Source organism: Oncorhynchus clarkii, chromosome 7, assembly GCF_045791955.1.
Source record: "Oncorhynchus clarkii lewisi isolate Uvic-CL-2024 chromosome 7, UVic_Ocla_1.0, whole genome shotgun sequence".
Classification (NCBI taxonomy): Eukaryota; Metazoa; Chordata; class Actinopteri; order Salmoniformes; family Salmonidae; genus Oncorhynchus; species Oncorhynchus clarkii.
The window spans coordinates 1,750,183-1,822,271 of record NC_092153.1 but is presented as its reverse complement, the minus strand read 5'-3'; the positions used below and the strand labels follow the sequence as shown (position 1 = coordinate 1,822,271).

The window sequence follows — 72,089 nt, the reverse complement described above, 5'->3', positions numbered from 1 at the left end:
CCAAGGCATTATGAACTTTACCCTGGTTTCATGTGGAATCACTCCAAGGCATTATGAACTTTACCCTGGTTTCATGTGGAATCACTCCAAGGCATTAAAATCAAATCAAATGTTATTTGTCACATACACATGGTTAGCAGATGTTAATGCGAGTGTAGCGAAATGCTTGTGCTTCTAGTTCCGACTAATGCAGTAATCTAACCTAACAGTTTCACAACAACTACCTTATACACACAAGTGTAAAGGAATGAATAAGAATATGTACATAAAGATATATGAATGAGTGATGGTACAGAACGGCATAGGCTAGATGCAGTAGATGGTATTGAGTACAGTATATACATATGAGATGAGTAATGTAGGGTATGTAAACATATAAATGGCATTAGACCAGTATGAGCTTTACCCTGGTTTCATGTGGAATCACTCCAACAGCATTATGAGCTTTACCCTGGTTTAAGGTGGAATCACTCCAACAGCAGTATGAGCTTTACCCTGGTTTCATGTGGAATCACTCCAAGGCATTATGAACTTTACCCTGGTTTCATGTGGAATCATTCCAAGGCATTATGAACTTTACCCTGGTTTAAGGTGGAATCATTCCAACAGCATTATGAACTTTACCCTGGTTTCATGTGGAATCATTCCAACTATACCACAATGCAGCATGTTTTAGTGAGACAGCCAATGCTAATTCTCTTGGGCTGAGTTCCAAACAGCTCCCTATTCCCTAAATCATTTTATTTTGATTTAACACTTGTTTGGTTACTACATGATTCCATATGTGTTATTTCATAGTGTTGATGTCTTCACTATTATTCTACAATGTAGAAAATAGTAAAAATAAAGAAAAACCCTTTGAATGAGTAGGTGTGTCCAAACTGTTGACTGGTACTGTTGATCTCTAACAATGGGTCATGGAAAAGGTCTGTTGAAATGAATACTGTAGTGGTGTGAGAAAGGTAACACAAGCTTCCCCTCTGGTTCCATTCCCCCAATAGTAACTGGGTCATTATTGGATGGTGAATGTCATGCTGTCCCTGGACTGTAGCACCATATTAAAAACATGACAAATACATTTATTGAACTGTTATTTAATAAGAAACCTATGTAAATCCTTTATACTGATAAACATATATTTGTACAGATTGTAGACAATACTGGTGCCTAGATAAATGGGCCTCTTCCAATGGTGATGTGTAGAGATCTAGTGACCGGTTTTGACTAGATAAATAAACATTATTTTGAATGCCATGAATTAAAACAAAAACATTGTATTTTCTGTAAAGATAAATAGATAAACCCCCCACCAAAAAAAAAAGGTGCATTTTTTATTAGCAGATCAATTAAGTTCATTGAAGTTATCCAAAAACATGAATCGTCCATGGCTAACATAATAAATCTAGTTTTAAAACACATGAAGTCGTTTCAGAGCCTGTGTTAGTAGTAAAACAAATTGTCCACCCAGGACCAAGTGTATAAAACCCTGATTGAGCAGACACTCCCATCGAGAGCTACCCACAGCTTGTGGATTCATCTTAAGATGGCCAGGCGAGACAACAACACATCAGTCGTATCCCAACCATGTTATACAATACAAAATACCATATATAGTGCACTAGTAAAGTATTCAGACTCCTTGACGTTTTCTACATTTTGTTACGTTTCCCCCCTCACCAATCTCCACACAATACCCCATAATGACATCACAATACCCCATAATGACATCACAATACCCCATAATGACATCACAATACCCCATAATGACAAGACAAAAACATCACATTTACATAAGTATTCAGACCCTTTACTCTGTACTTTTTTGGAGCACCTTTTGGCAGCGATTACAGCCTCGTGTCTTCTTGGGTTTGACGCTACAAGCTTGGCACATCTGTATTTGAGGAGTTTCTCCCATTCTTCTCTGCAGATGCGCTCAAGTTTTGTCAGGTTGGATGGGGAGCATCGCTGCAAAGCTTTTTTTCCAGGTCTCTCCAGAGATGCTCAATCGGGTCCGGGCTTTGGCTGGGCCACTCAAGGACATTCAGAGACTTGTCCCGAAGCCACTACTGCATTGTCTTGGCTGTGTGTTTAGGGTCGTTGTCATGTTGGAAGTTGAACCTTCGCCCCAGTCTGAGGTCCTGAGCGCTCTGGAGCAGGTTTTTATCAAGTATCTCAATGTTCTTTGCTACCCATTCATCTTTCCCTAGATCCTGAGATCCTGATTTCCCAGTCCCTGCCACTGAAAAACATCCCCACAGCATGCTGCTGCCACCACCATGCTTCACCGTAGGGATGATTCCAGGTTTGCTGCAGACGTGACACTTGGCATTCAGGCCAAAGAGCTCAATCTTGGTTTCATCAGACCAGATAATTGTGTTTCTAAATGGTCTGAGAGTCCTTCAGGTGCCTTTTGGCAAACTTCAAGCAGGCTGTTATGTGCCTTTTACTGAGGAGTGGATTCCTTCGGCCACTCTACCATAAAGGCCTGAATGGTGGAGTTCTGTAAATAACTCTGGAGAACTTATTTGTATTGCTTTTAATCTTTTTAATGAATTTATCTTAACACTTTGTTCTAGCTAGCTATTTGTGTAGGTAGCTATCAAGTCAACACAATTTAATAATAATAAATTGGAAAAATGTTGTTTTTGCTTTGTCATTATGGGGTATTGTGATGTCATTATGGGGTATTGTGTGTAGACTGATGAGTAAAAAAACAAACAATTGAATCCATTTTAGAACAAGTCTGTAATGTAACAGGAAGTGGAGGCAGGAAGGGGTCTGAATACTTCCCAATATGCACTTTGTTTATTTATCAACGTTCCTAATATGAAGTACATTGCTTGGCTTTACAACAGGAGTAGCCTACACGGCTGGCATGAAAATGAACTGCGGGAAAAACACGACATATCATTCAAACGTTATTTAGTATATGTAAAAGACAAGATTGACTTCAGAAAATGTCTATTGGTTTGACAATATTGTCACTTGTGAACAATGTGTTATCACTTGTGAATGGTGCCCAGAGTATACAGTCTAAAGCCAGAATCAGCACATGCTTTTTTTTCTCCAAATGATGGTCGCACGCATCATGTAGCATAGCTCATAGCCCTATATGTTTTAATAAGGTTTATATCACACGCATCATGTAGCATAGCTCATAGCCCTCCCTATATGTTTTAATAAGGTTTATATCACACGCATCATGTAGCATAACTCATAGCCCTCCCTATATGTTTTAATAAGGTTTATATCATAACTAAAAATGTCCTAATAACGCCAAACGTAGCCTATAGACTAGGACCCCTGGAACACGTTTAGAGAGCACAGAGCCTATAGACTAGGACCCCTGGAACACGGTTAGAGAGCACAGAGCCTAGTGAAAACGTGTTCTTATAAGCCCAGTCATTGAGCCTACAGAGCCTAGTGAAAACATGTTCTTATAAGCCCAGTCATTGAGCCTAGTGAAAACATGTTCTTATAAGCCAGTCATTGAGCCTACAAAGCCTAGTGAAAACATGTTCTTTAAAGCCAAGTCATTGAGCCTACAGAGCCTAGTGAAAACATGTTCTTATAAGCCCAGTCATTGAGCCTACAGAGCCTAGTGAAAACATGTTCTTATAAGCCCAGTCATTGAGCCTACAGAGCCTAGTGAAAACGTGTTCTTTAAAGCCAAGTCATTGAGCCTACAGAGCCTAGTGAAAACATGTTCTTATAAGCCCAGTCATTGAGCCTACAAAGCCTAGTGAAAACATGTTCTTTAAAGCCCAGTCATTGAGCCTAGTGAAAACATGTTCTTATAAGCCCAGTCATTGAGCCTACAGAGCCTAGTGAAAACGTGTTCTTATAAGCCCAGTCATTGAGCCTACAGAGCCTAGTGAAAACATGTTCTTTAAAGCCCAGTCATTGAGTTGACTGGCCACTATATTAAAGAGGATCCCAGCTGTCTCTAAGACATGAATCCTATTTCCTAACCGGTGTAGCCTATCAGACATACATAGGTGACTTCCAACTTTGAGGAAGCCGATTTTCACCATAAAAATGCACCTTCGTATTAAAGCATTCTATGCATTATTACGTTTGTAGACTTATGTAAAGGTACGGCCTGGGCTATAACAGGTACAGCGAAGTGGTAGGCCACACAAGCTCACAGAACAGGACCACCGAGTGCTGAAGCGTGCAACACTCACCGCCGACTTCCAAACTGTCTCTGGATGCAACTTCAACACAATAACTGTTTGTCGGGAGCTTCATGAAATGGCTTTCCATGACCGAGCAGCCGCACACAAGCCAAAGATCACCATGCGCAGTGCTAAGCGTGAGCTGGTGTGGTGTAAAGCTCGCCGCCATTGGACACCGTGTTCTCTGGAGTGATGAATCAGGCCTAACCATCTGGCAGTCCGACGGACAAATCAGGGTTTGGTAGATGCCAGGAGAACGCTACCTGCCGGAATGCATAGGGCCAACTGACAAGTGTGGTGGAGGAGGAATAATGTTCTGGGGCTGTTTTTCATGGTTTGGGCCCCTTAGTTCCAGTGAAGGGAAATCTTAATGCTGCAGCAGACAATGACATTCTAGACGATTCTGTGTTTCCAACTTTGGGGCCACAGTTTGGGGAGGCCCTTTCCTGTTTCAACATGACAATGTCCCCCGTGCACAAACGAGGTCCATACAGAAATGGTTTGTCGAGATCCGGTGTGGAAGAACTTGACTGATCGTCACAGAGCCCTGAACTCAACCCCATCGAACACCGTTGGGATGAATTGGAACGCAGACTGCGAACCAGGCTTAACCACCTAACATCAATGCCTGACCTCCCTAATGCTCTTGTGGCTGAATGGAAGCAAGTCCCCCCACAGCAATGTTCCAACATCTAGTGGAAAGACTTCCCAGAAGAGTGGAGGCTGTTATAGCAGCAATGTCCCCACATCTAGTGGAAAGCCTTCCCAGAAGAGTGGAGGCTGTTATAGCAGCAATGTCCCCACATCTAGTGGAAAGCCTTCCCAGAAGAGGTGGAGGCTGTTATAACAGCAATGTCCCAACATCTAGTGGAAAGCCTTCCCAGAAGAGTGGAGGCTGTTATAGCAGCAATGTTCCAACATCTAGTGGAAAGCCTTCCCAGAAGAGTGGAGGCTGTTATAGCAGCAAAGGGGCGACCAACTCCATATTAATGTCCATGATTTTGGAATGAGATGCTCAATGAGCACATGTCCACATACTTTTGATCATGTAGTGTACATTTTCCCCGCGATTGTCTTTTGAAAATATTGTGAAATGTCTGGCTTGGCCTCTCTACTTACCAGACAGTCTCAACTCATCGATAATCTGCCCAAATTGAGCACTTTCCTGCCTTTCCTTCCGACTGTAGACAATGCAATTTAAATACAATGCAATTTATATACAATGTCTTTATATTTTAAAGAAGGTTAATGATCCTCTGAGGACAAATCATACTTCAGTAGCCTATTTGGAAGGATTGTCTTTCTTTCTGCATAGACAGGAGTAAGCTAATTAGGCTGTACAATTTTGTCAATTTATTTCAATTCACTTTTAGCTTCCTCTAACCTTATGGACGCGTCGTAACCTTCATTCGCTAATCGACTGGATGCTACGGATGACGGTTTAATTGAAAAATAATTCTACACGTTATATATTAATAGGCTGTATGTAAAGACGAGATGAAATGATGAACAGTCTTGACGGTTGAGAACGTGATCAAGTGCTTGTCAGATTGTGAATGAGAGACTGATGAAGTGTGTGCAGCCTGCCTAAAGAAACAGAGCAGCCTTTTCATCATCATTATAGAGTTGCACCATGCAGCCTTAGAATGTATTCAACATCTAAAACATACGTTCAGATCCCAACTAAAGGTGCAAAAAATAAATCTAAAGTAAGCATATGGGAGGACCTGTTAACACAGAATAGTGCACACTTCCTCTGAAATTCTTTGGGGAATATTTTTTTTTAAATTTCAGCTATGCTCAATTGTGTGCTAAATGAACTAGTGTTGCCCACAGCCATATGGCCAAGCCAGATCAGGACCTAACATACTGTAAGGACAACTCACAGTATGCTATTCTGTTCTTCTGAAATAGACTACATTTTCTTCATATCATGTCTCTTTTAGACCTGTATGAAATAAATAATGGATTTATTGTGAAGGTGTAGGCTATATTACATGGATTTATTGTGAAGGTGTAGGCTATATTACATGGATTTATTGTGAAGGTGTAGGCTATATTACATGGATTTATTGTGAAGGTGTAGGCTATATTACATGGATTTATTGTGAAGGTGTAGGCTATATTACATGGATTTATTAGACTTTTTACAATGTAGATGTTTCAAAAGGTCCACATCAGTGGCTTGTAGGCTATGCATGGAAACCAAGACATGCTAAACATGTTTAGGTTAATTACCGGTCAATTACCATGAGACCGGTAATTATTTATATGACAATCACCGGCTGACACAACGTCATGGCCGCCACAGCTCTAGTAATAAGGCTTCTCTCCTGTGTGTATACTTTTATGGGGTTTTAAGTTGCCCAGTCGAGAGAAACTCGCCCCACAGTCAAGAGCATGTTTAAGGCTTCTCTCTTGTATGTATACGTTCATGTGTTTTTAAGTGTCCCAATCGAGAGAAACTCACACCACAGTGAGAGCAGGTGTAAGGCTTCTCTCCTGTGTGTGTTCTCTGATGAACTTTTAGCCCAGTTGATGTTTTAAAACATTTTCTACAGTCAGAGCAGTAATAAGGCTTCTCTCCTGTATGTATTCGTTCATGTGTTTTTAAGTTGCCCAGTTGCGAGAAACTCGCCCCGCAGTCAGAGCAGGAGTAGGGCTTCTCTCCTGTGTGTGTTCTCTGATGAACTTTTAGCTCAGTTGATGTTGTGAAGAATTTCACACAGTCAGAGCAGTAGTAAGGCTTCTCTCCTGTATGTATACTTTCATGAGTTTTTAAGTGGCCCAGTCGAGAGAAACTCACCCCACAGTCAGAGCAGGAGTAAGGCTTCTCTCCTGTGTGTGTTCTCTGATGAACTTTTAGCTCAGTTGATGTTGTGAAGCATTTGCCACAATGAGAGCAGGAGTAAAGCTTCTCTCCTGTATGTATACGTTCATGTGTTTTTAAGGTATCCAATCGGGAGAAATTCTTCCCACAGTCAGAGCAGAAGTAAGGCTTCTCGCCTGTGTGAATACGTTGGTGTTTTTTTAAAGTCCCCAGTTGAGCGAAACTCTCCCCACAGTCAGAGCAGGAGTAAGGCTTCTCTCCTTTATGTATACTTTGGTGTCTTTTTAAATGGCTCAGTCGAGAGAAACTCTTCCCACAGTCAGAGCAGGAGAAAGGCTTCTCTCCAGAGTGCACACTCTGGTGAACTGTCAGAGAATGTGATGTTGTGAATCTCTTCCCATAGTCAGAGGGGGAATACGGATTCTCTCCTGTGTGTATTTGTAGGTGTATTTTTAGTCCTGATAGATATGGGAAAACCTCCTCACAATGTGGGCAGTGGTGAGACCTCTTAGGTCTGTGATCTTCCTGCTGTTGCTCTCTGGATGTGGAGAATGTCTCAACATGGTCCCCTGTGTGAACAACAACAGAAGAACCAGTCAGTTGGTGTGATAAACACATGACATCATATCCTCTTCTGCCTGTACCGGGCGACTACCAGTCAAAAGCTTTACAACACAGGGGCCTCTTTATCATGAGGCAGAAAGAGAGAGAGAGAGAGAGAGAACTAAAATATAACTGTAGAACAATACTAAACCTCTACAATGAATATATATTGTTAATCCGTAGTATAAAACCTTATAAATGTAAGGAGGGAGGGGCCTTTTAACCCCTCCCCTTCTATTAATAATAATTTTGCACGCCCAATCTTTCAGTTTTTGATTTGTTAAAAAAGTTTGAAATATCCAATAAATGTCGTTCCACTTCATGATTGTGTCCCACTTGTTGTTGATTCTTCACAAAAAAATACAGTTTTATATCTTTATGTTTGAAGCCTGAAATGTGGCAAAAGGTCGCAAAGTTCAAGGGGGCCGAATACTTTCGCAAGGCACTGTGTCATCATCCACTCACTATCACAAGGGTTAGTAACTACACAGACTCATTTCCCATCATCCTCCACTCACTATCACAAGGGTTAGTAACTACACAGACTCATATCATATCATCCACGCACTATCACAAGGGTTAGTAACTACACAGACTCATTTCATATCATCCTCCACTCACTATCACAAGGGTTAGTAACTACACAGACTCATATCATATCATCCACTCACTATCACAAGGGTTAGTAACTACACAGACTCATTTCATATCATCCTCCACTCACTATCACAAGGGTTAGTAACTACACAGACTCATTTCATAGAACCTTAAAACACTGGCAGTTTGTCTACTTCACTTCTTCAGTCTAATCTCTGAACACTCCAGACAGCCCAGTGAATAAAACAAATGCTGGCAATACTGGTGTCAAACCATGCAAGTGTCAGTAGCATGAAATAACATCTACCTTCTCATTGAAACAGTTCATCATGAAACAGTTCTACTGCAACTTTTCATACACAGTGGGAAGTTGGAACGATCAACACAAACTTAGATAAAAACCTGCTCTTATAGCAGGGGTCACGTTAACGCAGAATTCTGCAATTGTCACACAGGAAAAAATAAATAAAAACACTGAACAAATGTATTTTCTGTGTTTTGTAAAGGCAGATCTAAAGATGCGTATTGTAATTTCTGCTCAGCATCAGATATGACATCATGTTCTACAGTTACACCATTCTGACTGATGGGGAGCTGCTGTTCTCCATCATTCTATCAGCAGGCAGCACTCTGACTGATGTGGAGCTACTGTTCTCCATCATTCTATCAGCAGACAGCGCTCTGACTGATGTGGAGCTACTGTTCTCCATCATTCTATCAGCAGGCAGCACTCTGACTGATGGGGAGCTACTGTTCTCCATCATTCTATCAGCAGACAGCACTCTGACTGATGGGGAGCTACTGTTCTCCATCATTCTATCAGCAGACAGCACTCTGACTGATGTGGAGCTACTGTTCTCCATCATTCTATCAGCAGACAGCACTCTGACTGATGGGGAGCTACTGTTCTCCATCATTCTATCAGCAGACAGCACTCTGACTGATGGGGAGCTACTCTGGTACTTTTCTTGGTGTAGCCAGACTACTTTTCTCCAGTAAAATGCCAGATTCACTTCAAGCAACACATTAGATCAGGAAATGTAGCTGGCTACATTCTTTCTATGATAAACATTAGAAATATGATGACCATGCATCGTTTTAGCAACAACAAAATATACCTTGCTTTTTCATTGTAAGCTCATTTACTTGTGTGGCTGCTAGCCAATGAGTGTTGCAGTTCTGTTGTCATCGGATGAAAATGAAGCTATTTTCTGCCTAATGTGTTTTCTGTTGAAGGAAATCAAACTATAGTTGCACACCCCTGATCGTTCTATTGAAGCAAGAAACACTTTACTTTCAATATAAAATGCTGTAGATAGAACCTGCTCTTACCATGACTAACAGATCTACCAATCTCCTCTTCCTCTTCTTCATCTTTAATGTTGACATTCAGTTCCAGTGTTTGACTGCAGTCTTCCAGCTTCACTGATGCCATCTCTGGATCCTGCAGAGCAAACTGGGCTCCACTGTCACAATCAGGACCCAGTGACTGTAGGTTTGGACTCAGTGTGGAAGGAGAGAGGCAGGTTGGGTTCATCCTTACTGTTGATGTTACTGGCCTCAGATTAAGGTCTGTAGTAATAAAGACAAACGGACACAAAAGTTATTTTCTTGACAGTTCTGGCACTTTCCTTTATTCTCTAAAAATATATTTGTTCTCGTTCAAATCATCTCATTTCAATAGATCAGGTAGCTAAGCTTCGACAACAAAACATTCACTGATTCACATTAGACAACTGCACACTAGCTGCACATAACCTATTTAACCTAACCCACATAACCTATTTAACCTAACCCACATAACCTATTTAACCTAACCCACATAACCTATTTAACCTAACCCACATAACCTATTTAACCTAACCCACATAACCTATTTAACCTAACCCACATAACCTATTTAACCTAACCCACATAACCTATTTAACCTAACCCACATAACCTATTTAACCTAACCCACATAACCTATTTAACCTAACCCACATAACCTATTTAACCTAACCCACATAACCTATTTAACCTAACCCACATAACCTATAATACATTTCTGAAATTTAATTAAATGCATAAAATGACAACAAACAAAAAAACATTTAGTACAAGTTTGCAGTATGTTTTAGGCAGCACTATGATTGATATTCAGGAAAATAGTACAATCAAATGTATTTATAAGGCCCTTCTTACATCAGCCGATGTCACAAAGTGCTGTACAGAAACCCAGCCTAAAACCCCACAAACAGCAAGCAATGCAGCTGAAGAAGCACAGTGCCTTGGAAAAACTACCTAGAAAGGCCAAAACCTAGGAAGAAACCTAGAGAGGAACCAGGCAATGCAGACGTAGAAGAGCCATAGTCTGTTTTCTACGCCAGAAGTTAATGGTTTTCTGTAGGAGGAATGTATGTGGTGGAGGCAATTAAGTTTGGAATGTACTGAGTGAAGGAAAGGCCATCACATGGTTGCAGTCACTGATAAGGGTGGACAGAGGTGGTTTAGTGAGGAAAGGAGGTAAGGACAGGTCCCATTAAGAGAGAAGGAACAGTTTATTACCCACATCACTTCCTGCCTAAATAGGGATGTCATGTTTAGAGAGGAGGAGGAGACTCCACCCAAATTGAGCTATGTATTAGAGGGTGACCGATTAATCGGAATGGCCGATTCATTAGGGCTGATTTCAAGTTTTCATATCAATCGGTAATCGGCATTTTTTTTGACACCGATCGTGGCCGATTACATTGCACTCCACGAGGAGACTGCGTGGCAGGCTGACCAGTTGTTATGCGAGTGCAGCAAGGAGTCAAGGTAAGGTGCTAGCTAGCATTAAACGTATCTTATAACAAAAACAATCAAATCTTCACATAATCACCAGTTAACTACACATGGTTGATGATATTACTAGTTTATCTAGCTTGTCCTGCGTTGCATATAATCGATACGGTGCCTGTTAATTTATCATTGAATCACAGCCTACTTCGCCAAATGGGTGATTTAACAAGCGCAGTCGCGAAAAAAAGCACTGTCATTTCACCCATGTGTACCTAACCATAAACATCAACTCCTTGAAATCAATACACAATTATATATTTTTTAACCTGCGTATTTAGTTAATATTGCCTGCTAACATGAATTTCTTTTAACTATGAAAATTGTCACTTCTCTTGCGTTCCGTGCAACAGAGTCAGGGTATATGCAACGAGCCTGGCTCGTTGCGAACTGTGTGAAGACTATTTGTTCCTAACAAAGACAGCCGACTTCGCCAAACGGGGGATGATTTAACAAAAACACATTTGCGGAAAAAAAAGCACAATCGTTGGACGACTACCTAACCATAAACATCAATGCCTTTCTTAAAATCAATACACAGAAGTATATATTTTTAAACCTGCATATTTAGCTAAAAGAAATCCAGGTTAGCAGGCAATATTAACCAGGTGAAATTGTGTAATTTCTCTTGCATTCATTGCACGCAGAGTCAGGGTATATGCAACAGTTGGGGCCGCCTGGCTCATTGCAAACTTATTTGCCAGAATTTTAGGTAATTATGACATAACATTGAAGGTTGTGCAATGTAACAGCAATATTTAGACTTACGGATGCCACCCGTTAGATAAAATACGGAACGGTTCCGTATTTCACTGAAAGATTAAACGTTTTGTTTTCGGGAATGATAAGTTTCCAGATTTTACCATATTAATGAGCTAAGGCTCATATTTCTGTGTGTTATTATGTTATAATGAAGTCTACGATTTGATAGAGCAGTCTGACTGAGTGGTGGTAGGCAGCAGCAGGCTCGTAAGCATTCATTCAAACAGCACTTTACTGCGTTTGCCAGCAGCTCTTCGTAATGCTTCAAGTAATTGTGCTGTTTATGACATCAAACCTATCAACTCCCGAGATTAGGCTGGCAATACTAAACTACCTATTAGAACATCCAATAGTCAAAGGTATATGAAATACAAATGGTATAGAGAGAAATAGTCCTATAATTCCTATAGTAACTACAACCTAAAACATCTTATCTGGGAATATTGAAGACTCATGTTAAAAGGAACCAGCTTTCATATGTTCTCATGTTCTGAGCAAGGAACTTAAACGTTAGCTTTCTTACATGGCACATATTGCACTTTTACTTTCTTCTCCAACACTTTGTTTTTGCATTATTTCAACCAAATTGAACATGTTTCATTATTTATTTGAGACTAAATTGATTTTATTGATGTATTATATTAAGTTAAAATAAAAGTGTTCATTGTTCATTCAGTATTGTTGCAATTGTCATTATTACAAATAAATAAATAAATAAATAAATATATATATATATATATATATATATATATATATATATATATATATATATATATATATATATATATATATATATACATACATACATACATACATACACACACACATTTATTTATTTATATATATATATATATATATTTTTTTTTAAACAGCAGATTAATCGGTATCTGCTTTTTTGGTCCTCCAATAACCAGTATCGGCATTGAAAAATCATAATCGGTCGACCTCTAGTGTGTGTGTATATATATATACACATGTAACAGATGTGAAACGGCTAGCTTAGTTAGCGTGGGCGCTAAATAGCGTTTCAATCAGTGACGTCACTTGCTCTGAGACCTTGAAGTAGTAGTTCCCCTTGCTCTGCAAGGGCCGCGGCTTTTGTGGAGCGATGGGTAACGATGCTTCGAGAGGGTGACTGTTGATGTGTGCAGAAGGTCCCTGGTTCGCGCCCGGGTATGGGCGAGGGGACGGTTTAAAATTTATACTGTTACACACACATACATACATACACACAACCACTGGTGGAACAATGTCTGTCTGTTCAGCTGTTCGATCCTTTGGGTGAATTCACTTAGTTTGAACTTTACTAATCGTCCGTGAGTTGTACTCGGTTCATGTTAGAACCTAACACCTGTCACACAACACATTGATCTCCCGTCACTGAAGGAGACATCCCGTACCTAGATTAAATATATTTACCAGCCCTCTGGTTGACCTATTTCCCAGAAACCTTTTTCCAACAGCGAAGGCAAGTCTGCTCCCGGCCCGCCACAGCAGTCGCTAGCGCGCGATGGGACAAGGACATCCCTGCTGGTCAAACCCTCCCCTAAACCGGATGACGCTGGGAAAATTGTGCGCCTCCCCACGAGTCTCCCGGTTGCGGCCGGCTGCGACTGAGCCTGGACTCAAACCCAGAGTCTCTAGTGGCACAACTAGCACTGCCTTAGACCACTGCACCACTCAGGAGGCCCTAAGAGTCTCAGTCTTAAATCGCCTGTAGGTTTTTTGCTCCAACCCTGTTCCTGGAGAGCTACCCTCCTGTAGGTTTTCACTCCAACCCTGTTCCTGGAGAGCTACCCTCCTGTAGGTTTTCACTCCAACCCTGTTCCTGGAGAGCTACCCTCCTGTTGGTTTTCACTCCAACCCTGCTCCTGGAGAGCTACCCTCCTGTAGGTTTTTGTTTTCGCTACAGGACAGTAGCCTTGCAGGAACAGGGTTGGAGACAAAAACCTACAGGACAGTAGCCTTGCAGGAACAGGGTTGGAGTTAAAACCTACAGGACAGTAGCCTTGCAGGAACAGGGTTGGAGTTAAAACCTACAGGACAGTAGCCTTGCAGGAACAGGGTTGGAGTTAAAACCTACAGGACAGTAGCCTTGCAGGAACAGGGTTGGAGTTAAAACCTACAGGACAGTAGCCTTGCAGGAACAGGGTTGGAGTTAAAACCTACAGGACAGTAGCCTTGCAGGAACAGGGTTGGAGTTAAAACCTACAGGACAGTAGCCTTGCAGGAACAGGGTTGGAGTTAAAACCTACAGGACAGTAGCCTTGCAGGAACAGGGTTGGAGAACCCACATTCTCACGTCAAGTTCAGTTTTTCTAAGTGCCAACATTTGAGTGAAAACTGGCTCACGCGTGTTTAGTGGTATATTTTGTATGTATGCAGTTTATCAACGAGGCCCCGGGACTTCGGGGTCATGGCTAGAAGGGATCCAGCTTTTGTCAAATTACAGTCAAAAGGTTGATTTTCTTTGCATTTTCGATAACCCTAACATTTTAGCTAACCCAAACCGAATTATCCTAACCTGCTATGTTAATTATCCTAAACTGCTACTAAAAGTCAAATATGAAGTGAATTTGACAAAAGCTGGATCCCTTCTAGACATCACATTACCGTCTCCCAGAGCGAAGAGGCTTCGGCACTGCCTGCACTTTAGTCTGTTGACCGAGTATGCGACGCCATTTTACCAGCTTGTGAACATTTTACAGAAAACCAATAACGTATAAAAACTAACTCACAAATCTAAAATGAATTGAATCTTTATGAAAATTACATTGTCGAACTGTATATTAATTCAATCAAACCCAAAGTCTAACGTTAGATGTGTTTTTAGCACGTTTTTCACGCATTCGGCTTGACACAAAAATAACACGTCATAACACCTTGACAGGTTTGTTACCTAACATATTATGACACGTTCTTTCGATATTATAAAGTGTAAACGTGCTATTACATACCTGTAGTAATGCATTTGAAACGGACACAAAGGTGGGCATATTGACAGCACAACAGTGAGTCGTCGTTCTTCTTCTTCTTCTTCTTCAGTGGGGTTTAACGGCGGTTGGCATACAATATGTTGCAATACCACCCCCAACTGGACTAGCGTATAAATCCATTATACTTTGTGATGCAAAACGGGACAATGGGAAAGGGGAAAAACACCTTCCAACTAACCGTACACTTATTAAAAACCCACTACTGTGACCCTATCTACTCCTACATCATACTACTGTGACCCTATCTACTCCTGCTCCATGCTACAGTGACCCTATCTACTCCTGCATCATACTACTGTCACCCTATCTACTCCTGCTCCATGCTACTGTGACCCTATCTACTCCTGCATCATACTACTGTCACCCTATCTACTCCTGCTCCATGCTACTGTGACCCTATCTACTCCTGCTCCATGCTACTGTGACCCTATCTACTCCTGCATCATACTACTGTGACCCTATCTACTCCTGCTCCATGCTACTGTGACCCTATCTACTCCTGCTCCATGCTACAGTGACCCTATCTACTCCTAGATCATACTATTGTGACCCTATCTACTCCTGCTCCATGCTACTGTGACCCTATCTACTCCTACATCATACTACTGTGACCCTATCTACTCCTGCTCCATGCTACTGTGACCCTATCTACTCCTGTATCATACTACTGTGACCCTATCTACTCCTGCTCCATGCTACTGTGACCCTATCTACTCCTGCTCCATGCTACAGTGACCCTATCTACTCCAAGATCATACTACTGTGACCCTATCTACTCCTGCTCCATGCTACTGTGACCCTATCTACTCCTGCATCATACTACTGTGACCCTATCTACTCCTGCTCCATGCTACTGTGACCCTATCTACTCCATACTACTGTGACCCTATCTACTCCTGCTCCATGCTACTGTGACCCTATCTACTCCTGCTCCATGCTACTGTGACCCTATCTACTCCTGCATCATACTACTGTGACCCTATCTACTCCTGCTCCATGCTACTGTGACCCTATCTACTCCTGCTCCATGCTACTGTGACCCTATCTACTCCTGCATCATACTACTGTGACCCTATCTACTCCTGCTCCATGCTACTGTGACCCTATCTACTCCTGCTCCATGCTACTGTGACCCTATCTACTTCTGCATCATACTACTGTGACCCTATCTACTCAAGCATCATACTACTGTGACCCTATCTACTCCTAGATCATACTACTGTCACCCTATCTACTCCTGCATCATACTACTGTCACCCTATCTACTCCTGCTCCATGCTACTGTGACCCTATCTACTCCTGCTCCATGCTACTGTGACCCTGTCTACTCCTGCATCACATTCTCTGCCTCTGTCATCCTTACCTGCACCTACAATCACATACCTCTTTCACTCCGTGGGGAGGTGAGTGTAGCAGGGTGTTGTGTTCCCTCCAAGAGGGACATTGCTACTGTGACCCTATCTGCTCCTGCATCATGCCGATGACCTGGGAGAACAGGACACCCCCCTGTAACTCCTCTGATCTCCAGTCTCGTACGTTGAAGTACGTCTCCACTGCTGCCACATCTATTGTCTGTGATTTACACTCCATTTCTGCTGTACAGTTGATAACCATTTTCTATGAACACTAAGTCAACCTTACTGAAACGTATCACTCATTGACCTACAGTATCCCTCTGTACTGGTACAGATCTACTACTCACAGGGCTCCTCTCAGCATCCCTCTGTACTGGTACAGATCTACTACTCACAGGGCTCCTCTCAGAATCCCTCACCCTTAATACATCCTCTACTTTCTTCACTGCCTCGGCATATGACACCTGATGCACTACTCTGTCTCTGGACTAATGCACTAACTTCTTCTCTGGTATAATGAGATTCACACAAACTGTAATGTCCAATTCACATCACATCCCATACTCTGACCACCTCGACCTACTTCTCTTGTACCGGACACTTCTGATCCCCCGCAACATGATCATCCCCTACAGTTGGCACACCACTTTATACACCTGAAACTACACAATCCTCTGTCCCATGCCCTCCTGTCCACTTCCCATCATGGACTGTCAATGGAGACAAAACATTTATTTTATTTTTTTGTAAGGCGCCAAACTGCCGACGTGTTCAGGTCATGTGACTCTCGCACATAAAGTAGACGTAGTGTTTAAGTCGTCACATGTTAGTTTAGATAAACATTCCTGTCCTCTTCACACCCTTATCTATGGCTGTGTTACAAACAAGTAAAACACAGCCTCCATTTACCCTCGCCTTATGCCCTTGGGGGAATCCCCACGGCCATCTTTGGGGGAATCCCCACGGCCATCTTTGGGGGAATCCCCACGGCCATCTTTGGGGGAATCCCCACGGCGATCTTTGGGGGAATCCCCACGGCCATCTTTGCCATCAGTCGAAACCCATTAGCCAATCAAGAGAAGTTGTCAATGTAAGCCCCCTCAGCCCTCGTTTCTGAACGAGTGTGTTCACACCGGGGCCTGTTCACACCGGGGCCTGTTCACACCAGGGCCTGTTCACTCCGGGGGGCCTGAAACCACCCATTATTCAATTCATGATGATTGTACATCCGCTAAGAAAAGTCTCCTAAAACGTAAAACCAACATCAATATGGAGAAAACTAACGGAAATACAGTACATTCGGAAAGTATTCAGACCCCTAGACTTTTCCACGTTCTGATTAAATTAAATAGATGAGCGAAAAAAATAAATCTACACACAATACCCCATAATGACAAAGCAGCAAAAACAGGTTTTTAGATTTTTTTTTTCAAATGTATAAAAAAAAACACATTTCCAGAATTCAGACCTTTTACTCAGTACTTAAGCACCCCTGGCAGCGATTACAGCCTGGAGTCTTCTTGGGTATGACGCTACAAGCTTGGCACACCTGAATTTGGGGAGTTTCTCACATTCTTCTTTGCAGATCCTCTCAAGCTCTGTCAGGCTGGATGAGGAGCGTCGCTGCACAGTTATTCTCAGGTCTCCCCAGAGATGTTCGACCGGGTTCAAGTTCGGGCTCTGGCTAGATAATAGTCACTTTAATAACTCTACCTACATGTACATATTACCTCAATTACCTCGACTAACCGGTGCCACCCGCACATTGACTTTGTACCAGTACCCTCTTTATATAGCCTCACAATTGTTATTTTACTGCTGCTCTTTAATTATTTCTTACTTTTATTTCTTTACGTATTTTTCTTAACTGCATTGTTGGTTAAGAGCTTGTAAGTAAGCATTTGATTTGACTTGATCAAGGACATTCAGAGACTTGTACCGAAGCCACTCCTGCGATATCTTTGCTGTGTGCTTAGGGTCGTTGTCCTGTTGGAAGTTGAACCTTCACCCCAGTCTGAGGTCCTGTGTGCTCTGGAACAGGTTTTCATCAAGGATCTCTCTGTACTTTGCTCTGTTCATCTTTCCATCGACCCTGACTAGCCTCCTTGTCCCTGCCGCTGAAAGACATCCCCAAAGCATGATGCTGCCACCTACATGCTTCATCGTAGGGATGGTGCCAGGTTCCCTCCAGACATGATGCTGCCACCTCCATGCTTCACCGTAGGGATGGTGCCAGGTTTCCTCCAAACATGATGCTGCCACCTCCATGCTTCACCGTAGGGATGGTGTCAGGTTTCCTCTAGACATGATGCTGCCACCTCCATGCTTCACCGTAGGGATGGTGCCAGGTTTCCTCCAGACATGATGCTGCCACCTCCATGCTTCACTGTAGGGATGGTGTCAGGTTTCCTCCAGACATGGAGGAATGCTTGGCATTCAGGCCAAAGAGTTCAATCTCGGTTTCATCAGACCAGAGAATCTTGTTGTCTCATGGTCTGAGAGTCCTTTAGGTGCCTTTTGGCAAACTCCAAGCGGGCTGTCATATACCTTTTACTGAGGAGTGGCTTCCGTCTGGGCACTCTACCATAAAGGCCTGATTGGTGGAGTGCTGCAGAGATGGTTGTCCTTCTGGAAGGTTCTCTCATCTCCACAGAGGAACTCTGGCGCTCTGTCAGTGACCATCAGGTTCTTGGCCACCTCCCTGACCAAGGCCCTTCTGCCCCGATTGCTCAGTTTGGCTGGAAGGCCAGCTCTAGGAAGAGTCTTGGTGGTTCCAAACTTCTTCCATTGAAGAATGATGGAGTCCACTGTGTTCTTGGGGACCTTTAATGCTGCAGAAATGTTTTGGTACCCATCCCCAGATCTGTGCCTTGAATCAATCCTGTCTTGGAGCTCTACAGTAAAATTCCTTCGACCTCATGGCTTGGTTTTTGCTCTAACATGCATTGTCAACTGTGGGACCATATATAGACTGGTGTGTGCCTTTTCAAATCATGTTCAATCAATTTAATGTACCACAGGTGGACTCCAATGAAGTTGTAGAAACAGCTCAAGGATGATCAATGGAAACAGGATGCACCTGAGCTCAATTTCGAATCTCATAGCAAAGGGTCTGAATACTTACATAAATAAGGTATTTCTGTTTTTTTTATATTTAATACATTTGCAAACATTTTCTTAAAAACCTGTTTTCGCTTTGACATTATGAGCTATTCTGTGTAGATTGATAAGGAGTTGTTGTATTTAATCTGTTTTAGAATAAGACTGCAACGTGTGGAAAAAGTAAAGGGGTCTGAATACTTACCGAATGCACTTTAAATTGGGACTTGCGCTACTAAGGCACACGACGGCACAAACACGTTTCGTGAAAGTAATGATGTTTTTGTTTGGTTCTTATGGACAAGATAATATTTTTATTTGTCAAACAGCAGTCAAGCATCGATCACAATGTCACCAGAATAAGACCCTCGATATTTATTGGAAAGGAGTATCAAGATAACCTTGCACTTTCACCAAACTGTGAAGTTAATCTGTAGTAAACTGCATGGTTTCCCGAGCGGTGGTGGGAGGACCACACACCGTATTTATATATATTGTTTTTTAAATTTCACCTTCATTTAACCAGGTAGGCTAGTTGAGAACAAGTTCTCATTTGCAACTGCGACCTGGCCAAGATAAAGCATAGCAGTCTGAACAGACAACAACACAGAGTTGTACACATGGAGTAAACAATAAACAAGTCAACAACACAGAGTTACACATGGAGTAAACAATAAACAATAACAATAAAGTATCATCGGGTGACTCCAAGTTTGCTTCCATATCATGGTTATTATAGCAATATTTGTACATAAATCCGTTTACATCGCCATTTCTCGCATAATACATTTAATCGACTACCTAACTATACGTCTAGAAAGTATAGTACCGGTCAACTTGGAATAATTATGTTGTCATAATCTATTAATCATTGTGTTGTCATTATGTGGTATGACCTATGAATCATTATGTCTAACATAGGTTGTAATATACTTCCTCAGTGATTTGACCCACGCACCGCTCGCTACTGCTACTCATGTGATGCTGGGATACATAATATACCCAGTGAGAGTTTGGTGTATAGCCGGTTCCGTGATGATATTGAGAAAAGCATGGTCATTTATGGCCATGTGTGTGTAATTGAATAATCTGATGATGTGCTGTGTAGCAATTGAGGTAGAATTCAAGTTATCGAATTCCCAGAGTGCCCTGCTAGGGTGAAGTAGTTTGAAGATCTGTGCTGTACAGTAGGTCTCCTACGGGACGGGAAGTAGTTGAAGTAGCAAGGATCTGGGCTGTACAGCAGGTCTCCTACAGGACGGGAAGTAGTTGAAGTAGCAAGGATCTGGGCTGTACAGCAGGTCTCCTACAGGACGGGAAGTAGTTGAAGGACCGAGGATCTGGGCTGTACAGTAGGTCTCCTACAGGACGGGAAGTAGTTGAAGGAGCGAGGATCTGGGCTGTACAGCAGGTCTCCTAAAGGACGGGAAGTAGTTGAAGTAGCAAGGATCTGGGCTGTACAGCAGGTCTCCTACAGGACGGGAAGTAGTTGAAGGAGCGAGGATCTGGGCTGTACAGCTGGTCTCCTACAGGACGGGAAGTAGTTGAAGGAGCGAGGATCTGGGCTGTACAGCAGGTCTCCTAAAGGACGGGAAGTAGTTGAAGTAGCAAGGATCTGGGCTGTACAGCAGGTCTCCTACAGGACGGGAAGTAGTTGAAGGACCGAGGATCTGGGCTGTACAGTAGGTCTCCTACAGGACGGGAAGTAGTTGAAGGACCGAGGATCTGGGCTGTACAGCTGGTCTCCTACAGGACGGGAAGTAGTTGAAGGACCGAGGATCTGGGCTGTACAGCTGGTCTCCTACAGGACGGGAAGTAGTTGAAGGAGCGAGGATCTGGGCTGTACAGCAGGTCTCCTACAGGACGGGAAGTAGTTGAAGGAGCGACGGGAGCTGTGGAAGCTATGGCAGTGGATGCCCCGCAGCCTGTAGAGATTCAGAATGTCGTTCACCAGTTGAGGGATACTGATACACTGATTTGTGACGAAGGTGGATTTTGTGGCATTTATTACGCAGGTGATTAATTGTCCTGCCCAAACGAACAAGACGTTTAAGAAACTGTATATAATTGTATGTGCGGCTGAAAGGTTTTTGTAATTAACTGCCGAAGCATTGCAGGGAATGAAGACATTCCCCACTCTCGGGCCCCTGAGACTGTGTAGGGGTGTGATTTGGACTGTGACAGAAGGAGTGAGAGGGTTTTTTTGATTGATCCATTTTCGTATTTTGTCTGATGTCGTTTTACCCGCTTTTCTGGAATGGACATGACTTTTCCCCCCGCAGTTCACTAACTGTACAGTAGGTGGACACATACACATTACATTTGTGTGAACGAAACAGGAACTTCCGGGCAAGCGCACGCCATTCTTCGGAATAAAGAAAGCGCCAGAACTCTTGATGTTAATATGATACCTTTTGTCTCTGTTTTAAATGTATGGCTACAGGTATGTAATAGCGTGTTCAAACGTTGGAAAGAACATGTCATTAAATTCTAGCTAACAAATCGGTATCATCACGTTTGGTAAAGGTTTTAATTGTATGTGTTGTTTTTCTGTCAAACCGAGTGAGTGAAGAACGTGATAAAACTATTTTACAAGTCACATAAGTTAGCTAGATACTTTGGCTTTGTCTGAGTGAATGTACGATATCTCGTCAAGATAACTAAATAAACCACATTTCTTTGAGATTTCTGAGTTCGTTTGACGTGTTATTGGTTTTGTATCGGCGTCAACGGACTTCAGTGCAAGCAGTGCGGGTGCATGAGAGAGGGAGACAATTTCACTGTTGCACTACTGTGTGTGTGTGTGTGTGTGTGTGTGTGTGTTGGAGTGTCAGTGTAGAATATGCGAGTGTCCATATAGCCAGTGCAAACATAAGTAATTAACGGGGTCAATACAAGTTGTCTGGGTGGCCATTTGATTAACTGTTCAGCAGTCTGATGTCTTGGGAGTTGAAGCTGTTCAGGAGCCTTTTGGTCCCAGACTTGACTTGGCGCTGAATGTATCAGTTGTCTACATGTGTACTAATATTCAGACACATTCAGTTGTATTTATCTTTAGCTATAAATGTTACTATGGTGTGAACGGGAAATAATAATTTGTTTCTGAGTGAAATAATACAGTGAAGACAAGGTTATTCAGGAAAATAGTACATAGTGCTGCCTAAAACGTGTATTAACGTTGTGTAATTTAAAGTGTGCACTTTGTCTAATGGGAAATTATTTAATGTTCTGTCAATGCTTAGCTACCTGATCTATTGAAATGACATAATTAATAGAGAATAAAGAAAGCGCCAGAACTGTGAAGACAATAACTTTTGTATGTTTCTCTTTATTACTACAGGCCGACTCCGATCAAGTCTGAGGCCGGTAACATCAACAGTGAGGACAAACCCAACCTGCCTCTCTCCTTCCACACTGAGTCCAAACCTACAGTCACTGGGTCCTGATTGTGACAGTGGAGCCCAGTTTGCACTGCAGGATCCAGAGATGGCATCAGTGAAGCTGGAAGACTGCAGTCAAACACTGGAGCTGAATGTCAACATTAAAGATGAAGAAGAGGAAGAGAAGATTAGGACAACTGTTAGTCATGGTAAGAGCTGGTTCTATCTTTCTAAATTAGAGGTCAACCGATTATGATTTTTCAACGCTGATACCGATTATTGGACAACCAAAAAAGCCGATACCGATTAATCGGCCAATTTTATTTATTTATTTGTAATAATGACAATTACAACAATACTGAATGAACATTTATTTTAACTTAAAATAATCAATAAAACTCATCAATAAAAACTATTTAGCCTCAAATAATGAAACATGTTCAATTTGGTTGAAATAATGCAAAAACAAAGTGTTGGAGAAGAAAGTAAAAGTGCAATATGTGCCATGTAAAAAAGCTAACGTTTAAGTTCCTTGCTCAGAACATATGAAAGCTGGTGGTTCCTTTTAACATGAGTCTTCAATATTCCCAGGTAAGAAGTTTTAGGTTGTAGTTATTATAGGAATTATAGGACTACACAATACCATCTGTATTTCATTTAGCTTTGACTATTGTATGTACTTATAGTATTGCCAGTGTAACAGTATAGCTTCCGTCCCTCTCCTCGCTCCTACCTGGGCTCGAACCAGGAACACAACGACAACAGCCACACTCGAAGTATCGTTACCCATCGCCCCACAAAAGCCGCGGTCCTTGCAGAGCAAGGGGAACAACTACTCCAAGTCTCAGGGCGAGCTGCTGGCAAAACGCACGACAGTGCTGTTTTAATGAATGCGTACGAGCCTGCTGCTGCCTACCATCGCTCAGTCAGACTGCTCTATCAAACATAAAATCATAGACTTAATTATAACATAATTACACACAGAAATATGAGCCTTTGGTCATTAATATGGTCGAATCTGGAAAATATCATTTCGAAAACAAAACGTTTATTCTTTTCAGTGAAATACGGAACCGTTCCGTATTTTATCTAACAGGTGGCATCCATCAGTCTAAATATTGCTGCTACATTGTACAACCTTCAATGTTATGTCATAATTATGTATATTCTGGCAAAATAATTACGGTCTTTGGTAGGAATAAATAATCTTCACACAGTTCGCAACGAGCCGGGCGGCCCAAACTGCTGCATATGCCCTGACTGCACGGAACGCAAGAGAAGTGACACAATTTCCATAGTTATAAGAAATTCATGTTAGCAGGCAATATTAACTAAATATGCAGGTTTAAAAATATATACTTGTGTATTGATTTTAAAGAAATGCATTGATATTCATGGGTAGGTTTGGTGCAACGACAGTGCTAAATCATCACCCGTTTGGCGAAGTAGGCTGTGATTCGATGAGAAATTAATGGGCACCGCATCGATTATATGCAACGCAGGACACACTAGATAAACTAGTAATATCATCAACCATGTGTACTTAACTAGTAATTTTGTGAAGATTTGATTGTTTTTTATAAGTTTAATGCTAGCTAGCATCTTACCTTGGCTTCTTGCTGCCCTCGCGTAACAGGTAGTCAGCCTGCAGGCTCCTCGTGGAGTGCAATATAAGGCAGGTGGTTAGAGCGTTGGACTAGTAACCGGAAGGTTGCAAAAACGAATCCCGGTGTTGACAAGGTAAACATCTGTTGTTCTGCCCCTGAACAGGTAGTTAACCCACTGTTCCTAGACCATCATTGAAAATAAGAACGTGTTCTTAACTGACTTGCCTGGTTGACATCGGCTCTGGATTTTTAACAGTATAACTTTAGTCCGTCCCCTCGCCCCGACCCGGGCGCGAGCCAGGGACCCTTCTGCACACGTCAACAGTCACCCTCGAAGCATCGTTACCCATCGCTCCACAAAAGCCGTGTCGTGGAGGATCGTTTCAAAATATAACACTTACAAGAACTTGTGAATTCAATATAGGCTTTTAATACAAACATATCAGAAGCCTAGATGGTCCGCGGAACACACACCTTCCCAGAGCACTGGCTCTGTCTTTATACACACACAGTATATGAGTCCATTCCATATGTTAATGGAGTTACTTCCCTCAGGTCATCGGCCACCATTATCTTTCAGTCCAGGCTTCCTCCATGTCCATGCCTAATAACGCCACCTCCTCTTCGTGCTCGCCTGTATCCGCTCTTGATTAGATTACAATGGTGGCAGGACCTTCTCGTGTCCTAAAATTAATATGTCTATCTTACCCTAAGCACTTATGGCCTTTAACCTAAGCACTTATGTTTGTTCCTCTCTATCTAATCTTTATAATGATGTCCTGCTCCTTCCATAATAGATAATGTATTTAAGGGTCACCTCCTCCTCTTTGCCCTAAGCCCTTATGCACAGTAAAGCACGTATGGCTTCGGCCATTACACTTATTTCTGTTTAATCTTTGGTTTCCTGTCCGCTTTCTGTTTGTGGTCTAATGTATACCTATCTTTGCTCAATAGTGTCATATCTGTCTCTATATGTAACAATAACTACAACAGCCACAGCCCTTGCAGAGCAAGGGGAACCACTACTTCAAGGTCTCAGGGTAAGTGACGTCACCGATTGAAACGCTATTCGTGCGCACCACCTCTAAAGCGCTAGCCGTTTCACATCGGCTACCCCCCTTTTGAACTCCTCCTTTTCCGCAGCAACCAGTTGACATCTGGACGGCTCTGACTTAGAATACGTGGACAACTACAAATACCTAGGTGTCTGGTTAGACTGTAAACTCTCCTTCCAGACCCACATCAAACATCTCCAATCCAAAGTTAAATCTAGAATTGGCTTCCTATTTCGCAACAAAGCATCCTTCACTCATGCTGCCAAACATACCCTCGTAAAACTGACTATCCTACTGATCCTTGACTTCGGCGATGTCATTTACAAAATAGCCTCCAACACTCTACTCAACAAATTGGATGCAGTCTATCACAGTGCAATCCATTTTGTCACCAAAGCCCCATATACTACCCACCATTGCGACCTGTACGCTCTCGTTGGCTGGCCCTCACTTCATACTCATCGCCAAACCCATTGGCTCCATGTCATCTACAAGACCCTGCTAGGTAAAGTTCCCCCTTATCTCAGCTCGCTGGTCACCATAGCATCACCCACCTGTAGCACGCGCTCCAGCAGGTATATCTCTCTGGTCACCCACAAAACCAATTCTTTCTTTGGCCGCCTCTCCTTCCAGTTCTCTGCTGCCAATGACTGGAACAAACTACAAAAATCTCTGAAACTGGAAACACTTATCTCCCTCACTAGCTTTAAGCACCAACTGTCAGAGCAGCTCACAGATTACTGCACCTGTACATAGCCCACCTATAATTTAGCCCAAACAACTACCTCTTTCCCTACTGTATTAATTTTATTTATTTATTTAATTTATTTTGCTCCTTTGCACCCCATTATTTTTATTTCTACTTTGCACATTCTTCCACTGCAAATCTACCATTCCAGTGTTTTACTTGCTATATTGTATTTACCTTGCCACCATGGCCTTTTTTTGCCTTTACCTCCCTTTTCTCACCTCATTTGCTCACATCGTATATAGACTTGTTTATACTGTATTATTGACTGTATGTTTGTTTTACTCCATGTGTAACTCTGTGTCGTTGTATGTGTCGAACTGCTTTGCTTTATCTTGGCCAGGTCGCAATTGTAAATGAGAACTTGTTCTCAACTTACCTACCTGGTTAAATAAAGGTAAAAAAAAAAATTGTTGTCTGAATGTTATGAAAACTTGAAATCGGCCCTAAATAATCGGCCCTAATTAATCGGCCATTCTGATTAATCGGTCAACCTCTAAATTAGACCTCTATAAGTTATGACCAGTCTATTGCTAGGTTGAATTCTGTCATTCCGACATCACACATCCCTGAACAGCGAAGCAACATTTTTAAAAACTTGTAACGCCTGCCTTTGCCCACACATTGTCTCAAGAACGTTGAACATGTTTAATACCCTCCATCACCAAGTTAGGCATTCCTCATTTCAAAATAGGCCATGGCATCATCACTGTCAATATTGAATGATAATTCTTCACGTTTTACCAGTGAAATGACCAAGCTGCGTCTGCATGCCAATCGTTTGATCTCAATCAATTTCATGGGAATATGCATTTAAATCTTCTTGAATTACTGTTTAGTTAGAAAATTAGAGCAGATGGTGTTAAATTATATAGACTTCCTGTATTTTGTTTTAATCAAAGCACATTCTGCCTAATGGCGCGCTGTTGCGTTTGGGACGATTCTGCAAACCATCCTAAAATCTCCTAAGAAAATCGGTGTTGTTTTTGTTGTAACAGTAATGTTATGCTATAATATTTGGTGATGTGGACTGCTAATTAATCATTAGGTGATCGTCCAAGACATTGATCTAACTTTACTAAACAAACACCATTGTGGCGGCTCATCACTCTTGCAGCACTACACCCCTGCAGTCTGCTGCACTGAACTAGTGATTGATGCTCACCTATCAATTCGTACTCTTTTGTCTCGTTCAACATTTGGTGACACAGAAACTAGAGAACATGTTTGGCTGTTTTTTATATATATAACAATGACATCAGTCAATTGAAATTAATTAGGCCCTAACCTGTAGATTTCAGATGACTGGGCAGGGGTGCAGCCATGGGTGGGCCTTGGAAGGCATAGGCCCACCCACTTGGCAGCCAGACCCACCTCAGGTCCTGGGCTGACGTTGTTACACTTGGTCTTCAATTGTGAGGCCGGTTGGATGTACTGCCAAATACTCTAATAGGACATTGGAGGCAGCTTATGGTAGAGAAATTAACATTAAATTCTCTGGAAAAAAACTGTACCTTTTTAAAGTGTCCTTTTATTGTTCCCAGCACAAGGTGCAACTGTGTAATGATTATGCCGTTTAATCAGCTTCTTGATATGCCACACCTGTCAGGTGGATGGATTATCTTGGTAAAGGGGAAAATGCTCACTAACAGGGATGTAAACATATTTGTGCACACAATTTTAGAGAAATAAGGTTTTTATGCGTGTTAGAAAATTTCAGAGATTTTATTTCAGCTCATGAAACATGGGACCAACACTTTACATGTTATATTTATATATGTTTTTCAGTTAGCCATTACTGTTCTCTCCATGGTCGGCTGGAATTTACCCTGAAAAGGATTTGAGAAATATGATTGGTTGAGGATAGGCCTACGTCTCGTTATGCGCTGCACAGAATGACTATTGTAGCTGGAAACAGATAGATATGGAATATCTACATAGGTGTACAGAGGCCCATTATCAGCAACCATCACTCCTGTGATCCAATGGCATGTTGTGTTAGCTAATCCAAGTTTATGATTTTAAAAGGCTAATTAATCATTACAAAACCCTTTTGCAATTATGCTAGCAAAGCTGAAAACTGTGGTGCTGATTAAAGAAGCAATAAAATGGTCCTTCTTTAGACTAGTTGAGTATCTGGGTCATTTGTCTGTTCGATTACAGGCTCAACATGGCCAGAAACAAAGACCTTTCTTCTGAAACTCGTATTCTTGTTCTGAGAAATGGAGGCTCTTCCAGGTGAGAAATTGCCAAGAAACTGAAGATCTTGTACAACGCTGTGTACTACTCCCTTCACAGAACAGCACAAACTGGCTCTAACCAGAATAGAAAGAGGAGTGGGAGGCCCCGATGCACAACTGGGCAAGAGGACAAGTATTTTAGAGTGTCTAGTTTGAGAAACAGACGTCTCACAAGTCCTCAACTGGCAGCTTCATTAAATAGTACACGCAAAACACCAGTCTCAAAGTCAACAGTGAAGAGACGACTCCGGGATGCTGGCCTTCGAGACACTATTCTGGTTAGAGCCAGTTTGCGCTGTTCTGTGAAGGGAGTAGAACACAGCGTTGTACGAGATCTTCAGCCGTTTCCAGCTACAATAGTCATTTACAACATTAACAATGTCAACACTGTATTTTTGATCAATTTGACATTTATGTGAATGGACAAAAATTGTGCTTTTCTTTCAAAATCATGGACATTTGTAAGTGACCCCAAACTTTATAATTTATTCATTTATTTCACCACTAATGGTAGTGTATTTATATTTTTTAACCGTTATTTAACTTTCTTAGCATACCTGTTATTGTCCCGGAATTTTGGATGACTGACGTGCCCAAAGTAAACTGCCTGTAAACTGCCCAGGAGCTAGGATATCAATATACTTGATAGCATTGGATAGAAAACACTGTCTGTGAGTATAACAGAACTGATATGTCAGGCAAAAACCTGAGGAAATTTTTTATTTGAGGTCACCGTTTTTTTCAATGCTTGCCTATGGGATATGCAAATCGATAGGACCTAGATTGCAGTTCCTATGGCTTCCACTAGATGTCAACAGTCTTTAGAAAGAGTTTCAGGCTTGTTTTTGGAAAAATGAACAAGTATTTGTAGTTTTTCCAAGGTGTCCCCCATTAGAAAAGTAGTCATGTTGTGCGCATCAACGAGAGTGCGCTCTTCATTATTTGTCTTCGCTATTAAACACACTATTCTCCATCTTAAATATTATTGTTTATTTAGATATTAGAATACCTGAGGATTAATTAGAAACATCGTTTGACTTGTTTGGACAAACTTTACCGGTAACTTTTTGGATTAGTTTATGTGCATGTTGAACGAGTGACCTACTGAATCAAGCGCGCCATCTAAACTGATATTTTTGGGATATAATGAAAGACTTTATTGAACAAAACAACCATTCATTGTGTAGCTGGGACCCTTGGGATTGCAATCAGAGGAAGATCTTCAAAGGTAAGTGATTTTTTTTAAATGCTGTCTGTGATTTTGTGACGCCTGTGATGCCTGTGCTGGTTGAAAAAGTATTTTGACGTGGGGAGCTGTCCTCAGATAATCGCATGGTATGCTTTCTCCATAAAGCCTTTTTGAAATCTGACAACGCAGTTGGATTAACAAGAAGCATTTAAATGATGTAAGATACTTGTATTTTCATGAATGTTTAACATTACGATTTTTGTATTTTGAATTTCGCGCTCTGCAATTTCACCAGATGTTGTCGTAGGTGTCCTGCTAGCGTTTGGACATGCACCCAAACAGGTTAACTAGGCAAGTCAGTTAGGAACAAATTCTTATTTTCAATGATGGCCTAAGAACAGTGGGTTAACTGCCTTATTCAGGGGAAGAACGACAGATTTTTACCTCGTCAGCTCAGGGATTCGATCTTGCAACATTTCGGTTGCTCTAACCACTAGGCTACAAGTCACCCGGTATGGCCAGAAGAGGACTGGTCACCGCTCTGAGCCTGGTTCCTCTCTCGGTTTCTTCCTTGGTTCCTACTTTCTAGGGAGTTGTTTGTGGCCACAGTGCTTCTACATCTGCATTGCTTGCTCTTTGGGGATTTTAGGCTGGGTTTCTGTTAAGCACTTTGTGACAACTACTGATATAAAAAGGGCTTCATAAAATACATTTGATTGACATGTATATCACACCAACTGACTGGTTCTTCTGATGTTGTTCACACAGGAGACCATGTTGAGACATTCTCTACATCCAGGGAGCAACAGCAGGAAGATCAGAGAGCTAAGAGGTCTCATCTCTGCCCACATTGTGAAGAGATTTTCCCATTTCTATCAAAGCTAAAAATACACCTAAAAACACACACAGGAGAGAAGCCTTACTCCTGCTCTGACTGTGGAAAATGCTTCAAAACATCAAGGGTGCTAAAACGTCATCAGAGAACACACACAGGAGAGAAGCCATACTCCTGCTCTGACTGTGGAAAAAGTTTTAAATCATCAAATGAGCTAAAAGCTCATCAGAGAACACACACAGGAGAGAAGCCTTACGTCTGCTCTAACTGTGGAACTAGTTTCTCTCAACTTTCCCACTTAAAATCACATGAACGTATACATACAGGAGAGAAGCCTTACGTCTGCTCTGACTGTGGGGTGAGTTTCTCTCGTCTGGGCACCTTAAAAACACACCAACGTATACACACAGGAGAGAAGCCTTACTCCTGCACTGACTGTGGAAAATACTTCACAACGTCAACTGATCTAAAAGTTCATCAGAGAACACACACAGGAGAGAAGCCTTATTCTTGCTCTGACTGTGGAAAATGTTTTAAAACATCAAAAGAGGTCAAAGTTCATCAGAGAACACACACAGGAGAGAAGCCTTACTCCTGCTCTGACTGTGGAAAATGCTTCACAACATCAACTGATCTAAAATTTCATCAGAAAACACACACAGGAGAGAAGCCTTACTCCTGCTCTGACTGTGGAAAAGGTTTTAAAACATCAAATAAGCTTAAAGTTCACCAGAGAACACACACAGGAGAGAAGCCTTATGTCTGCTCTGACTGTGGAACTAGTTTCTCGCAACTTTCCAACTTAAAATCACATGAACGTATACATACAGGGGAGAAGCCATACTCCTGCTCTGACTGTGGAAAATGCTTCAAAACATCAACTGTGCTAACAGTTCATCAGAGAACAGACACAGGAGGGAAGCCTTATTCCTGCTCTGACTGTGGAAAAAGTTTTAAAACATCAAATAAGCTCAAAGTTCATCAGAGAACACACACAGGAGAGAAGCCTTACGTCTGCTCTGACTGTGGAACTAGTTTCTCGCAACTTTCCAACTTAAAATCACATGAACGTAAACATACAGGGGAGAAGCCATACTCCTGCTCTGACTGTGGAAAATGCTTCAAAACATCAACTTTGCTAACAGTTCATCAGATTACACACACAGGAGAGAAGCCTTATTACTGCTCTGACTGTGTAAATGCTTCACAACATCAACTAAGCTAAAAGTTCATCGGGGAACACGTACAGGAGAGAAGCCTTACTCCTGTTCTGACTGTGGGGTGAGATTCTCTCGACTGGATACCTTAAACACACACCAACATATACATAAAGGAGAGAAGCCATACTCCTGCTCTGTTTGTGTAAAATGCTTCAAAACAGCAACCGAACTAATAGTTCATCAGAGAACACACGCATGAGAGAAGCCTGCTTACGTCTGCTCTGACTTTTGGGTGAGTTTCTCTCACCATAGCAACTTAACACACCAATGTAGTCACACAGGAGAGAAGTCTTACTCCTGCTCTGTGGAAGGGTGGGCGTTTAACTCAAACTTCTAGCCAAAGGCTGCTGTGTTTAGAATCTCATCAAGGAGGACTGTAGCATTTTAGCTAATCAGCAACTTTGTAACTACTTACTACTTTATAGCTATTACTTAGCATGTTAGCTTAGCATGCAACTTTGCAACTACTTACTACTTTTTAGCTATTACTTAGTATGTTAGCATATCATACATATTACAAGTTCGTAACATATTGTATGAATAGCAATGCGTAAAATAACGTAAGAATTGTAATTCGTAACATACGATACTTCCTAGAAATCGTATTATACTGAACAATTTAAACACAACAATTTCAAAGATTTATAGTTTGTATAAGGAAATCAGTCATTTTAAATAAGAGGCCATAATCTATGGATTTCACATGACTGGGCAGGGGCTCCGCCATGGGTGGGACTTGGGAGGGCATAGGCCCACTTGGGAGCCAGGCCCATTCAATCGGCATGAGTTTTTCCCCACAAAAGGTCTTGATTACAGACAGAAATACTACTCAGCCCCCTCCCAGACAATCCTGCAGGTGAAGAGGTCCTGGGCTGCTGTGGTTACATGTGATCTGCAGTTGTGAGGCCGGTTGGATGTACTGCCAAATTCTCTAAAAGGACGTTAGAGGTGGCTTATGGTAGAGATATACATATTGAATTCTCTCCTGCAGTCATCATGCAATTGCACATTCCCTGAACTTGAGATATGTGACATTGTGTTGTGTGGCCTTGTATTGTCCCCCAGCACAAGGTGCACTTGTGTAATGATAATGCTGTTTTATCAGCATCTTGATATGCCACACCTGTCAGGTTGATGGAATATCTTGACAAAGGCTGAAATGCTCACGAACAGGGATAGTAACTAAGTTGTGCACAACATTTGAGATAAAATTAGCTTTTTCTGCACATGGAACATTGCTGGAATGTTTTATTTCAGCTCATGAAACCAACACTTTACATGTTTAGTTTATATTTTAGTTCAGTTTATATTGGTATTGTAATGTAACCTAACATACTAAATGTAGTGTCACGGCTGTTTTTGTAATACATAATACGTTTTGCTCTGAGACCAAGTTGTCCCTCTGCATTATTCTGTGGGATTGAGCTAGTAGACACTTCTTTAAAAAACATTTTTTGAACCTTTATTTAACTAGCCAAGTCTGTTAAGAACTAATTCTTATTTACAATGATGGCCTAGGAACAGTGGGTTAAATGCCTTGTTCAGAGGCAGAACAACAGAGTTTTACCTTGTCAGCTCGGGGACCTTTTGGTTACTGGCCCAACGCTCCAACCACGAGGCTACCTTCCGCCCCTAACATGTATCAGATTGAGATGGTGTGATGATCACTTTTCACCATTAGTTTGGCAGGATTATTTTACAACTTTATTTAATGATACACAGTTTATGAAATGAATCCATGTGTTTATTAATTGTCTTTCAAACTAGATGAGTTATTTTAGTTACTGATCATGAATGTGTTTGGATAACTGCATTGAAGCAAACTTTATTGATCTGCCAATGAAAAATAAAGTTACATGAATATGTACTGGTCAACCTCTTCTTCTCTTTAGTATTCAGTTCTTCATATTAGATCTGACAGTATGAATGGTTCTTATGGTTGTATTCAGTTCTTCATATTAGATCTGACAGTATGAATGGTTCTTATTGGCTGAGTGCCTGGAGTGTTTTTGTATGACTACAGTCAGGAGTTCTCTCTGACCCTGTGATGTCACCACCACATTAAGTACATTCATCTTAAGATAGCCAGGTGAGACAACCACATATCACAGTAAACACATTTCTCCTCAATTGGTCAGTGTCACATTATTATTATTATTATTATTATTATTTGTATTATTATTATTTGTATTTTGTGGGGGGGGGGGGTACTCTTTAAAGACGTAGGGTTTCAGACCATTTCGGGCAGATGGGCAGGTACTCTGCTGTCCTAGCATCAGAAGGAAGCTGGTGCCACCATTGGGGTGCCAGGACAGAGAAGTTCTTTGTCTGGGCTGAGAGGGAGCTTGACCTCCTGTAGCAGTGGGACGGCTTTGAGTCCAGAGGTGGCAGACCTGAGTGCTCGGGTTTGAGCCTGAAGGTAGAGCTGTGGCAGTTCCTCTTGCTGCACCGTAAGTAAACACCATTGTCTTGTAGTGGATGTGAGCTTCGGCTGGACGCCAGTGGAATGTACGGAGGAGCAGGGTGACATGGTGGAACTTGGGAAGGTTAAACACCCAGACGGACTGCAGTGTTCTAGATAAGTTCAATGGCGACCCATCATTCAGGACAGGTGAGCCACCTGTTTTGAGCCCCACAGTTATAGCGATAAAGTGTGAAAAAAATGATCTGTTTGCAACCAATGTAAAAAAACATTTATAATTGAGTTATTAATAAATCCACAAACAAAAATGGTCTCTTGTTTTCTTGAGTAAGGCTGTGATTGGCTCAGTGTTCTGTCTTTCATGGGGACAATACGTCACTGCCAAGTCTTAGGGTAGCACTTGAAAATTCAAGCCCCTTCGGTGCTGCGATAGAGTTACATTAGAAGATCCCATCCAAGAAGTCTCACGCTCATTCTCCAAAATGCAGGTCTTCAGCCTTCTGTGGAAGTGGGGCAAGCCCACAGAAAATACGGAGCTTTGCGCCGTGATTGGCTCAGTGTTCTGTCATTCATGGGGACAATACGTCACTGCCAAGTCTTAGGGTAGAACTTGAAAATTCAAGCCCCTTGGGTGCTGCGAGAGAGTTACATTTGAAGTGCCCATCCAAGAAGGCTCAAGGTCATTGTCCACAGATAAAATAACATCAAATCATGTGATATCTACAGTCGCTATGATTTGACTGATCGTGTCAACATCATATTTTCAACATCTGAGCTAGCAGTCATCATCATGAATCAAGTTGACAATCTACTGGCAAATCCTTTTTAATCTTTGTCATATGAAGAAAAATAATGAGAAATTATAGATAAAACGGTGCTATATCGGTGCTCATATGGCCGTTGGACATAAACATCAAATTGCAAATTCAACAATGAGTGGTTTGGAAGGAATCAGTGGCTAACTGCAAGCATTGCAAAGCAATCATTAGCCTGCTATTCAGTGGAGTTGCTGTGTGGTCCCAAGTCTAAGATTAAGGGGCCTTTTTCCTAGTTTGAAAATGTAAACATTCAACATTGGCCGTGCTGTCAATGAAGCTTGATTTGTGACGCGCACAAAACAACTTACCTCGGTACTGAAAAATCTGACTTGAGTGGGTTCAAGACAACTGGGAACTCAGGGAAAAACAAGCTACGACTGGGAAAATACATTTTGAACTTTCATCCAACTCGGAATTGTAAATTGGGAACTCGGGCCTCTTTCTACAGCTACGACCTGAAGATCACTGACGTCATCATTTTTTCCTGAGTTCCCAGTTGTCTTGAAAGCACCACAAATCCAGAGAATGCCAGACTTTGATGAAGTTTGATGACAAAATAAACCCACGAAGGACCGCCGCGCCACCTTCCTGTTCAAGTGAGCACAGCACAACAAGGTGAGTCCAAAAATGTCTTGTATGCTGCTGCATAAATTATGTAACATGCCAGGGAGATGTGTATACTGTAGCTAAGAAAGTAATACCAAGTGTATGTTGTGTAGTAAGATGTTAGTAGCCCATGTGCCTCACCCTAATATTTTGGTCTTGTTGGTTGACATGAAGCCTATGACATGTTTTTGAGAAATGTAATCATTGAATATTGTCATTGTCTGCATGTATGCCCCTTTATTTATCCTATGGTTCTGACTTGGCGTACAGGGAGAACACTGTAAGAACAGCCCATGTTCTGAATTCTGTTGCTGTACATTTCAAAAGTGCTGAACAAATAGTTATATTGACTATGTCCATCCTAGCTCGCTCATTAATGTCTTAATCGAAATTACGGATTGCCTCTTATCTGCTTGTCGTCCCCTTATGCCATAGTTTGTACATCTCAAATGTCAGTAGAAACCACATTTGTTTAAGTAAGTCAGCCATGTTACTTTAAAAGACAGTAAATGAGGCTGAATGAACTGTTTCGTTGCCAGACATGGTTCCGCTGATAGGCAGGTGTAGCAGTGGTAAGTTGTTGGGACTATGCTGTTTGGTCAGCTTTATGTAACAGTTTGTGTTACAATTAATTTATTGTTTAGTAATGTGTTGTGTAGTGGATTTGCTGGCATGCATCCCACTTTTTAAAAGTTTTTATTTAATCTTTATTTAACTAGTCAAGTCAGTTAAGAACAAATTCTTATATACAATGACGGCCTACCCCGGCAAAACCCAGACGATGCTGGGCCAAATGTGTGCTTCCCTATGGCACTCCCAATCACGGTCAGATGTGATTTAGCATGGCTTCGAACCAGGGACTGTAGTTATGCCTCTTGCACTGAGATGCAGTTCCTTAGACCGCTGCGCCACTCGGGAGCCCATGAAAGGTTTGCTCCCAATGTGAAGCAGGAGTTTGACGGCACAAGCAGGGAGCCCATTCAACAGAGATTTGAGAAATGTGTTGGTACTCTTATCCAGATTTGTTCCTCACCACAAACCTGTCTCGAAGCTCGGTGCACAGTGTTTCCTTCCTCCTTCTTCCTCAACGGTGTTTCCTTCCGGGTTGGATGGCGCTGTGTTAAGAAGCAGTGCGGCTTGGTTGGGTTGTGTATCGGAGGACGCATGACTTTCAACCTTCGTCTCTCCCGAGCTCGTACGGGAGTTGTAGCGATGAGACAAGATAGTAGCTACTAAAAACAATTGGCTACCACGAAATTGGGGAGAAAAAGGGGTAAAATTCACAAAAAAATAAAGGTGAAATAAAAAAATGAGGTTTAACATTATGAGGTATTGTGTTTATATTGACGAGGGAAAAATGTATGTAATACATTTTCAAATAAGGCTGTTACGTAACAAAATGTGGAAAAGGTCAAGGAATATTGCCCTGTATATGATTCAAACTACAGATGTAAGGTTCTGAAGTGGTAAACACAATGGCATAATGGAAAATACATGTCCAATGGTTATCTCTGTATTAGTATTATCCACATTTAAAACAACTAGGTAGAGCAGAAATAATAATAAACACAAAACTAATGAAGGAGCACACAGTCACCAACAATATATCCCTGGCGACAATACTTTCAACTGGCTCAGATCGCTGTTACAGTACAGCGCCACCAAATTCTATTTATTAAGTAACCATCTGTCTTATGGAACCATAATGTAACATATCACACTATTTTGAGAGTCCCGGATTTATATTTACTAAGTTACATCTAGTCTATGAGACGAGGCTGCTCCTTGACCTACATTATAAACACGCAGATCAAGAGGTGTGTTTTCCCTTCAGCATCTGCATGTGGCATAATCTCACCCACCTCACAGCATGAATCTGAAATGGTTAACTTTGGCTGTGAATGATGGGAAAAAATCAAAGGCAATTACTTGAATAATTCAATGGATGTTTGGTAAACTTCCGGCGCCGACAGAGATGGCCGCCTCGCTTCGCGTTCCTAGGAAACTATGCAGTTTTTTGTTTTTTTTACGTGTTATTTCTTACATTAGTACAGTAGTTTTGGAATTGTTAGCTAGATTACTTGTTGGTTATTACTGCATTGTCGGAACTAGAAGCACAAGCATTTCGCTACACTCGCATTAACATCTGCTAACCATGTGTATGTGACAAATAAAATTTGATTTGATTTGATTTTGTTATCCTAACCTGCATGGTAAACAAATCCCTAACCCTAACCCTCACCCTTTTCCTAACCTTATCCTCAGTCTCCTAACCTCCACTTTAATTGTCCTAACCTGCCACTTGAATTATCCTAACCTGTTATGTGCCTAGTTAAATAAAAAAATAAAAAAAATAGTCTCCATCAGTTTCATAACACCGGAACTGACCAATGGCATGTATCCATTTTTATTATATCAGGGAACATCCACATCAAGAAACTACAGTAGTTCTCCTACTGGGAGGCGCGGGAAATAGTTTAAAGAGTGATTGGTGCTGAGGAAGCTATGGCAGTGGATGGCCCGCAGCCTGTTGAGATTCATAATGTCGTTTACCAGTTGAAGGATACCGAATGTAAATATTAATTGTACGTTCGGCTGAAAGGTTTTTGGGAGTTCAGTAATTAACATTGGAAGCATTGCAGGCAGTGGTGGAAAAAGTACCCACTTGTCATAATTGAGTAAAAGTAAAGATGCTTGAGTCCTTTCCTATCAAGCTTAAAGTGAAATCCACCCAGTCAAATACCACTTGAGTAAAAGTATAAAGTATTTGGTTTGACATATATGTAACGGATGTGAAATAGCTAACTAGTTATCGGTGCTGCGCGCTAAATAGCGTTTCAATCGGTGACGTCCCTTGCACTGAGACCTTGAAGTAGTAGTTCCCCTTGCTCTGCAAGTGCCGCGGCTTTTGTGGTGCGATGGGTAACGATGCTTCATGGGTGACTGTTGTTGATGTGTGCAGAGGGTTCCTAGTTCGCGCCCGAGTATGGGCGAGGGGACATTCTAAAGTTATACTGTTACATATACATAAGTATCAAAGGTAAAAGTATAAATAATTTCAAAGCCATTATATTAAGCAAAATATTTTCTTGAAATGTAAATGTTTGGATAGTCAGGGGCACACTCCAACACTCAGGGCGCGTTTCTAAATTCGCTCTGGCTATATATTCCGATTTCAGAGCACTCTGGTCTGAGTGCCAGAGGACAGAATAATTGATCAAAGCTTAGCAAGCCGTGAGTACGGCCGGTGTCAGGAAACGTCGGCAAATAAAACGTAATTAAATTGTTGCCTGTAGCACAGTTAAAGTCACCAATGCTCTCTGGATAACATGAACACAGCCTAACCAGCTCTGCTAAGGCGAGTAAAACGGCCAGAGTTCTCTCATTTGTACTGAAAGTAGCTAGCAAGCTAGCCAATGCTAACCAGTTATCTTGGATGCTTGACTGCCGTTGTGAGGTCAGAACGCTTGAATCAACCCTCCTCCTCCGCCAGAGTGTCCAGTGTGTCTCTGAACGCTCCGAGAGCGATACGAACTGACAGTCTGACAACGCTCTGAATTTACGAAAGCCCAAGCGCACTCTGGCACTCCAGATTGAATTTAAGATCACATCCATAATTTACTAATAAAGTATTTGTGTTTAGTGAGTCCAACAGATCAGATGCAGTAGGGATGCGCGAATTTAAAATTAAATGTTTCCCTGTCCTGCTAATCATTCAAAATCTAACGAGTACTTTTGGGTGTCAGGGAAAATGTATGGAGTTGAAAGTACATTATTTTCTTTAGGAATGTAGTGAAGTAGAAGTACTTTACACCACTGATTGCAGGGAATACTGACTGAAGATGTTCCTCCCTACGAGGCCCATGAGACTGTGTAGGGATGTGATTTGAATAGGACTGTGACTGAACGAGTGGGATGTTGTTATTTATCTATTTATGTATTTTGTTTTGATGTCGTTGTTCCCCCTCCCCTTTTCCGCAAAGGAAATGTATTTTCTTCTACAGTTTACTAACCTTACAGTAGGTGGCGGCAGACACGTTATATTTGTGTAAATGTCATCATACCAGAGAAGAAGATGACGCTGTTATATTGTCGAGGTGGGGAACAGGAAGTTCCGGGTCGAAACGAGAGAACTGTGCTGTTGTGTCGATAGTGGTTGTGTCCGTTTCAAATGTATCATTGTAGGTATGTAATAGCATGTTTAAACTTTCTAATGTCGAAAGAATATATAACATGCTAGGTAACAAATCCGTTTCACGCCTGGAAATGGTTTTAATTGTATGTGTTATTTTGGAGTCTAACCGAGTGAGTGAAGAACGTGATTAAAAACGATTTTACAAGTCACATAACTAGACTTTGGGTTTATCTGAGTCTATGTACATAATTTCGTCAAAGTCATTTCATTAAGATTCCACTTATTTAAATTCGTTTTTACATGTTCTTGGTTTTGGGTAAAATGTTTATGAGCTGGTAAATAGCCTCGTCCGAACCATCCGGTTCTCGCGAGTTTACATACACTGTTTCGTTAATGTAAGCTCGCGAGACCTGGATGATTCGGACGAGGCAAGTCAAATGGCGGCTTCAACGGTTTCGGTCGTCTTTCTAGGACTTTGCTCGTGGTGAAATGGCGACATGAGGCTGTGTGAATAGAAGAAAGCTAACTGAAGTTATCCTTCATCATTTGGAGAGAGATGCCAACTGCATGGAATGGCGTCGATTAATGAGGATGAATCGGAGCACGTATCAAACCCATTCCATGGAGGACCAAGTGTCTGCGTGTTTTCGCTCCACACCTGTACTTGATTAATGAATTAAGGTCACTATTTAGAAAGGAACTCCCCTCATCTGATTGTCTAGGTTTTAATTGAAAGGAAAACCTGATGAGAATTGGCCCTCAATAGAATGAGTTTGACACCCCTGAAACAATGGAAATTGAGAGTTTGTGAAGCAACAGCTGTGCTGGAATGCGATCAATGTGGGGGACAGTTCTGATGATATGGAGCGGGAGGATGAGGGCCTAGTATGTGAATGTTCTGTAGTGGAAAGACAGGAAGAACAGAGATAATGATACTGGAAGCAGAGGTGCATGTAGTATAGTAACTAGAGGCCCAAGGTAGGGAGCTAGAGTAATAATGTGTTAGAGTGAAAAGTTGGGATGGTGTTTGAGGAGAACACAGGGCCTCATTCACACCCTGATTAACCAAGGCCATAAAAAGAGGTGAAGTTAAACTGGGATGCAGCCGTGTAAATGAGAACTTGTTCTGAACGAGCCTACCTGGTTAAATAAAGGTGAAATAAATATTGAAATTGGTAGATTGTTAAAATCTTGTGCTGGTCAGGTTCAGCAAGGGAAGATAATTCAAAAGGAAAATCATAATGGGACGAAGCTCAGAAGCCATGACCCTGGAGCTGATGCTACATTGAAGGGAGTAATAATCTATGAGGTCCCAATATCTATGTCCATGGATGATATTGTTAAAGAACATGTGAAGGGAGACAGAGGGGTTGAAGCCTAAAGGTTGATCAGTAGGAAAGAGGGTTAAAGAAGTGAAAGCTTATCAGTGCTGTTGAGGTGTTAGAAGGTTTTGTCTGGAAAAGTACAGAATAGGATTCCTTAGCTTCAATGTCAGAGATTTTGACCCAACCTCATCAATCAACCAATCAAATGTATTTATAAAGCCCATCTTACATCAGCTGATGTCACAAAGTGCTGTACAGAAACGCAGCCTAAAACCCCAAACAGCAAGCAATGCAGGTGAAGAAGCACAGTGGCTAGGAAAAACTCCCTAGAAAGGCCAGAACCAAGGAAGAAACCTAGAGATGAACCAGGCTATGAGGGGTGGCCAGTCCTCTTCTGCCTGTGCTGGATGGAGATATTCATAGATTACCAGCAGGGTCAAATAATAATGGTGGTTGTCGAGGGTGCAACAGGTCAGCACCTCAGGAGTAAATGTCAGTTGGCTTTTCATAGCCGATCATTGAGAGTTTCTCTACCGCTCCTGCTGTCTCTAGAGAGTTGAAAACAGCAGGTCTGGGACAGGTACCACGTCCGGTGAACAGGTCAGGGTTCCATGACAGCAGGCAGAACAGTTGAAACTGGAGCAGCAACAGTGAATCATCAGTGTTTTTAAATGCCAAAGAATTGGACATGTAGCTGTTGAGTGAAAAGATGTGCCAAGTGTGGTGGGGAACATGATTACAGTGAATGTTGGAGCAATGTGACAGTTAAGTGTTGCAATTGTGTGGAGGACAAAGAGCAGCATTTGGTGGATTCCAGGTGCAGAGAGATGCTCAGAGATATAGAATCTGTCTTGATGTATCATATGCAGAGGCTGTAAGACAGACTGGTGGAACTACAGTGCAGACTGATGGAGCTTCCATGGTTGGTCCTGTAGTCGGAGGACCTACTGTCAGACTGATGGGGCTTCCATGGTTGGTCCTGTAGTAAGAGGACCTACTGTCAGACTGATGGAGCTTCCATGGTTGGTCCTGTAGTAAGAGGACCTACTGTCAGACTGATGGACCTTCCATGGCTGGTCCCGTAGTAAGAGGACCTACTGTCAGACTGATCAAATCAAATCAAATCAAATCAAATTTTATTTGTCACATACACATGGTTAGCAGATGTTAATGCGAGTGTAGCGAAATGCTTGTGCTTCTAGTTCCGACAATGCAGTAATAACAAGTAATCTAACTAACAATTCCAAAACTACTGTCTTGTACACAGTGTAAGGGGATAAAGAATATGTACATAAGGATATATGAATGAGTGATGGTACAGAGCAGCATAGGCAAGATACAGTAGATGGTATCGGGTACAGTATGTACAAATGAGATGAGTATGTAAACAAAGTGGCATAGTATAGTATAAAGTGGCTAGTGATACATGTATTACATAAGGATACCGTCGATGATATAGAGTACAGTATATACGTATGCGTATGAGATGAATAATGTAGGGTAAGTAACATTTATATAAGGTAGCATTGTTTAAAGTGGCTAGTGATATATTTACATCATTTCCCATCAATTCCCATTATTAAAGTAGCTGGAGTTGAGTCAGTGTCAGTGTGTTGGCAGCAGCCACTCAGTGTTAGTGGTGGCTGTTTAACAGTCTGATGGCCTTGAGATAGAAGCTGTTTTTCAGTCTCTCGGTCCCAGCTTTGATGCACCTGTACTGACCTCGCCTTCTGGATGATAGCGGGGTGAACAGGCAGTGGCTCGGGTGGTTGATGTCCTTGATGATCTTTATGGCCTTCCTGTGACATCGGGTGGTGTAGGTGTCCTGGAGGGCAGGTAGTTTGCCCCCGGTGATGCGTTGGGGCTTCCATGGTTGGTCCTGTAGTAAGAGGACCTACTGTCAGACTGATGGAGCTTCCATGGTTGGTCCTGTAGTAAGAGGACCTTCTGTCAGACTGATGGAGCTTCCATGGTTGGTCCCGTAGTAAGAGGACCTTCTGTCAGACTGATGGAGCTTCCATGGTTGGTCCCGTAGTAAGAGGACCTACTGTCAGACTGATGGAGCTTCCATGGTTGGTCCCGTAGTAAGAGGACCTACTGTCAGACTGATGGAGCTTCCATGGCTGGTCCCGTAGTAAGAGGACCTACTGTTAGAACTGGTCTTTCTACTAGTCCTGACATGGTTTCGAGGCCTGTTCAGAAATATTGTGCCCATAAATGTGCTGTGACAAAGGATGCTTTAATTGTGAATAAAATGTACTTCATAGCTTTCATTGGTAAGGTTATCAACATCTTGGATTGTGTAAAGCAGAAATACCAGGTTTAAAGTTATCTTGTAAACTGCAGCAGAGTTGTTGGGGGTAACAGATGTTACTGTCGGTATGGTTTTTGATAAGATGGATAACCTGGGGGTGGGTTGTCTCAGCATGATATAAACCCCAATGTTTGCAAACACAGAAAGGGATCTATTGATATAGTTTATTGGGGGGTCTGGGAGGGTTATTGGGGAAGGGGAGGGTGTGGTAGAAGTTAATAGGGATTTCTTGTTTTATTTTCTTAGTACAGAATTAGACAGACATGGACCTTAAACGTTTGTTTGTGGACCTCCATGATACCATAGGAGGTCTGCGTCAACAGACTTCAGTGCAGGTAGTGCCTCATCAGAGAGAGAACATTTCAGTTGCTCTACAGTTCTGAAGCTGAATGTAATGATTATCAGTTCTTTACATGTGTACTAATATTCAGACACATTCAGTTGTTTCTATATTTATCTATATTTCAGGGTTTTTTCATAGTGCTGCCTGAAACATACTGCGATCTTGTACTAAATGGTTTTTGAGTCATTTATGCATTTATGTGAATTTAGGAAATCTACGATAGATTAAGTGCACTTATGTTGTGCAATTTAAAATGTGTACTTTGTGTCTAACGTGAATTAATGTTTTGTCAAGGATTATCTACCTGATCGACTGAAATGAGATAATTGAACATGAAAAAAGAGAAAATATTTTTATAGAATAAAGTGCCAGAACTGTCAAGAAAATAACTTTTGTGTCCGTTTGTCTTTATTACTACAGACCGACTCAGATTAAGTCTGAGGCCGGTAACATCAACAGTGAGGACAAACCCAGCCTGCCTCTCCCCTTCCACACTGAGTCCAAACCTACAGTCACTGGGTCCTGATTGTGACAGTGGAGCCCAGTTTGCACTGCAGGATCCAGAGATGGCATCAGTGAAGGTGGAAGACTGCAGTCAAACACTGGAGCTGAATGTCAACATTAAAGATGAAGAAGAGGAGGAGAAGATTAGGACAACTGTTAGTCATGGTAAGAGTTGGTTCTATCTATAAATTATCTTCATGTATTAGACCTCCATAAGTTATGACCAGTCTATTGCTAGGTTGAATTCTGTAATTCTGACATCACACATCCCTGAACAACTCAAGACTTCACAGCGAAGCAAAAACTATTTAAAATTGTAACGCCTGCCTTTGCCCACACATTGTCTCAAGAACTTTGAAAATGTTTAATACCCTCAATCACCAAGTTAGGCATACCTCGTTTCAAAATAGGCCATGGCATCATCACTGTCAATATTGAATTGTAATTTGTTTGCTGCACAGAATATCAGATCTCAACAACGATTGGAGAAGTGTTGAACATAACCAGTGGACTACCACATCCTGATGATTTATATCTGATACATATATATTTAATAGTTTATAAATCAAATTGTAGAAACATCTCAAGGATGATCAATGGAAACAGGATGCACCTGGGTTCATTTCAAAAGTTTGGGGTCACTTAACACCAGTCTCAACGTCAACCAGTCTCAATTTAATTATAGAATAAGGCTGTAACATAAGAAAATGTGGAAAAAGTCAAGGGGTCTGAATACTTTCCGAGGGCGCTGTCAGACCCCTTCCCATTTCTCCCATTTTGGTACGTTACAGCCTTCTTCTAAAATTGATTCCATGTTTTTCCTCGTCAATCTACACACAATACCCCATAATGACATCACAATATCCCATAATGACATCACAATATCCCATAATGACATCACAATACCCCATAATGACAAAGCCAAAACAGGTTTTTAGAAATTTTTGCAAATGTAATTTAAAAAAAGAATAATTGCTTATTTACATAACTTTTCAGACCTTTTGCTATGAGATGATCCTTGAGATGTTTCTACAACTTGGAGTCCACCTGTGGTAAATTCAATTGATTGGACATGATTTGGACAGGCACACACCTGTCTATGTCAGGTCCCACAGTTGACAGTGCATGTCAGAGTAAAAACCAAGTCATGAGGTGGAAGGATTTGTCCGTCGAGCTCCGTGACAGGATTGTGTCGGCACAGATCTGGAGACCGGTACCAAAACATTTCTGCAGCATTAAAGGTCCCCAAGAACACAGAGGCCTCCATTATTCTTCAATGGAAGAACTTTGGAACCACCAAGACTCTTCCTAGAGCGGGCCACCCGGACAAACTGAGCAATCCGGAGAGAAGGGTAGGGGAGGTGGCCAAGAACCCGATGGTCACTCTGACAGAGCCCCAGAGTTCCTCTATGGATCTTCCAGAAGGACAACCATCTCTGCAGCACTCCACTAATCAGGCTTTTATGGTAGAGTACCCAGACGGAAGCCACTCCTCAGTAAAAGGCACATGATAGTCCACTTGGAGTTTGCCAAAAGGCACCTAAAGGACTCTGACCATGAGCTTGAGAGGATCTGCAGAGAAGAATGGGAGAAACTCCCCAAATACAAGTGTGCCAAGCTTGTAGCTTCATACCCAACAAGACTCAAGGCTGTAATCGCTGCCAAAGGTGCTTCAACTAACTATTGTGTAAAGGGTCTGAATACTTACGTAAATGTAATATTTAATGTTATTTCTAAAAACCAGTTTTTGCCCTTGTCATTATGGGTATTGTGATGTCATTATGGGTATTGTGATGTCATTATGGGTATTGTGATGTCATTATGGGTATTGTGTGTCGACTGATGAGAATTAGAATAAGACTGTAATGTAACAAAAACAAAAAGTCAAGGGGTCTGAATCCTTTTTGAATGCATTGTAGACGTTATTTCATGCTGCTAAGACTTGTATGGATGACAACAGTATTGCCAGCATTTGTTTTATTCACTGGGCTATCTGGAGTGATCAGAGAGTAGACTAAAGAAGTGGAGTAGACAAACTGCCAGTGTTTTGAAGTTCTATGAAATGAGTCTGTGTAGTTACTAACCCTTTGTCACGAGAATTTCTACCCCAATGTTCTAACTGAACTATTTTATAACTCCATCTGTATCCTAGAGGTTGTAAGGCTCTAAGTTTTAATAAACAGAGCCCCAGCATACAAATGATCAGTTCTTTATTCAGAGAGCTCTGCCCTCTCAAGTTCAGAGCCCATCTTTTATACACATATCAGTCGAGAACCTCACCCCGCTTTAGGATGGCTGTATTGTTCCACTTACATTGTTTATCATATTCTGCAACATGTTTCATGATTTTCTGCAAGCCTAACAGTTTCTCCACTCCGGGTGGGGACAGAATGTCCTGTAAGGAACACAATGTTCTAATTCTATCCTGTCAACGCTGCACATATTATCAACTTATAGTCTTATGTGTCTAATGGATTTCACACACACTGATACAGTTTCAGGGTGAAATATCTTAGCCAACACTTTAAACATTCAAATTCTTCTATCACCCTTGTGATGTTGAGTGGAGGATGATATCGCTCATCATTTTCACCACTTTTCCTCTTTTTAGTTTTTGACTCCTACCCAGTTTTAGAATAGTTTGATTCCCCTTCCCATACAGCCTACTGAAATGAATACATACACTACCGTTGAAAAGTTTAGGGTCACTTAGAAATGTCCTTGTTTTTGAAAGAAAGGTTTTTTTTTTGGTCCATTAAATCAAATCAAATCAAATGTATTTATATAGCCCTTCGTACGATCTTGCAACCTTCCGGTTGCTCTAACCACTAGGCTACCTGTCACCCGGTATGGCCAGAAGAGGACTGGTCACCACTCTGAGCCTGGTTCCTCTGTAGGTTTCTTCCTAGGTTCCTGCTTTCTAGGGAGTTTTTTTGTGGCCACTGTGCTTCTACATCTGCATTGCTTGCTCAATGCGGTTTTTAGGCTGGGTTTCTGTAATGCACTTTGTGACAACTACTGATGTAAAAAGGGCTTCATAAAATACATTTGATTAACATGTATATCACACCAACTGACTGGTTCTTCTGATGTTCACACAGGAGACCATGTTGAGACATTCTCCACATCCATAGAGCAAGAGCAGGAAGATCAGAGAGCCAAGAGGTCTCATCACTGCCCACATTGTGAAGAGATTTTCCCATTTCTATCAAAGCTAAAAATACACCTACAAATACACACAGGAGAGAAGCCTTATTCCTGCACTGACTGTGGAAAACGTTTTAAAACATCAACTCAGCTAAAAGTTCATCAGAAGACTCACATAGGAGAGAAGCCTTTCTTCTGCCCTGACTGTGGAGCTAGTTTCTCTCAACTTTCCCACTTAAAGACACATGAACGTATACATACAGGGGAGAAGCCATACTCCTGCTCTGACTGTGGAAAATGTTTTAAAACGTCAAATGAGCTAAAAGTTCATCAAAGAACACACACAGGTGAGAAGCCATACTCCTGCTCTGACTGTGGAAAATGTTTTAAAACATCAAATGAGCTAAAAGTTCATCAAAGAACACACACAGGAGAGAAGCCATACTCCTGCTCTGACTGTGGAAAATGCTTCACAACATCAACTGATCTAAAAGTTCATCAAAGAACACACACAGGAGAGAAGCCTTTCTTCTGCCCTGACTGTGGATCTAGTTTCTCTCAACTTTCCCACTTAAAATCACATGAACGTATACATACAGGGGAGAAGCCTTATTCCTGCTCTGACTGTGTAAAATATTTCAAAACATCAACTGAGCTAAAAATTCATCAGAGAAATCACACAGGAGAGAAGCCATACTCCTGCTCTGACTGTGGAAAATGTTTTAAAACATCAACTGAGCTAAAAGTTCACCAGAGAACACACACAGGAGAGAAGCCTTATTCCTGCCCTGACTGTGGAACTACTTTCTCTAAACTTTACCACTTAAAATCACATGAACGTATACATACAGGGGAGAAGCCATACTCCTGCTCTGACTGTGGAAAATGTTTTAAAACATTAAATGAGCTAAAAGTTCACCAGAGAACACACACAGGAGAGAAGCCTTACTTCTGCTCTGACTGTGGGACTAGTTTCTCTCAACTTTCCCACTTAAAATCACATGAACGTATACATACAGGGGAGAAGCCATACTCCTGCTCTGACTGTGGAAAATGTTTTAAAACAATAAATGAGCTAAAAATTCACCAGAGAACACACACAGGAGAGAAGCCTTACTTCTGCTCTGACTGTGGGACTAGTTTCTCTCAACTTTCCCACTTAAAATCACATGAACGTATACATACAGGGGAGAAGCCATACTCCTGCTCTGACTGTGGAAAATGTTTAAAAACATCAAATGAGCTAAAAGTTCATCAGAGAACACACACAGGAGAAAAGCCTTACTCCTGTTCTGACTGTGGAAAATGCTTCACAAAATCAACTCATCTAAAAGTTCATCAGAGAACACACACAGGAGAGAAGGCTTATGTCTGCTCTGACTGTGGAAAATGCTTCAAAACATCAAGTGAGCTCAAAGTTCATCAGAGAACACACACCGGAGAAAAGCCTTACTCCTGTTCTGACTGTGGTTTAAGTTTCTCTCGACTGTATACCTTAAAAAAACATAAACATATACATGGAGAGAAACCATACTCCTGCTCTGCCTGTGTAAAATGCTTCAAAACAGCAACTGAGCTAAAAGTTCACCAGAGAACACACTCATGAGAGAAGCCTGCTTACGTCTGCTCTGACTTTTTGTTGAGTTTCTCTCAAAGGCTAGACCCAAGTCAAACGTCTAGCCAAAGGCTGCTTGTTTGAATCTCATAAAGGAGGACTTAAGCATTTCAGCTAATTCGCAACTTTGCAACTACTTACTACTTTTTAACTATGTTAGCATGTTAGCTTAGCATGCATGTCATGTTAGCTAACCTTTCCCCTAAACCCATTTAACTCTACCTTAAACACCTCACCCCTAACCTAGCTAACGTTAGCAACAACAAATTGGAATTCGTAACATATCATACATATTACAAGTTCGTAACATATTGTATGAATAGCAATGCGTAAAATAACATACGAATTGTAATTCTTAACATACGATACGTCCTACAAGTCGTATTATACTGAACAACAATCTAAGTTCGAAGATTTATGGTTCGTATAAGGAAATCAGTCATTTTAAATAAATTAGGCCCTAATCTATGGATTTCACATGACTGGGCAGGGGCTCATGAATGGGTGGGACTTGGGAGGGCATAGGCCCACTTGGGAGCCAGGCCCAGCCAGTCAGAATTCGTTTTTCCACACAAAAGGTTTTTTTTACAGACAGAAATACTACTCAGCCCCCCCAGACAATCCTGCAGGTGAAGAGGTCCTGGGCTGCCATGGATACATGTGATCTGCAGTTGTGAGGCCGGTTGGATGTACTGCCAAATTCTCTAAAAGGACGAAGGACGTTGGAGGTGGCCGCTCTGGTGGACGTTCCTGCAGTCATCATGAGAATTGCACATTCCCTGAACTTGAGACATCTGTGATGTAGTGTGGCCTTTATTTAGGCTTAAATGCTCACTAACAGGGATATTAACTAATTTGTGCACAACATTTGAGAGAAATAAGATTTGTTGTGTGGCCTTTTATTGTCCCCCAGCACAAGGTGCAGTTGTGTAATGATAATGCTGTTTTATCAGCATCTTGATATGCCACACCTGTCAGGTGGATGGATTATCTTGACAAAGGCTGAAATGCTCACTTACAGGGATAGTAACAAAGTTGTGCACAACATTTGAGAGAAATAAGCCTTTTCTGCCTATGGAACATCTCTGGAATTTTTTATTTCAGCTCATGAAACCAACACTTTACATGTTTTGTTTATATTTTAGTTCAGTTTAAATTGGTAGGCCAATGTCATGTAACCTAACATGCTAAATGGAGTGGAATGGATGTTTTTGTAACATATAATACGTTTTGCTCTGAGACCAGGTTGTCCCCTTCTGTGGGAAGGAGCTAGTAGACACTTCTTACATTTTTTATTGAACCTTTATTTAACTAGGCAAGTCAGTAAAGAACAAATTCTTAATTACAGTAATGGCCTAGGAACAGTGGGTTAACTGCCTTGTTCAGAGGCAGAACGACAGATTTTTACCTTGTCAGCTCGGGGGTTTGAACTAGTAACATTTTGGTTACTGGCCCAACGCTCCAACCACGAGGCTACCTTCCACGCCTAACATGAATCAGATAGAGATGGTGTGATGATCACTTTTCACCACTAGTTTGGGGGGGATTATTTTACAACTTTTTTTAATGATACACAGTTTATGAAATGAATCCATGTGTTTATTAATTGTCTTTAAAACTAGATGAGTTAATTTAGTTACTGATCATGAATGTGTTTGGAAAACTGCATTGAAGCAAACTTTATTGATCTGCCAATGAAAAATAAAGTTACATGAATATGTACTGGTCAACCTCTTCTTCTCTTTAGTATTCAGTTCTTCATATTAGATCTGACAGTATGAATGGTTCTTATGGTTGTATTCAGTTCTTCATATTAGATCTGACAGTATGAATGGTTCTTATGGTTGTATTCAGTTCTTAATATTAGATCTGACAGTATGAATGGTTCTTATGGTTGTGTTCAGTTCTTCATATTAGATCTGACAGTATGAATGGTTCTTATGGTTGTATTCAGTTCTTCATATTAGATCTGACAGTATGAATGGTTCTTATGGTTGTATTCAGTTCTTCATATTAGATCTGACAGTATGAATGGTTCTTTTGGGCTGAGTGCTGGGAGTGTTTTTGTATGACTACAGTCAGGAGTTCTCTCTGACTCTGTGATGTCAACAGCACATTAAGTACATTCATCTTAAGATTGCCAGGTGAGACAACCACATGTATCAGTAAACACATTTCTCCTCAATTAGTCAGTTTCACATTATTATTATTCGTATTTTGGTGGGGGGATACTCTTTAAAGACGAAGGGTTTCGGACCTTTTGGGGCAGATGGGCAGGGACTCTGCTGTCCTAGCATCAGAGGGAAGCTGGTGCCACCATTGTGGTGCCAGGACAGAGAAGTGCTTTGACTGGGCTGGGAGGGAGCTTGACCTCCTGTAGCAGTGGGACGGCCATGAGACCAGAGGTGGCAGAACTGAGTGCTCGGGTTGGGATACAGGGTTTGAGCCTGAAAGTAGAGATGGGGCAGTTCCTCTTGCTGCACCGTAAGTAAACACCATTGTCTTGTAGTGGATGTGAGCTTCGGCTGGACGCCAGTGGAATGTACGGAGGAGCAGGGTGACATGGGGGATCTTGGGAAGGTTAAACACCCAGACGGACTGTAGTGTTCTAGATAAGTTCAGTGGAGACCCATCATTCAGGGCAGGTGAGCCACCTGTTTTGAGCCCCACAGTTTTAGCGATAAAACAGTATGAAATAAATTATCTGTTCGATCATGTCAACATCATACTTTCAACATCTGAGCTAGCAGTCATCATCATGAATCAAGTCGACAATCTACTGGCAAATCCTTTTTAATCTTTGTCTTATGAAGAGAAATAATGAGAAATTATAGATAAAATGTATCTGTGCTCATCGGCCATTGGACACAAACATTACACAACAAATTGAAAATTCAACAATGAGTGGTTTGGAAGGAATCAGTGGCTAACTGCAAACATTGCAAAGCAATAATTAGCCTGCTATTCAGTGGAGTGGCTGTGTGGTCCCAAGTCTAAGATTAAGGGTCTCTTTTCCTAGTTTAAAACTGTAAACATTCAACATTGGCCATGCTGTCAATAAAGCTTGATTTGTGCCACGCTCAAAACAACTTAACTCGGTACTGCAAAATCTGCATTTCGCTACACTCGCATTAACATCTGCTAACCATGTGTATGTGACAAATAAAATTTGATTTGATTTGATTTGATTTGACTTGTGTGAGTTCAAGACAACTAGGAACTTGGGGAAAAACAAGCTACGACTGAGAAAATATGTTTTGAACTTTCATCCAACTCGGAATTGTAAATTGGGAACTCGGGCCTCTTTCTACAGCTACGACCTGAAGATCACTGACGTCATCATGATTCCATTTTTTTTAATTCAAGTTCCCAGTTCTCTTGAAAGCACCATAAATCCAGAGAATGACAAACTTTGTTGACGAAGTTTGATGACAAAATATGCCCACAAATTACTGCCGCGCCACCTTCCTGTTCAAGTGAGCACAGCACAACAAAGTGAGTCCAAAAATGTATTGTATGCTGCTGCATAAATTATGTAATATGCCAGGGAGATGTGTATTCTGTAGCTAAGAAAGTAATACTAAGTCTATGTTGTGTCGTAAGATGTTAGTAGCCCATGTGCCTCACCCTAATTATTTTGTCTCGTTTCACATCTTAATTTTGCCTACTGTTCTGACTTGGTGGTTCACATGTAGCCGATAACCTGTTTTTGAGAAATGTAATCATTGAATATTGTAAGAATTTTCATTGTCTGCATATATGCCCCTTTATTTATCCTACGGTTCTGACTTGGCGTACAGGGAGAATACTGTAAGGACGGCCCATGTTCTGGACTACGTCCGTCCTAGCTCGCTCATTAATGTCTTAATCAAAATTGCGGATTGCCTCTTGCCTCTTGCCGTCCCCTTATGCCATAGTTTGTAAATATCAATTGTCAGTAGAAACCACATTTGTTTAAGTAAGTCAGGCATGTTATTTTAAAAGGAAGTAAATGATTCAGCTTGGATTCGAACCAGGGACTGTAGTGATGTCTCTTGCACTGAGATGAGGTTCCTTAGACCACTGCACCACTCGGGAGCCCTTAAACGGTTTGGGCCCAATGTGAGGCAGGAGTTTGAAGGCACAAGTGGGGAGCCCAGCCAACAGAGAGTTTAGATTTTTTTTGTACTCTTCCCCAGATCTGTGCCTTACCACAAACCTGGTTGAGGCTCCACGGAAAATTTATTCAACCTCATTGCTTGGTTTTTGCTCTGACTTGCACTGTCAACTGTGGGACCTTATATCGACAGGTGTGATCCTTTTCCAATCATGTCCATACATTTGAATTTACCACAGGTGGACTCCAATCAAGTTGTAGAAACATCTCAAGGATGATCAATGGAAACAGGATGCACTTGAGCTGAATTTTGAGTATCAGAGGAAAGGGTATTAATTTTTATAAATTGACAAATTTATAAAAACCTTTTTTCACTTTGTCATTATGTGTATATTGTGTGTATATTGATGAGGGGTAAAAAATGCATTTAATAAATGTTTGTATAAGCCTGTAACGTAACAATATGTGGAAAAAGTCAAGGGGTCTTGTATAATGCCCTGTATATGCTTTAAACTACAATTTAAGGATCTGAAGTGGTAAACACAAAGGCATAATGGAAAATGCATGTCCAATGGTTCTCTCTGTATGAGTCACATTAAAACACTAGGTAGGGCAGTGGTTATCTCTGTGTTAGTATTATCTTTGTATTAGTCTCATTAAAACACTAGGTAGAGCAGTGGTTCTCTCTGTGTTAGTATTATCTCTGTATTACCCACATTAAAACACCTAGGTAGAGCAGAGAGGACAGAGCATGTGGCTTTGCAACACACAGGTGCCTCTCAGGTAGGAGGGTACCAGAAATAAATGAATAAAAAACACAAAACTAATGAAGGAACACACAGGGCCACAGCACTTCAGGAACACACAGTCACCAACAATATGTCCCTGTTGTCAATACTTTCAACTGGCTCAGCTCGCTGTTACAGTACAGCACCACCAAATTCCATGTATTGAGTAACCATCTGTCTTTTGTAACCAGAAAAACGTAACATAATACTGTTTTGAGAGTCCCTGATTTATATTTACCATGTTACACCTAGTCTATGAGACGAGGCTGCACCTTAACCTAAATTATGCACAGCAGGTCAAGAGGTGTGTTTTCCCTTCAGCATCTGCATGTGGCATAGTCTCACCCACCTCATATCAGTAATCTAATGATCCGAAAAAGGTGTAATAGCAGACCGCAATTAGGGGCGTTCTCTGGTATCGGGTGTTTCACGGAATCTAGTTTACACCAATTGATGCTCCCCATTGGTCCTTGGCCGTTTCTTTTGCGTTGGGACAACAGTTGTTGACATCTGTTACATTTTAGCTAACCCTAAACATTTTCCTAACCTCAACCTCAGTCTCCTAACCTGCCACGTTAATTATCCTAACCTGCATGGTAAACAAATATCTAACCCTAACCTGCCACGTTAATTATCCTAACCTGCATGGTAAACAAATATCTAACCCTAACCCTTTGCCTAACCTGCCACGGTAATTCATCTAACCTGCCACTTTAATTATCCTAACCTGTAAGGGGCACACTCCAACACTCAGACATAGTCTGCGTTCCTAAATTCGCTCTGGCTATATACTCCGATTTCAGACCACTCTCGTCTGAGTGCCAGAGGGCAGAATAATTTATGAAAAACAAACGTCCAACACCCCTTGAATACGGCCGGTGTCAGTAAACTTCGGCAAAAAAAAGCGTTATTAAATTGTTGCCTGAAGCACATTTAAAGTCACCAATGCTCTGGATAACATGAACACAGCCTAACCAGCTCTGCTAAGGCGAGTAAAACGGTCAGAGTTCTCTCATTTGTACTGAAAGTAGCTAGCAAGCTAGCCAATGCTAACCAGTTATCTTGGATGCTCGACTGCCGTTGTGAGGTCAGAACGCTTGAATCAACCCTCCTCCTCCGCCAGAGCGTCCAGTGTGGCTCTGAACGCTCCGAGAGCGATACGAACTGACAGTCCGACAACGCTCTTGATGTGGGTAATACTAATACAGAGATAACCATTGGACATGCAGTTCCATTATGCCATTGTTTCTACCACTTCAGATCCTTACATTTGTGATTTGAAGCATACCCGCATTGTACAAGACCCCTTGACTTTTTCCACATATTGTTACGTTACAGGCTTATACAAAAATGTGTTAAATGCATTTTTTACTCCTCATCAATAGACACACAATGACAAAGTGAAAAAAGGTTTTTATACATTTTAGCAAATTTATAAAAATGAATACCTTATTTGCATAAGTATTCAGACCCTTTGCTCTGACACTCAAAATTCAGCTCAAGTGCATCAAATCTCTGTTGAATGGGCTCCCAGCTTGTGCCATCCAACTCCTACACCACGTTGGGCGTAAACCTTTTAAGGGCTCCCGAGTGGCGTAGCGGTCTTAGGCACCTCATCTCAGTGCAAAAGGCATCACTACAGTCCCTGGTTCGAAGCCAGACTGAATCACATCCAGCCATGATTGTGAGTCCCATAGGGAAGCGCACAATTGGCCCAGCATCGTCCAGGTTTGGCTGGGGAAGGCCTTAATTGTAAATAAGAATTTGTTCTTAACTGACTTACCTAGTTAAATAAATAAATAATTAAAGTGGGATGCATGCCAGCAAAGCCACTAAACAATACATTAATTGCACTATAACGGTGCCCACAAACTGTTAGGTCCCAACATCTTACCACTGCTACACCTGGCTATCAGCGGAGCCTTGTCTGGCAACGAAACAGTTCATTAGGCCTCATTTACTGCCTTTTAAAATAACATGGCTGACTTACTTAAACAAATGTGGTTTCTACTGACAATTGAGATGTACAAACTATGGCATAAGGGCCGATCCGTAATTTAGATTAAGACATTAATGAGCGAGCCAGGACGGACGTAGTCAATGTAACTATTTGTTCAGCACTTTGGAAATGTACAGCAACATAATTCAGAACATGGGCTGTTCTTACAGTGTTCTCCCTGTACGCCAAGTCAGAACCGTTGGATAAATAAAGGGGCATACATGCAGACAATGATTATATTTCTCAAAAACAGGTAATAGGCTACATGTGAACCACCAAGCCAGAACAGTAGGCAAAATTAAGAGGTGAAACAAGACCAAATTATTAGGGTGAGGCACATGGGCTACTAACATCTTACTACACAACATACACTTGGTATTACTTTCTTAGCTACAGTATACACATCTCCCTGGTATATTACATCATTTATGCACCAGCATACAAGACATTTTTGGACTCACCTTGTTGTGCTGTGCTCACTTGAACAGGAAGGTGGCGCGGCAGTACTTCGTGGGTTTATTTTGTCATCAAACTTCATCAAAGTCTGTCATTCTCTGGATTTATGGTGCTTTAGAGACAACTGGGATCTCGAAGGGGAAAAAATGGAATCATGATGACGTCAGTGATCTTCAGGTTGTAGCTGTAGAAAGAGGTCCAAGTTCCCAATTTACAATTCCGAGTTGGATGAAAGTTCAAAACGTATTTTCTCAGTCGTAGCTTGTTTTTCCCTGAGTTCCCAGTTGAATTGAACTCACTCCAGTCAGATTTTGAAGTACTAAATTAAGTTGATTTGAGCGCGGCACACATCAAGCTTTATTGACAGCATGGCCAATGTTGAATGTTTTAAACTAGGAAAAGAGCCCCTTAATCTTAGACTTGGGACCACACAGCCACTCCACTGAATAGCAGGCTAATTATTGCTTTGCAATGCTTGCAGTTAGCCACTGATTCCTTCCAAACCACTCATTGTTGAATTTGCAATTTCCAATTTGTTGTGTAATGTTTATGTCCAAAGGCCGATAAGCACTGATACGTTTAATCTATAATTTCTCATTATTTCTCTTCATATGACAAGGAATAAACATGATTTACCAGTAGATTGTCAACTTGATTCATGATGATGACTGCTAGCTCAGATTTTGAAAGTATTATGTTGACATGATCAGTCCAATCAAAGCGACTGTAGATATCACATGATTTTATGTCATTTTATCTGTGGACAATGACCTTGAGCTTTCTTGGATGGGCACTTATAATGTAACTCTATGGCAGCACCCAAGGGGCTTGAATTTTCAAGATCTACCCTTAGACTTGGCAGTGACGTCTTGTTCCCATGAATGACAGGACACTGAGCCAATCACGGCGCAAATGTCCGTATTTTCTGCGGGATTGCCCCACCTCCACAGAAAGCACTGAGCTGGCTGAAACACCCGCATTTTGGAGCTGGCTTACTCAAGAAAACAAAAAAAGAGACCATGTCTGTATGCGGCTTTAATAACAACATCAGAGTCCCTGCCCATCTGCCCGAAAAGGTCTGAAATCCTACATCTTTAAAGAGTATCCCCCCCCAAAAAATACAAGTAATATTAATAATGTGACACTTGTCCTACTTACACTGACTAATTGAGGATAACTGTGTTTACTGTGATATGTGGTTGTCTCACCTGGCTATCTTAAGATGAATGTACTTAATGTGCTGGTGACATCACAGGGTCAGAGAGAACTCCTGACTGTAGTCATACAAAAACACTCCAGGCACTCAGCCCATAAGAACCATTCATACTGTCAGATCTAATATGAAGAACTGAATACAACCATAAGAACCATTCATACTGTCAGATCTAATATGAAGAACTGAATACTAAAGAGAAGAAGAGGTTGACCAGTACATATTCATGTAACTTTATTTTTCATTGGCAGATCAATAAAGTTTGCTTCAATGCAGTTTTCCAAACACATTCATGATCAGTAACTAAAATAACTAATCTAGTTTTAAAGACAATTAATAAACACATGTATTCATTTCATAAACTGTGTATCATTAAAAAAAGTTGTAAAATAATCCCCCACAAACTAGTGGTGAAAAGTGATCATCACACCATCTCTATCTGATACATGTTAGGGGCGGCAGGTTGCCTAGTGGTTAGAGCGTTGGGTCAGTAACAAAAAGGTTGCTAGATCGAATCCCTGAGCTGAAAAGGTAAAAATCTGTTGTTCTGCCTCTGAACAAGGCAGTTAACCCACTGTTCCTAGGCCATCATTGTAAATAAGAATTTGTTCTTAACTGACTTGCCTAGTTAAATAAAGGTAAAAAAATAAATAATTTGAAAGCGTCTACTAACTCCTTCCGAGGGACAACCTGGTCTCAGAGCAAAATGTATTTTATGTTACAAAAACATCCGTGCCACTCCATTTAGTATGTTACGTTCCACAAAATTGTTTATGTCCCTGTTAGTGAGCATTTCAGCCTTTGTCAAGATATGCCACACCTGTCAGGTATAGATTATCAAGAAGCTGATTAAACAGCATGATCATTACACAGGTGTACCTTGTGTTGGGGACAATAAAATGCCACACAACACAATGTCACAGATGTCTCAAGTTCAGGGAATGTGCATTTCTCATGATGACTGCAGGAATGTCCACCAGAGCTGTTGCCGGAGAACTCAATATTTATATCTCTACCATAAGCCACCTCTAACGTCCTTTTAGAGAATTTAGCAGTACATCCAACCGGCCTCACAACTGCAGATCACATGTAACCACGGCAGCCCAGGACCTCTTCGCCTGCAGGATTGTCTGAGGGGGGCTGAGTAGTATTTCTGTCTGTAATAAAGACCTTTTGTGGGGAAAAACTCATTCTGATTGGCTGGGCCTGGCTCCCAAGTGGGGCTATGCCCTCCCAAGTCCCACCCATGGCTGAGCCTCTGCCCAGTCATATAAAATCCATAGATTAGGGCTTCATTTATTTATTTCAATTGACTGATTTCCTTATACAAACTGTAAATCTTTGAAATGGTTGTGTTTAGATTGTTGTTCAGTATAATACGACTTGCAGGACGTATCGTATGTTAAGAATTACAATTAATATGTTATTTTACGATTTGCTATTCATACAATATGTTACGAACTTGTAATATGTATGATATGTTACAAAATCCAATTTGGATAACGTTAGCTAGGTTAGGGGTGAGGGGTTAAGGTAGAGTTAAATCGGTTTAGGGGAAAGGTAAGCTAACATGCTAAGTAATAGCTAAAAAGTAGTAAGTAGTTGCAAAGTTGCTAATTAGCTAAAACCTCCGTGATGAGATTCAAAAACGCAACCTTTGGCTAGACGTTTGAGTTACACGCCCATCCTTCCTCAGAGCAGGAGTAAGGCTTCTCTCCTACGTGTAAACGGTGGTGTGTTTTTAAGCTGCCCAGTTGAAACTCTCCCTACAGACAGAGTCAGACCAGGCTGAGAGGGAAGCAGTACCCCCTAGTCAATTGGCAGACTAGTGTTTGTTTTCAAAATGAGAAGAATAACAGAGGGTACTCAACACCAAGTGCAAATCTTTACAGTAGAAGCTAACAAAACAAAACACACTAAAACTGACAAGGTGCACACTGATTGGTAAAGTAAAGAGAGGATAACATTCTATAACGCTCCCTTTCCTCTGCACAGTTCTCTCACAGTGAGAACCAATAGGATTACAGTGTTCTACGCTTTCTTCATTTGATCCAATTCAACGTTACAACTTATTTTATGAGATGAGAATGAAGTGATGGAGTGACTTTATTCTTAGCTGGTCAGAGAACTGATGAGGCTTTTTTCCTTAATGTATACGTTGGTGTGTTTTTAAGTTGCTCTGGTGAGAGAAACTTTTGCCACAGCCAGAACAGACGTAAGGCTTCTCTCCAGTGTGTGTTCTCTGGTGAACTTTTAGCTCATTTGATGTTTTAAAACATTTTCCACAGACTGAGCAGTAATAAGGCTTCTCTCCTGTGTGTGTTTTCTGATGAACTTTTAGCTCAGTTGATGTTTTGAAGCATTTTACACAGTCTGAGCAGGAGTAAGGCTTCTCTCCTGTGTGTATACGTTCATGTGTTTTTAAGGTATCCAATCGGGAGAAACTCTTTCCACAGTCAGAGCAGAAGTAAGGCTTCTCTCCTGTATGTGTTCTCTGATGAAGTTTTAGCTCAGTTGATGTTTTAAAACATTTTGCACAGTCAGAGCAGTAGTAACGCCTCTCTCCTGTGTGTGTTCTCTGATGTACTTTTAGCTCAGTTGATGTTTTGAAGCATTTTACACAGTCAGAGCAGGAATATGGCTTCTCTCCTGTATGTATACGTTCATGTGATTTTAAGTTATCCAATCGGGAGAAACTTTTTCCACAGTCAGAGCAGGAGTAAGGCTTCTCTCCTGTATGTATACGTTCATGTGATTTCAAGGTATCCGATCGGGAGAAACACTTCCCACAATCAGAGCAGGAGTAAGGCTTCTCTCCAGTATGTACTTGTTTGTGTGCTTTTAAGCTGCTCATTTGAGAGAATCTCTCCCCACAGTCAGAGCAGTAGTAAGGCTTCTCTCCCGTATGGATACGTTGGTGTGTTTTTAAGGTATCCAGTCGAGAGAAACTCACCCCACAGTCAGAGCAGGAGTAAGGCTTCTCTCCTGTGTGTATTTTTAGGTGTGCTTTTAGCTTTGATAGAAATGGGAAAATCTCCACACAATGTGGGCAGTGGTGAGACCTCTTAGCTCTGTGATCTTCCTGCTGTTGTTGTCTGGATGCAGGGAATGTCTCAACGTGGTCTCCTGTGTGAACAACATCAGAAGAACCAGTCAGTTGGTGTGATATACATGTCAATCAAATGTATATTAGGAAGCCCTTCTTACATCAGCAGTTTGTCCAAGTGTTCTACAGAAACCCAGCTTAAAACACCAAAGAGCAACCTATGCAGATCGAGAAGCACAGTGGCCACGAAAAACTTGCTAGAATGGTAGGAACCTCGGAACAAGCCTAAAGAGGAACCAGGCTCTGAGGGGTGGCCAATCCTCTCCTGGCTGTACCGGGTGACATATGTATTCATATCAGTAGGCTGTACAATACAGGGGAATAAAACTATTCTAAAAGTGGGTAAGAGATGAAAGCTAAAAAGGGGTGAAAGTCAAAAACTATGAGCCATATCATTCTCCACTCACTATCACAAGAGTTAGTAACTACACAGCCATATCATCCTCCACTCACTATCACAAGAGTTAGTCACTACACAGCCATATCATCCTCCACTCACTTTCACAAGAGTTAGTAACTACACAGCCATATCATCCTCCACTCACTATCACAAGAGTTAGTCACTACACAGCCATATCATCCTCCACTCACTATCACAAGAGTTAGTCACTACACAGCCATATCATCCTCCACTCACTATCACAAGAGTTAGTAACTACACAGCCATATCATCCTCCACTCACTATCACAAGAGTTAGTCACTACACAGCCATATCATCCTCCACTCACTATCACAAGAGTTAGTAACTAACAGCCATATCATCCTCCACTCACTATCACAAGAGTTAGTAACTACACAGCCATATCATCCTCCACTCACTATCACAAGAGTTAGTAACTACACAGCCATATCATCCTCCACTCACTATCACACGAGTTAGTAACTACACAGCCATATCATCCTCCACTCACTATCACAAGAGTTAGTAACTACACAGCCATATCATCCTCCACTCACTATCACAAGAGTTAGTCACTACACAGCCATATCATCCTCCACTCACTATCACAAGAGTTAGTCACTACACAGCCATATCATCCTCCACTCACTATCACAAGAGTTAGTAACTACACAGCCATATCATCCTCCACTCACTATCACAAGAGTTAGTCACTACACAGCCATATCATCCTCCACTCACTATCACAAGAGTTAGTCACTACACAGCCATATCATCCTCCACTCACTATCACAAGAGTTAGTCACTACACAGCCATATAATCCTCCACTCACTATCACAAGAGTTAGTAACTACACAGCCATATCATCCTCCACTCACTATCACAAGAGTTAGTCACTACACAGCCATATCATCCTCCACTCACTATCACAAGAGTTAGTCACTACACAGCCATATCACCCTCCACTCACTATCACAAGAGTTAGTCACTACACAGCCATATCACCCTCCACTCACTATCACAAGAGTTAGTCACTACACAGCCATATCACCCTCCACTCACTATCACAAGAGTTAGTCACTACACAGCCATATCACCCTCCACTCACTATCACAAGAGTTAGTAACTACACAGCCATATCACCCTCCACTCACTATCACAAGAGTTAGTCACTACACAGCCATATCACCCTCCACTCACTATCACAAGAGTTAGTAACTACACAGCCATATCATCCTCCACTCACTATCACAAGAGTTAGTCACTACACAGCCATAATCATAGAACTTTACTACTTCACTTCTTTAGTCTCTGAACACTCCAGACAGCCCAGTGAATAAAACACATGAAATAACATCCTACTAGCATGAAATAACATCTACCTTCTCATTGAAAGAGTTCTACTGCAACTTTTCATACACAGTGGGAAGTTGGAATGAACAACAAACTTAGTTAGATAGAACCTGCTCTTACCATGAGAAACAGATTCTCCAATCTTCTCCTCCTCTTCTTCATCTTTAATGTTGACATTCAGCTCCAGTGTTTGACTGCAGTCTTCCAGCTTCACTGATGTCATCTCTGGATCCTGCAGTGCAAACTGGGCCCCACTGTCACAATCAGGACCCAGTGACTGTAGGTTTGGACTTAGTGTGGAAGGAGAGAGGCAGGTTGGGTTTGTTCTCACTGTTGATGTTACCGGCCTCAGACTTAATTCAAGTCGTCCTGTAGATATAATGAAAAACGGACACAAAAAGTTATTCTAACTTCTTTATTATAACAAAATATATTATAATGTTTTCTTGTTAATTTCTCTCATTTCCATTTATCAGGTAACTAATCATTGACAACAAAACATTAATTCACATTAGACAAAGTGCACACTTTAAAATTGCACAACATAAGTGCACTTAATCTATAGTAGATTTCCTACATTAAAATAAATGACTCAAAAACCATTTAGTTCAAGGTTACAGTATGTTTTAGGCAGCACTATGTACTATTTTCCTGAATAATATTCACTGTATTATATAGTGTTATTTTGGCCTTTGGCCGTCCCCAGCTACCGTCCAACGGAGAGGGATGGAGGACAGAGGTGGTGTCGTAGCAGAATCACAATTAGTTGATAAATAAGATGTTTTATTTACATAATAATGCTTATGTGAGATATTTTTCATTAGAACGTCTTCTTTTGGATAATACTGTTGGCAGTTGCATTTTCCTCTCTCTTCTCCAGGGAAAAGTCACTTGGGGCCCAGAGAGGGGAGAGGTCAGGATTGTCTTCATATGTGAGGGTATCTGTTAAACCATGTGAAGGGCTCCACAATGTCTGTACACCAGTCACTCCCTACTTTTCCCATATTGGGAGGAGGAGTACGGCAGTGTCTGGAACCATTGTATGTCCCCTCTTATGTCAAAACTTATCTTGACCTAGTATATGACCTAGAGGCTCACTACTCTCTGTGAGCTTGTCCAGAAGAGGTTGTATTTGAGATGGGCGTATCTAGAATTGACAACTGATATATGCCATTGGATGAGGTAATGGTTTGGTAATATGAAGTACCAAGAATGAGAAGTAGAACCTCGTCTAAGAGACCAAACTGAACAATAAGTTATAGCTAATGTCTTCTGGCTATTTACTCTCTCCAGTAAAAGTCTTCCTTTGTAATGTTCCTAAGATCTGTTATTCGTCATGTGAGTTGAGAGGGCTGTGTCTTGGCTATAACTGATACTAAGAATTGTTTTGTAAGCACTCTCAGAGAGTTCATTTATAGACACTGAATTGATCTGAGAGTCATAGGGCCATGGTGAAGCTGAAATATAATTAAAGATGGACTTTATAATATAACTCTGACTTGTGTGTGGTTTGCTTTCTCAATGTTTAGTAATACAGGAAATTACCACGACAATAGGGAGAGAAGACAGATATAGGGATGGAGGACAGAGATAGGGAGAGAAGACATTGATAGGGATGGAGGACAGAGATAGGGAGAGAAGACAGAGATAGGGATGGAGGACAGAGATAGGGAGAGAAGACAGAGATAGGGATGAGGACAGAGATCTCTGTCTGTACATTGATCCTGTATTACCACCCTGCACATAGAGCCTGTATTACCACCCTGTATATTGATCCTGTATTACCACCCTGCACATTGATCCTGTTTTACCACCCTGCACATTGATCCTGTTTTACCACCCTGCACATTGATCCTGTATTACCACCCTGTACATTGATCCTGTATTACCACCCTGCACGTTGATCCTGTATTACCACCCTGTATATTGATCCTGTATTACCACCCTGCACATTGATCCTGTATTACCACCCTGTATATTGATCCTGTATTACCACCCTGTATATTGATCCTGTATTACCACCCTGCACATTGACCCTGTATTACCACCCTGTATATTGATCCTGTATTACCACCCTGCACATTGATCCTGTATTACCACCCTGTATATTGATCCTGTATTACCACCCTGCACATTGATCCTGTATTACCACACTGCACAAAGATCCTGTATTACCACCCTGTAAATTGATCCTGTATTACCACCCTGCACATTGACTCGGTACTGGTACTCCTTGTGCTACTATTACTTTCTTTATTTAGAAAATACTTCCCTTTATTTATTAACTATGTATTATTGGAAGGAAGCGTTTCACTGTAGAGTCTACCAGTTGTTATATTTATTAACTATGTATTATTGGAAGGAAGCGTTTCAAAGTTTACACATTGTATTTGGCGCGTGTGACCAATAAAATGTGATTTCGCTCGCAAAAACAATTTTATATTTACCATTCACACCATAGTAACAAATATAGATAACATAGAAACAACTGAATGTCTCTGAATATTAGTACACATGTAGAAACTGATAATCATTACATTCAGCTTCAAAACAGTAGAGCAACCGTGAAAATGTCTCTCTGATGCTCCCTCACTGCCTGACTGAAGTCCATTGACTCAGAGTTGCCGCCGCCATTTTATCAGCTCGTAAAAAAACACATTACACAACAAAACAATAACATGTAAAACGAACTCAGAAATCTCAAATAGATGGATTATTTTTGAATTTATCTTGACGAAGTAATGTATATTCATTCACTCAGACAAACCCAGTCTCTAACGATGTGACTTACACTTCCTTCACTCACTCGGTTTGACACAACAACGTCATAAAACCTTCAGCAAACGTGACAATACATTGACGGATTGGCTACCTAACATGTTATGACATGTTCTTTCGATATTATAAAGTGTAAACGGTGCTATTACATACCTGTAGTAATGCATTTGAAACGGATACAAAAGCTATCGTCTTCACAGCACAGTTCTAGTGTTCCTTCTTCTATGAGGTTTAACGGCGGTTGGCATCCAATGCATGTTGCATTACCGCCACCTACCAGACTGGAGTACAACTCGTTAATTAATACTTCGCTTGGAAAAATAAACAAATACGCTACTATCTACACTCACAAATTTAAATAAATTTAAATACACCACGCTATTCCACTATTTCAATCTATTTAGTCTTCCCTCAGGCCAACATCCTGAAAGCATGGGTCACTGAAAGCATGGGTCACCACCACTTCACACACCCTGTAACTCTTTTGATGTCAAGTCTCACACACACAAATACCTCTCTGCAGCTGCCACCACAACCTCAGTTTTCTGCGACCTACATTCCATCCCTTCAGTACAGTTGATGATAACCATTGCTATAAATGCCAAAAATCCAATCTTACTGACAAATATATCACCAACACCACTCCTCTCATAATCCCTCCCCCTTGACCATCTTCCTCTACTTTCTTCACTGCCTCAGCATATGACAAACTTCTGCACTACATTAACCCTGGAAACCTCAACCTGCGTCTCTCGCAGGGGTCATTTCTGATCCCCAGCCCCGTGGGAACCCCTTCAATTAACACATTCCACTACTTTCCCCAATGTTTTCACATTCCTTTGTCTCATGCCCTTCTGCACACTAATCACACCCAGGAACCTCCCTCCTACACACTGCTGCCACATGCCCATAACCTTGACACCTGTAATAACGTAATGTTTTCAGCACAAAAGCTCGTACAGGAAAACTTATATATCCTAACACCACTTTTAGTGCTGGTTCTTCTCCTTCAATGTTTTATGGCAGACTTCCCCTATTGGTGTATTGCTGCCAACTACAGTACCGGTAGTGAATAAAACATGTAAATATCAGGCCTCCCGACTGGCGCAGTGGTCTTAGCCTGTGCCAATAGAGATCCTGGTTTGTGTCCAGGCTCTGTCACAGCCGGCCACGACCGGGAGACCCATGGGGCGGCGCACAATTGGCCCAGTGTCGTCAGGGTCAGGGGAGGGTTTGGCCGGCAGGGATGTTCTTGTTCCATCTGTGTTTCGTCTGACACATTGGTGCGGCTGGACTCCGGGTTAAGCGGGCATTGTATCAAGAAGCAGTGCGGCTTGGTTGGGTTGTGTCTTGGAGGATGCAAGGCTTTCGACCTTTCAGGAGTTGCAGCGATGGGAAAAGACTAACTACTAATTGGATACCACAAAAAAGGGGTACAAATACAATTTTCTAAATATCCATTGCGGGAAAGGGGGGAATGCAACAAATTAAAAAATACAAAAATCCCTGCCTCACTCCTTCAGTAATAATCCAAATCACATCCCAACATAGGCTGCCTGTGTGAATGGAACATTCATCGACAAGATTCCTTGTAATGCCTCCGTTGTAAAATTCAGTACATTACCTAAAGTATGTGGACACTTGCCCATCAATATCTCATTCCAAAATCATGGGCATTAATATGTAGTTGGTCCTTCCTTTACTGCTAAAACAGCCTCCACTCTTCTGGGAAAGCTTTCCACTAGATGTAGGAACATTGCTGCTATAACAGCCTCCACTCTTCTGGGAAGGCTTTCCACTAGATATAGGAACATTGCTATTGGGACCTCCTTCCATTCAGCCACAAGAGCATTAGTGAGGTCGGGCACTGATGTTGGGCGATTAGGCCTGACTCGCAGTTGCCATTCCAATTCATCCCAAAGGTGTTCGATGGGATTGAGGTCAGGGCTCTGTGCAGGCCAGTCAAGTTCTTCCACACCAATCTCGACAAAACATTTCTGTTTGGACCTCGCTTTGTGCACGGTGGCATTGTCATGCTGAAACAGGAAAGGGCCTTCCCCAAACTGTTGCCGCAGTATCGTCTAAAATGTAATTGTATGTTGTAGAAATAAGATTTCCCTTCACTGGAACTAAGGGGCCCGAACCATGAAAAACAGCTCCAGACCATTATGCCTCCTCCACCAAACTTTACAGTTGGCACTATGCATTCGGACAGTTAACGATCCGCCAAACCCAGATTCATCCATTAGACTGTCAGATGATGAAGCCTGATTGCTCACTCCAGAGAACGCCAATGGCGGCGGGCTTTACACCATTCCAGCCGACACTTGGCATTGCACATGGTGATCTTAAGCTTGTGTGCGGCTGCTTGGCTATGGAAACTCATTTCATGAAGCCCCTGATGAACAGTTCTGGCATTGCTTCCAGAGGCAGTTTGGAACTCGGTAGTTGCAACCGAGGACAGACGATTTTTACAAGCTACGCGCTTTAGCACTTGGCAATCCCACACAGTTCCCCAATAGCTGTCCCTCAACCATTCGAGACCCCTCCCCCAGTCCCCCCCAGGAAGAAAAAAATAAATAAAAAACACAATTAATTCCATTTCCTACCTCCAAGAACAGCCCAATGCACCAACAACCAAGAGAATGAACTAAATAAACAAAAGGAAAAGACAGAAGAAAACAGCAAACAACAATGCAATATAAAATAAAATAATAATACATTTAAAACCTTTAAGCCTTGGTTTTCTGATCCTCTCATGTTGTTATTGGATCTGATTTTAATAGCTAGCATTTCGATGGACATAACGAATAGATATGGTGATAGCGGACACCCTTGTTTAACTCCTCCTGACAATTCAAAAATCTCTGAGAAGTAGCTATTATTTACTATTTTACACCTGATGTTGCTCTACATTATTTCAAATTATTTACCCATTTTATAAGAGAATTACCAAATTCGAGACATTTAAAAATAAAATCCAGTCTTACTTTATCAACTGTCTTTTCAAAATCCGCTATAAATTCCATTCCTGAATTTTTATGTGTTTCATGATGTTCTATTATTTCTAGTAGTTGTCGTATATTATCTACAATGTATCGTCCATGTTAAAAAAAAACTGTCTGATCAGGATGAACAATACCTGGTAAAACCCTTTTAAATCTGAGTGCTATGCATTTTGCTAGTATTTTTGCCACAGCATTGAAGTGTAAGGGACCTTAGATAGACTGGGTCTTTATATTTGCCATCTGGGTCTTGTTTTAATAATAGAGAAATCAGACCTTCCTGCTGAGTACCTGACAGACTACCATTTCTATAGGAGTAGTTAAAACAATCTAACAATGGAGCTTTTAGTATATCAAAAAAATACTTGATATACATCTACCGGTATGCCATCAAGCCCTGGGTTTTTTCCAGACTGAAAGGATTTAATAGCCTCAAAAAGTTATTCCTCTGTAATTTGGCCTTCACAACGATCATTGTTAATTTTCCATTTTTTTATACACTGCTCAAAAAAATAAAGGGAACACTAAAATAACACATCCTAGATCTGAATGAATTAAATACTTTTTTCTTTACATAGTTGAATGTGCTGACAACAAAATCACACAAAAATTATCAATGGAAATCAAATTTATCAACCCATGGAGGTCTGGATTTGGAGTCACACTGCAGGCTGATCCAACTTTGATGTAATGTCCTTAAAACAAGTCAAAATGAGGCTCAGTAGTGTGTGTGTGGCCTCCACGTGCCTGTATGTCCTCCCTACAACGGCTGGGCATGCTCCTGATGAGGTGGCGGATGGTCTCCTGAGGGATCTCCTCCCAGACCTGGACTAAAGCAAGACATGATGTCCCAGATGTGCTCAATTCGATTCAGGTCTGGGGAACGGGCGGGCCAGTCCACAGCATCAATGCCTTCCTCTTGCAGGAACTGCTGACACACTCCAGCCACATGAGGTCTAGCATTGTCTTACATTAGGAGGAACCCAGGGCCAACCGCACCAGCATATGGTCTCACAAGGGGTCTGAGGATCTCATCTCGGTACCTAATGGCAGTCAGGCTACCTCTGGCAAGCACATGGAGGGCTGTGCGGCCCCCCAAAGAAATGCCACCCCACACCATGACTGACCCACCGCCAAACCGGTCATGCTGGAGGATGTTGCAGGCAGCAGACGATCTCCACAGCGTCTCCAGACTCTGTCACATGTGCTCAGTGTGAACCTGCATTCATCTGTCAAGAGCACAGGGCGCCAGTGGCGAATTTGCCAATCTTGGTGTTCTCTGGCAAATGCCAAACGTTGTGCACGGTGTTGGGCTGTAAGCACAACCCCCACCTGTGGACGTCGGGCCCTCATACCACCCTCATGGAGTCTGTTTCTGACCGTTTGAGCAAACACATGCACATTTGTGGCCTGCTGGAGGTCATTTTGCAGGGCTCTGGCAATGCTCTTCCTGCTCCTTCTTGCACAAAGGCGGAGGTAGCGGTCCTGCTGCTGGGTTGTTGCCCTCCTACGGCCTCCTCCACGTCTCCTGATGTACTGGCCTGTCTCCTGGTAGCACCTCCATGCTCTGGACACTACGCTGACAGACACAGCAAACCTTGCCACAGCTCGCATTGATGTGCCATCCTGGATGAGCTGCACTACCTGAGCCACTTGTGTGGGTTGTAGACTCCGTCTCATGCTACCACTAGAGTGAAAGCACCGCCAGCATTCAAAAGTGACCAAAACATCAGCCAGGAAGCATAGGAACTGAGAAGTGGTCTGTGGTTATCACCTGCAGAACCACTACTTTATTGGGGGTGTCTTGCTAATTGCCTGTAATTTCCACCTGTTGTCTATCCATTTGCACAACAGCATGTGAAATTTATTGTCAATCAGTGTTGCTTCCTAAGTGGACAGTTTGATTTCACAGAAGTGTGATTGACTTGGAGTTACATTGTGTTGTTTAAGTGTTCCCTTAATTTTTTTTTGAGCAGTGTATTATTTGAAAAGAATTCCGTACCATAATCTTCATTCAGTGGGAAAGGATGAGATGGAAAAGAGAACATCTGCCTAAAATAATTATCTTCCTCTTTTAAAATATCATTCAGAGAATCATAGATGACACCGTCTTCAGTAACGAGTTTCTGCAAATCATTTTTGTTAGCGTTCCTGTATTGGAGATTCAGGTAGAATTTTGTGCATTTTTCTCTATATTCCATCCAGTTTGCTTTATTTTTGCAATAGATTACATTAGATTGTTCTTGAATAAGTTCCTCAAGTTCTTTTTGTTTTTCCTCCAACTTATTTTGTATCTCTGTAGTATCATTTGTATTACTATCTACCTGTACTATTAGCTCATGGATTTCCCTTGTTAGTCTTGGCTCTTTAGCCAGAAATTGCTTTTTTATTATTGATGAATATTGAATTGAATGACCCCTGAAGGTACATTTTGTCAAACTCTGACCATAGTTTGCTTTGTATGTTCTATGTAAACAACTACCTCTTTCCCTACTGTATTTAATTTATTTATTTATTTTGCTCCTTTGCACCCCCATTATTTTTATTTCTACTTTGCACATTCTCCCATTGCAAATCTACCATTCCAGTGTTTTACTTGCTATATTGTATTTACTTTGCCACCATGGCCTTTTTTTGCCTTTACCTCCCTTATCTCACCTCATTTGCTCACATCGTATATAGACTTGTTTATACTGTATTATTGACTGTATGTTTGTTTTACTCCATGTGTAACTCTGTGTCGTTGTATGTGTCGAACTGCTTTGCTTTATCTTGGCCAGGTCGCAATTGTAAATGAGAACTTGTTCTCAACTTGCCTACCTGGTTAAATAAAGGTGACATTAAAAATAAATAAAAAATGTTTTGTTTGGTCAGGGTGTGATCTGAGTGGGCATTCTATGTTGGATGTCTAGTTTGTCTGTTTCTGTGTTTGGCCTGATATGGTTCTCAATCAGAGGCAGGTGTTAGTCATTGTCTCTGATTGGGAGCCATATTTAGGTAGCCTGTTTTTGTCATTGTGGGTTGTGGGTGATTGTCTATGTTAGTTGCTTGTGTTCAGCACAGTTCTCATTATAGCGTCACATTCGTTTATTGTTTTGTATAGTTTGTATTCAGTGTCCGGTGCTTTCTTTAATTAAAAAAATCATCATGAACACATACCACGCTGCGCTTTGGTCTGCTTCATACGACGATCGTGACACATTTGAAGGTATACCAAACAATAAGGGGATTTCCTGAACCTATATTATACTAGAAAAAAATCAGTTATAAATTATTTTGTCTTAGTTAAAAAAAAGTTGTCCTCCAGTAAACTGTGATTAAATTGCCAATATCCACGTCCACGTGGAAAATCTATAAGAGTTATGTGAAGGCCAATTAGATGATGATCCGATCGCATTCTGTCTCCCTCCTATTAAAACTTTTATAACAAGAGAGATGCAAGAGAGAAAGAGACAAGAAAGTAGTCAAGACGACTAGCTTGATTAAGTCTCCTCCATGTATATCTCACTAGGTCGGGGTTTTTTAGTCTCCAAATATCCACTATTTCTAATGTGTCCATAGTATTTTTGATTTCCTTTAAGGGCACGGTGATGAGAGGTTGTAGAGTGATTAGCTTTACGGTCCATTGAGGTACTTAACACTGTTATAGTCTCCTACCATAATGATTAGATAATTTGTTGCCTATAAGTTCAATAAATTGGTATAAATGTTTTCAAAGAAGTGTGGATCATCCTAATGGGGACCATATAAATTAATGAGCCAAATCTCTTCTTTGTCCACTTTCATATTCAAAAGGATCCACCTTCCTTGCGAATCATTCCTGACTATTTGCACATTCAGATGGAAATGATTGTTAAATAATATCATCACACCCTTTCCCCATTCCCTTTTCCACGCAGCTTCATCTCAGGATGCAGAGTGACTTTCCTGTAAACAGTAGATGTTATATTCCTTTTCCACGCAGCTTCATCTCAGGATGCAGAGTGACTTTCCTGTAAACAGTAAATGTTATATTCCTTTTCCACGCAGCTTCATCTCAGGATGCAGAGTGACTTTCCTGTAAACAGTAGATGTTATATTCCTTTTCCACGCAGCTTCATCTCAGGATGCAGAGTGACTTTCCTGTAAACAGTAGATGTTCTATTCCTTT

The 72,089-nt window shown here is 41.4% G+C and overlaps 4 protein-coding genes across 4 annotated transcripts; 2 read left to right on the top strand and 2 right to left on the bottom strand.

Moving 5' to 3' along the window:
* Positions 1-2,789: 2,789 nt before the first annotated feature.
* On the bottom strand, positions 2,790-14,824 carry LOC139412717 (zinc finger protein 135-like). Its single transcript, XM_071159380.1, has 3 exons — positions 14,748-14,824; positions 9,541-9,780; positions 2,790-7,577 (listed from the first exon to the last, which is right to left on the bottom strand). Exons 2-3 carry the CDS (start codon positions 9,743-9,745, stop codon positions 6,583-6,585), a joined length of 1,200 nt encoding a protein of 399 aa, XP_071015481.1. The 5' UTR covers positions 9,746-9,780; positions 14,748-14,824; the 3' UTR covers positions 2,790-6,582.
* A 7,762-nt stretch (positions 14,825-22,586) lies between these two features.
* LOC139412714 (zinc finger protein 135-like) lies at positions 22,587-31,621 on the top strand. The gene is made up of 2 exons (XM_071159378.1): positions 22,587-22,829; positions 30,228-31,621. Exons 1-2 carry the CDS (start codon positions 22,727-22,729, stop codon positions 31,517-31,519), a joined length of 1,395 nt encoding a protein of 464 aa, XP_071015479.1. The 5' UTR covers positions 22,587-22,726; the 3' UTR covers positions 31,520-31,621.
* A 12,348-nt stretch (positions 31,622-43,969) lies between these two features.
* On the top strand, positions 43,970-49,275 carry LOC139412719 (zinc finger protein 135-like). The gene is made up of 4 exons (XM_071159383.1): positions 43,970-44,152; positions 47,083-47,285; positions 47,370-47,709; positions 47,962-49,275. The coding sequence occupies exons 1-4, from the start codon at positions 44,044-44,046 to the stop codon at positions 48,732-48,734; spliced, it is 1,425 nt and encodes a 474-aa protein (XP_071015484.1). The 5' UTR covers positions 43,970-44,043; the 3' UTR covers positions 48,735-49,275.
* An 8,239-nt stretch (positions 49,276-57,514) lies between these two features.
* On the bottom strand, positions 57,515-65,150 carry LOC139412718 (zinc finger protein 135-like). Its single transcript, XM_071159381.1, has 3 exons — positions 65,088-65,150; positions 62,277-62,525; positions 57,515-60,421 (listed from the first exon to the last, which is right to left on the bottom strand). The coding sequence occupies exons 2-3, from the start codon at positions 62,377-62,379 to the stop codon at positions 59,442-59,444; spliced, it is 1,083 nt and encodes a 360-aa protein (XP_071015482.1). The 5' UTR covers positions 62,380-62,525; positions 65,088-65,150; the 3' UTR covers positions 57,515-59,441.
* Between the last annotated feature and the right edge of the window lie 6,939 nt (positions 65,151-72,089).

Coding starts and splice junctions, on each gene's coding strand:
- LOC139412717 (XM_071159380.1), bottom strand. CDS start 9,745: ATGAACCCAACCTGCCTCTCTCCTTCCACACTGAGTCCAAACCTACAG. Junction 7,578..9,540: donor TGGTAGATCTGTTAGTCATG/GTAAGAGCAGGT, acceptor TTGTTCACACAG/GGGACCATGTTGAGACATTC.
- LOC139412714 (XM_071159378.1), top strand. CDS start 22,727: ATGGCATCAGTGAAGCTGGAAGACTGCAGTCAAACACTGGAGCTGAAT. Junction 22,830..30,227: donor TAGGACAACTGTTAGTCATG/GTAAGAGCTGGT, acceptor TTGTTCACACAG/GAGACCATGTTGAGACATTC.
- LOC139412719 (XM_071159383.1), top strand. CDS start 44,044: ATGGCATCAGTGAAGGTGGAAGACTGCAGTCAAACACTGGAGCTGAAT. Junction 44,153..47,082: donor AACTGTTAGTCATGGTAAGA/GTTGGTTCTATC, acceptor ATGTTCACACAG/GAGACCATGTTGAGACATTC. Junction 47,710..47,961: donor ACTTTCCCACTTAAAATCAC/ATGAACGTATAC, acceptor ACTTAAAATCAC/ATGAACGTATACATACAGGG.
- LOC139412718 (XM_071159381.1), bottom strand. CDS start 62,379: ATGACATCAGTGAAGCTGGAAGACTGCAGTCAAACACTGGAGCTGAAT. Junction 60,422..62,276: donor TGGAGAATCTGTTTCTCATG/GTAAGAGCAGGT, acceptor TTGTTCACACAG/GAGACCACGTTGAGACATTC.